This window comes from Nothobranchius furzeri, chromosome 11 (genome assembly GCF_043380555.1).
Source record: "Nothobranchius furzeri strain GRZ-AD chromosome 11, NfurGRZ-RIMD1, whole genome shotgun sequence".
Classification (NCBI taxonomy): domain Eukaryota; kingdom Metazoa; phylum Chordata; class Actinopteri; order Cyprinodontiformes; family Nothobranchiidae; genus Nothobranchius; species Nothobranchius furzeri.
Window position 1 is genome coordinate 13222416 of NC_091751.1, and position 72089 is coordinate 13294504.

At 45.5% G+C, this 72089-nt stretch overlaps 2 protein-coding genes across 2 annotated transcripts; both read right to left on the bottom strand.

The window, feature by feature from the left end:
• Window positions 1-37057: 37057 nt before the first annotated feature.
• LOC139073068 (uncharacterized) lies at window positions 37058-39748 on the bottom strand. The gene is made up of 8 exons (XM_070556024.1): window positions 39676-39748; window positions 39487-39591; window positions 39379-39411; window positions 38399-38446; window positions 38195-38286; window positions 37804-38114; window positions 37497-37709; window positions 37058-37414 (listed from the first exon to the last, which is right to left on the bottom strand). The coding sequence occupies exons 2-8, from the start codon at window positions 39517-39519 to the stop codon at window positions 37350-37352; spliced, it is 795 nt and encodes a 264-aa protein (XP_070412125.1). The 5' UTR covers window positions 39520-39591; window positions 39676-39748; the 3' UTR covers window positions 37058-37349.
• Window positions 39676-40277, bottom strand: LOC139073069 (spectrin alpha chain, non-erythrocytic 1-like). The gene is made up of 3 exons (XM_070556025.1): window positions 40150-40277; window positions 39862-40079; window positions 39676-39777 (listed from the first exon to the last, which is right to left on the bottom strand). Exons 1-3 carry the CDS (start codon window positions 40157-40159, stop codon window positions 39742-39744), a joined length of 264 nt encoding a protein of 87 aa, XP_070412126.1. The 5' UTR covers window positions 40160-40277; the 3' UTR covers window positions 39676-39741.
• Window positions 40278-72089: the final 31812 nt, after the last annotated feature.

The window sequence follows — 72089 nt, forward strand, 5'->3', positions numbered from 1 at the left end:
GGTGTCACTTTAAAGAAGTAGTCCAGTTACACCTTTGTTGGCTTATAACTTGGCTTCTGAATGTCCTAGAGAGGTTAGGTTTGTTTTAGTGTACTCCAATCAACAGCCCCTACAACCACAAAAAGGAATGGAGTCATTAGCACTTAAGGTTTGTAAATGGCACCCAGAATTATGTTGCATGAAGCACAATTCCACATCATTCTGGGTCCATTTGTGTGAAAACAAGGTCCAATCAGGCTGAAACGCTACAAGAAGGTAGAATCTATTGAGTTGTAAGTGATCTGAACGTTTCAAGATGATCGAACATTCCTATAGGGGGTAAAACCATGTCCCAAAGGTCACCGGGCCTGGTGTCACTTTAAAGAAGTAGTCCAGGTACACCTTTGAGGGCTTATAACTTGGCTTCTGAATGTCCTAGAGAGATCAGGTTTGTTTTAGTGTACTCCAATCAACAGCCCCTACAACCTCAACAAGGAATGGAGTCATTAGCACTTATGGTTTTTAAATGGCACCCAGAATTATGTTGCACGAAGCACAATTTCACATCATTCTGGGTGCATTTGTGTGAAAACAAGGTCCAATCAGGCTGAAACGTTACAGGAAGGTAGAATCTATTGAGTTGTAAGTTATCTGAACGTTTCATGATGATAGTGCTTTCCTAAGGGGGTCAAACCATGTCCCAAAGGTCACCGGATCTGACGTCCATTTAAATAAGTAGTCCAGTTACACCTTTGTGGGCTTATAACTTGGCTTCTGAATGTCCTGGAGAGATCAGGTTTGTTTTAGTATACTCCAATCAACAGCCCCTACAACCACAAAAAGGAATGGAGTCATTAGCACTTATGGTTTTTAAATGGCACCCAGAATTATGTTGCACGAAGCACAATTTCACATCATTCTGGGTTTATTTGTGTGAAAACAAGGTCCAATCAGGCTGAAACGTTACAGGAAGGTAGAATGTATTGTGTTGTAAGTGATCTGAACGTTTCATCATGATAGCACTTTCCTAAGGGGGTCAAACCATGTCCCAAAGGTCACCGGATCTGGTGTCAATTTAAAGAAGTAGTCCAGTTACACATTTGTGGGCTTATAACTTGGCTTCTGGATGTCCTAGAGAGATCAGGGTTGTTTTAGTATACTCCAATAAACAGCCCCTACAACCACAAAAATGAATGGAGTCATTAGCACTTATGGTTTGTAAATGGCACCCAGAATTATGTTGCACGAAGCACAATTTCACATCATTCTGGGTCCATTTGTGTGAAAACAAGGTCCAATCAGGCTGAAACGTTACAGGAAGGTAGAATCTATTGAGTTGTAAGTGATCTGAACGTTTCATGATGATCGCACATTCCTAAGGGGATCAAACCATGTCCCAAAGGTTACCGGATATGGTGTCAATTTAAAGAAGTAGTCCAGTTACACATTTGTGGGCTTATAACTTGGCTTCTGAATGTCCTAGAGAGATCAGGTTTGTTTTATTGTACTCCAATCAACAGCCCCTAAAACCACAAAAAGGAATGGAGTCATTAGCACTTAAGGTTTGTAAATGGCACCCAGAATGACGTTGCACGAAGCACAATTTCACATCATTCTGGGTCCATTTGTGTGAAAACAAGGTCCAATCAGGCTGAAACGCTACAAGAAGGTAGAATCTATTGAGTTGTAAGTGATCTGAACGTTTCAAGATGATCGCACATTCCTATAGGGGGTAAAACCATGTCCCAAAGGTCACCGGGCCTGGTGTCACTTTAAAGAAGTAGTCCAGTTACACCTTTGTGGGCTTATAACTTGGCTTCTGAATGTCCTAGAGAGATCAGGTTTGTTTTAGTGTACTCCATTCAACAGCCCCTACAACCACAAAAAGGAATGGAGTCATTAGCACTTAAGGTTTGTAAATGGCACCCAGAATTATGTTGCACGAAGCACAATTTCACATCATTCTGGGTCCATTTGTGTGAAAACAAGGTCCAATCAGGCTGAAACGCTACAAGAAAGTAGAATCTATTGAGTTGTAAGTGATCTGAACGTTTCAAGATGATCGCACATTCCTTTATGGGGAAAAACCATGTCCCAAAGGTCACCGGGCCTGGTGTCACTTTAAAGAAGTAGTCCAGTTACACCTTTGTGGGCTTATAACTTGGCTTCTGAATGTCCTAGAGAGGTTAGGTTTGTTTTAGTGTTCTCCAATCAACAGCCCCTACAACCACAAAAAGGAATGGAGTCGTTAGCACTTATGGTTTTTAAATGGCACCCAGAATTATGTTGCACGAAGCACAATTTCACATCATTCTGGGTCCATTTGTGTGAAAACAAGGTCCAATCAGGCTGAAACGCTACAAGAAGGTAGAATCTATTGAGTTGTAAGTGATCTGAACGTTTCATGATGATAGAACTTTCCTAAGGGGGTCAAACCATGTCCCAAAGGTCACCGGACCTGGTGTCACTTTAAAGAAGTAGTCCAGTTACACCTTTGTGGGCTTTTAACTTGGCTTCTGAATGTCCTAGAGAGATCAGGTTTGTTTTAATGTACTCCAATCAACAGCCCCTACAACCACAAAAAGGAATGGAGTCAATAGCACTTATGGTTTGTAAATGGCACCCAGAATTATGTTGCACGAAGCACAATTTCACATCATTCTGGGTTCATTTGTGTGAAAACAAGGTCCAATCAGGCTGAAACGTTACAGGAAGGTAGAATCTATTGAGTTGTAAGTGATCTGAACATTTCATGATGATAGCACTTTCCTAACGGGGTCAAACCATGTCCCAAAGGTCACCGGATCTGGTGTCAATTTAAAGAAGTAGTCCAGTTACACATTTGTGGGCTTATAACTTGGCTTCTGAATGTCCTAGAGAGATCAGGTTTGTTTTAGTGTACTCCAATCAACATCCCCTACAACCTCAAAAAGGAATGGAGTCATTAGCACTTATGGTTTTTAAATGGCACCCAGAATTATGCTGCACTAAGCACAATTTCACATCATTCTGGGTCCATTTGTGTGAAAACAAGGTCCAATCAGGCTGAAACGCTACAAGAAGGTAGAATCTATTGAGTTGTAAGTGATCTGAACGTTTCATTATGAACGCACATTCCTATAGGGGGTCAAGCCATGTCTCAAAAGTCACCGGGCCTGGTGTCACTTTAAAGAAGTAGTCCAGTTACACCTTTGAGGTCTTATAACTTGGCTTCTGAATGTCCTAGAGAGATCAGGTTTGTTTTAGTGTACTCCAATCAACAGCCCCTACAACCTCAAAAAGGAATGGAGTCATTAGCACTTATGGTTTTTAAATGGCACCCAGAATTATGTTGCACGAAGCACAATTTCACATCATTATGGGTTCATTTGTGTGAAAACAAGGTCCAATAAGGCTGAAATGTTACAGGAAGGTAGAATCTATTGAGTTGTAAGCGATCTGAACGTTTCATGATGATAGCACTTTCCTAAGGGGGTCAAACCATGTCCCAAAGGTCACCGGATCTGGTGTCAATTTAAAGAAGTAGTCCAGTTACACCTTTGTGGGCTTATAACTTGGCTTCTGAATGTCCTAGAGAGATCAGGTTTGTTTTAATGTACTTCAATCAACCGCCCCTACAACCACAAAAAGGAATGGAGTCATTAGCACTTATGGTTTGTAAATGGCACCCAGAATTATGTTGCACGAAGCACAATTTCACATCATTCTGGGTTCATTTGTGTGAAAACAAGGTCCAATCAGGCTGAAACGCTACAAGAAGGTAGAATCTATTGAGTTGTAAGTGATCTGAACGTTTCATGATGATAGAACTTTCCTAAGGGGGTCAAACCATGTCCCAAAGGTCACCGGACCTGGTGTCACTTTAAAGAAGTAGTCCAGTTACACCTTTGTGGGCTTATAACTTGGCTTCTGAATGTCCTAGAGAGATCAGGTTTGTTTTAGTGTACTCCAATCAACATCCCCTACAACCTCAAAAAGGAATGGAGTCATTAGCACTTATGGTTTTTAAATGGCACCCAGAATTATGCTGCACTAAGCACAATTTCACATCATTCTGGGTTCATTTGTGTGAAAACAAGGTCCAATCAGGCTGAAATGTTACAGGAAGGTAGAATCTATTGAGTTGTAAGTGATCTGAACGTTTCATGATGATAGCACTTTCCTAAGGGTGTCAAACCATGTCCCAAAGGTCACCGGATCTGGTGTCAATTTAAAGAAGTAGTCCAGTTACACATTTGTGGGCTTATAACTTGGCTTCTGAATGTCCTAGAGAGATCAGGTTTGTTTTAATGTACTCCAATCAACAGCCCCTACAACCACAAAAAGGAATGGAGTCATTAGCACTTATGGTTTGTAAATGGCACCCAGAATTATGTTGCACGAAGCACAATTTCACATCATTCTGGGTCCATTTGTGTGAAAACAAGGTCCAATCAGGCTGAAACGCTACAAGAAGGTAGAATCTATTGAGTTGTAAGTGATCTGTACGTTTCAAAATGATCGCACATTCCTATAGGGGGTAAAACCATGTCCCAAAGGTCACCGGGCCTGGTGTCACTTTAAAGAAGTAGTCCAGTTACACCTTTGTGGGCTTATAACTTGGCTTCTGAATGTCCTAGAGAGGTTAGGTTTGTTTTAGTGTACTCCAATCAAAAGCCCCTACAACCACAAAAAGGAATGGAATCATTAGCACTTATGGTTTGTAATTGGCACCCAGAATGATGCTGCACTAAGCACAATTTCACATCATTCTGGGTTCATTTGTGTGAAAACAAGGTCCAATCAGGCTGAAACGTTACAGGAAGGTAGAATCTATTGAGTTTTAAGTGATCTGAACGTTTCATGATGATAGCACTTTCCTAAGGGGGTCAAACCATGTCCCAAAGGTCACCGGATCTGGTGTCAATTTAAAGAAGTAGTCCAGTTACACATTTGTGGGCTTATAACTTGGCTTCTGAATGTCCTAGAGAGATCAGGTTTGTTTTAATGCACTTCAGCCAACAGCCCCTACAACCACAAAAAGGAATGGAGTCATTAGCACTTATGGTTTGTAAATGGCACCCAGAATTATGTTGCACGAAGCACAATTTCACTTCATTCTGGGTCCAATTGTGTGAAAACAAGGTCCAATCAGGCTGAAATGTTACAGGAAGGTAGAATCTATTGAGTTGTAAGTGATCTGAACGTTTCATGATGATAGCACTTTCCTAAGGGGGTCAAACCATGTCCCAAAGGTCACCGGATCTGGTGTCAATTTAAAGAAGTAGTCCAGTTACACATTTGTGGGCTTATAACTTGGCTTCTGAATGTCCTAGAGCGATCAGGTTTGTTTTATTGTACTCCAATCAACAGCCCCTACAACCACAAAAAGGAATGGAGTCATTAGCACTTATGGTTTGTAAATGGCACCCAGAATTATGTTGCACGAAGCACAATTTCACATCATTCTGGGTTCATTTGTGTGAAAACAAGGTCCAATCAGGCTGAAACGTTACAGGAAGGTAGAATCTATTGAGTTGTAAGTGATCTGAACGTTTCATGATGATAGCACTTTCCTAAGGGGGTCAAACCATGTCCCAAAGGTCACCGGATCTGGTGTCAATTTAATGAAGTAGTCCAGTACCAACATTTGTGGGCTTATAACTTGGCTTCTGAATGTCCTAGAGAGGACAGGCTTGTTTTAGTGTACTCCAGTCAACAGCCCCTACAACCACAAAAAGGAATGGAGTCATTAGCACTTATGGTTTGTAAATGGCATCCAGAATTAAGTTGTACGAAGCACAATTTCAAATCATTCTGGGTCCATTTGTGTGAAAACAAGGTCCAATCAGGCTGAAACGTTACAGGAAGGTAGAATCTATTGAGTTGTAAGTGATCTGAACGTTTCATGCTGATAGCACTTTCCTAAGGAGGTCAAACTATGTCCCAAAGGTCACCGGATCTGGTGTCAATTTAAAGAAGTAGTCCAGTTACATATTTGTGGGCTTATAACTTGGCTTCTGAATGTCCTAGAGAGATCAGGTTTAATTTAGTGTACTCCAATAAACAGCCCCTACAACCACAAAAAGGAATGGAGTCATTAGCACTTATGGTTTGTAAATGGCACCCAGAATTATGTTGCACGAAGCACAATTTCACATCATTCTGGGTTCATTTGTGTGAAAACAAGGTCCAATCAGGCTGAAACGTTACAAGAAGGTAGAATCTATTGAGTTGTAAGTGATCTGAACGTTTCATGATGATCGCACATTCCTATAGGGGGTCAAACCATGTCCCAAAGGTCACCGGGCCTGGTGTCACTTTAAAGAAGTAGTCCTGTTACACCTTCGTGGGCTTATAACTTGGCTTCTGAATGTCCTAGAGAGATCAGGTTTAATTTAGTGTACTCCAATAAACAGGCCATACAACCAAAAAAAGGAATGGAGTCATTAGCACTTATGGTTTGTAAATGGCACCCAGAATTATGTTGCACGAAGCACAATTTCACATCATTCTGGGTTCATTTGTGTGAAAACAAGGTCCAATCAGGCTGAAACGTTACAGGAAGGTAGAATCTATTGAGTTGTAAGTGATCTGAACGTTTCATGATGATAGCACTTTCCTAAGGGGGTCAAACCATGTCCCAAAGGTCACCGGATCTGGTGTCAATTTAAAGAAGTAGTCCAGTTACACATTTGTGGGCTTATAACTTGGCTTCTGAATGTCCTAGAGAGGTCAGGCTTGTTTTAGTGTACTCCAATCAACAGCCCCTACCACCACAAAAAGGAATGGAGTGATTAGCACTAATGGTTTTAAATGGCACCCAGAATTATGTTGCACGAAGCACGATTTCACATCATTCTGGGTCCATTTGTGTGAAAACACGGTCCAATCAGGCTGAAACGTTACAAGAAGGTAGAATCTATTGAGTTGTAAGTGATCTGAACGTTTCATGATGATCACACATTCCTGTAGGGGGTAAAACCATGTCCCAAAGGTCACCGGGCCTGGTGTCACTTTAAAGAAGTAGTCCAGTTACACATTTGTGGGCTTATAACTTGGCTTCTGAATATCCTAGAGAGGTCAGGTTTGTTTTAGGGTACTCCAATCAACAGCCCCTATTACCCCAAAAAGGAATGGAGTCATTAGCACTTATGGTTTGTAAATGGCACCCAGAATTATGTTGCACGAAGCACAATTTCACATCATTCTGGGTTCATTTGTGTGAAAACAAGGTCCAATCAGGCTGAAACGTTACAGGAAGGTAGAATCTATTGAGTTGTAAGTGATCTGAACGTTTCATGATGATAGCACTTTCCTAAGGGGGTCAAACCATGTCCCAAAGGTCACCGGATCTGGTGTCAATTTAAAGAAGTAGTCCAGTTACACATTTGTGGGCTTATAACTTGGCTTCTGAATGTCCTAGAGGGATCAGGTTTAATTTAGTGTACTCCAATAAACAGCCCCTACAACCACAAAAAGGAATGGAGTCATTAGCACTTATGGTTTGTAAATGGCACCCAGAATTATGTTGCACGAAGCACAATTTCACATCATTCTGGGTTCATTTGTGTGAAAACAAGGTCCAATCAGGCTGAAACGTTACAGGAAGGTAGAATCTATTGAGTTGTAAGTGATCTGAACGTTTCATGATGATAGCACTTTCCTAAGGGGGTCAAACCATGTCCCAAAGGTCACCGGATCTGGTGTCAATTTAAAGAAGTAGTCCAGTACCAACATTTGTGGGCTTATAACTTGGCTTCTGAATGTTCTAGAGAGATCAGGTTTGTTTTAGTGTACTCCAATAAACATCCTCTATAACCTCAGAAAAGGAATGGAGTCATTAGCACTTATGGTTTTTAAATGGCACCCAGAATTATGCTGCACTAAGCACAATTTCACATCATTCTGGGTTCATTTGTGTGAAAACAAGGTCCAATCAGGCTGAAACGTTACAGGAAGGTAGAATCTATTGAGTTGTAAGTGATCTTAACGTTTCATGATGATAGCACTTTTCTAAGGGTGTCAAACCATGTCCCAAAGGTCACCGGATCTGGTGTCAATTTAAAGAAGTAGTCCAGTTACACATTTGTGGGCTCATAACTTGGCTTCTGAATGTCCTAGAGAGATCAGGTGTGTTTTAATGTACTCCAACCAACAGCCCCTACAACCACAAAAAGGAATGGAGTCATTAGCACTTATGGTTTTTAAATGGCACCCAGAATTATGTTGCACGAAGCACAATTTCACATCATTCTGGGTTCATTTGTGTGAAAACAAGGTCCAATCGGGCTGAAACGTTACAGGAAGGTAGAATCTATTGAGTTGTAAGTGATCTGAACGTTTCATGATGATAGCGCTTTCCTAAGGGGGTCAAACCATGTCCCAAAGGTCACCGGGCCTGGTGTCACTTTAAAGAAGTAGTCCAGTTACACCCTTGTGGGCTTATAACTTGGCTTCTGAATGTCCTAGAGAGGTTAGGTTTGTTTTAGTGTACTCCAATCAACAGCCCCTACAACCACCAAAAGGAATGGAGTCATTAGCACTTATGGTTTTTAAATGGCACCCAGAATTATGTTGCACGAAGCACAATTTCACATCATTCTGGGTTCATTTGTGTGAAAACAAGGTCCAATCAGGCTGAAACGTTACAGGAAGGTAGAATCTATTGAGTTGTAAGTGATCTGAACGTTTCATCATGATAGCACTTTCCTAAGGGGGTCAAACCATGTCCCAAAGGTCACCGGATCTGGTGTCAATTTAAAGAAGTAGTCCAGTTACACATTTGTGGGCTTATAACTTGGCTTCTGAATGTCCTAGAGAGATCAGGTTTGTTTTAGTGTACTCCAATCAACAGCCCCTACAACCACAAAAAGGAATGGAGTCATTAGCACTTATGGTTTGTAAATGGCACCCAGAATTATGTTGCACGAAGCACAATTTCACATCATTCTGGGTTCATTTGTGTGAAAACAAGGTCCAATCAGGCTGAAACTTTACAGGAATGTAGAATCTATTGAGTTGTAAGTGATCTGAACGTTTCATGATGATAGCACTTTCCTAAGGGGGTTAAACCATGTCCCAAATGTCACCGGATCTGGTGTCAATTTAAAGAAGTAGTCCAGTTACACATTTGTGGGCTTATAACTTGGCTTCTGAATGTCCTAGAGAGGTCAGGCTTGTTTTAGTGTACTCCAGTCAACAGCCCCTACAACCACAAAAAGGAATGTAGTCATTAGCACTTATGGTTTGTAAATGGCATCCAGAATTAAGTTGTACGAAGCACAATTTCAAATCATTCTGGGTCCATTTTTGTGAAAACAAGGTCCAATCAGGCTGAAACGTTACAGGAAGGTAGAATCTATTGAGTTGTAAGTGATCTGAACGTTTCATGCTGATAGCACTTTCCTAAGGAGGTCAAACTATGTCCCAAAGGTCACCGGATCTGGTGTCAATTTAAAGAAGTAGTCCAGTTACACATTTGTGGGCTTATAACTTGGCTTCTGAATGTCCTAGAGAGATCAGGTTTAATTTAGTGTACTCCAATAAACAGCCCCTACAACCACAAAAAGGAATGGAGTCATTAGCACTTATGGTTTGTAAATGGCACCCAGAATTATGTTGCACGAAGCACAGTTTCACATCATTCTGGGTTCATTTGTGTGAAAACAAGGTCCAATCAGGCTGAAACGTTACAGGAAGGTAGAATCTATTGAGTTGTAAGTGATCTGAACGTTTCATGATGATAGCACTTTCCTAAGGGGGTCAAACCATGTCCCAAAGGTCACCGGATCTGGTGTCAATTTAAAGAAGTAGTCCAGTTACACATTTGTGGGCTTATAACTTGGCTTCTGAATGTCCTAGAGAGGTCAGGCTTGTTTTAGTGTACTCCAATCAAGAGCCCCTACCACTACAAAAAGGAATGGAGTGATTAGCACTAATGGTTTTAAATGGCACCCAGAATTATGTTGCACGAAGCACAATTTCACATCATTCTGGGTCCATTTGTGTGAAAACAAGGTCCAATCAGGCTGAAACGTTACAAGAAGGTAGAATCTATTGAGTTGTAAGTGATCTGAACGTTTCATGATGATCACACATTCCTGTAGGGGGTAAAACCATGTCCCAAAGGTCACCGGGCCTGGTGTCACTTTAAAGAAGTAGTCCAGTTACACCTTTGTGAGCTTATAACTTGGCTTCTGAATATCCTAAAGAGGTCAGATTTGTTTTAGAGTACTCCAGTTAACAGCCCCCATTACCCCAAAAAGGAATGTAGTCATTAGCACTTATGGTTTTTAAATGGCACCCAGAATTATGTTGCACGAAGCACAATTTCACATCATTCTGGGTTCATTTGTGTGAAAACAAGGTCCAATCAGGCTGAAACGTTACAGGAAGGTAGAATCTATTGAGTTGTAAGTGATCTGAACGTTTCATGCTGATAGCACTTTCCCAAGGAGGTCAAACTATGTCCCTAAACATACACTACACAAACAGGTCTAACAAACCTGATCTCTCTAGGACATTCAGAAGCCAAGTTATAAGCCCACAAAGGTTTAACTGGACTACTTCTTTAAAGTGACACCAGGCCCGGTGACCTTTAGGACATGGTTTAACCCCCTTAGGAAAGTGCTATCATCATGAAACGTTCAGATCACTTACAACTCAATAGATTCTACCTTCTTGTAGCGTTTCAGCCTGATTGGACCTTGTTTTCACACAAATGAACCCAGAATGATGTGAAATTGTGCTTCGTGCAACATAATTCTGGGTGCCATTTACAAACCATAAGTGCTAATGACTCCATTCCTTTTTGTGGTTGTAGGGGCTGTTGATTGGAGTATACTAAAACAAACCTGATCTCTCTAGGACATTCAGAAGCCAAGTTATAAGCCCACAAATGTGTAACTGGACTACTTCTTTAAATTGACACCAGATCCGGTGACCTTTGGGACATGGTTTGACCCCCTTAGGAAAGTGCTATCATGATGAAACGTTCAGATCACTTACAACTCAATTGATTCTACCTTCCTGTAACGTTTCAGCCTGATTGGACCTTGTTTTCACACAAATGAAACCAGAATGGCACTCTGGGTGCCATTTACAAACCATAAGTGCTAATGACTCCATTCCTTTTTGTGGTCGTAGGGGCTGTTGATTGGAGTACACTAAAACAAACCTGATCTCTCTAGGAAATTCAGAAGCCAAGTTATAAGCCCACAAATGTGTAAATGGACTACTTCTTTAAATTGACACCAGATCCGGTGACCTTTGGGACATGGTTTGACCCCCTTAGGAAAGTGCCATCATCATGAAACGTTCAGATCACTTACAACTCAATAGATTCTACCTTCCTGTAATGTTTCAGCCTGATTGGACCTTGTTTTCACACAGATGAACCCAGAATGATGTGAAATTGTGCTTCGTGCAACATAATTCTGGGTGCCATTTAAAACCCATAAGTGCTAATGACTCCATTCCTTTTTGGGGTAATGGGGGCTGTTAATTGGAGTACTCTAAAACAAACCTGACCTCTCTAGGATATTCAGAAGCCAAGTTATAAGCCCACAAAGGTGTAACTTGACTACTTCTTTAAAGTGACACCAGGCCCGGTGACCTTTGGGACATGGTTTTACCCCCTATAGGAATGTGCGATCATCTTGAAATGTTCATATCACTTACAACTCAATAGATTCTACCTTCTTGTAACGTTTCAGCCTGATTGGACCTTGTTTTCACACAAATGGACCCAGAATGATGTGAAATTGTGCTTCGTGCAACATAATTCTGGGTGCCATTTACAAACCATAAGTGCTAATGACTCCATTCCTTTTTGTGGTTGTAGGGGGCTGTTGATTGGAGTATAGTAAAACAAACCTGATCTCTCTAGGGCATTCAGAAGCCAAGTTATAAGCCCACAAATGTGTAACTGGACTACTTCTTTAAATTGACACCAGATCCGGTGACCTTTGGGACATGGTTTGACCCCCTTAGGAAAGTGCTATCATCAAGAAACATTCAGATCACTTACAACTCAATAGATTCTACCCTCCTGTAACGTTTCAGCCTGATTGGACCTTGTTTTCACACAAATGAACCCAGAATGATGTGAAATTGTGCTTCGTGCAACATAATTCTGGGTGCCATTTAAAACCCATAAGTGCTAATGACTCCATTCCTGTTTGGGGTAATGGGGGCTGTTAATTGGAGTACTCTAAAACAAACCTGACCTCTCTAGGATATTCAGAAGCCAAGTTATAAGCCCACAAAGGTGTAACTTGACTACTTCTTTAAAGTCACACCAGGCCCGGTGACCTTTGGGACATGGTTTTACCCCCTATAGGAATGTGCGATCATCGTGAAATGTTCATATCACTTACAACTCAATAGATTCTACCTTCTTGTAACGTTTCAGCCTGATTGGACCTTGTTTTCACACAAATGGACCCAGAATGATGTGAAATTGTGCTTCGTGCAACATAATTCTGGGTGCCATTTAAAAACCATAAGTGCTAATGACTCCATTCCTTTTTGTGGTTGTAGGGGCTGTTAATTGGAGTACTCTAAAACAAACCTGACCTCTCTAGGATATTCAGAAGCCAAGTTATAAGCCCACAAAGGTGTAACTGGACTACTTCTTTAAAGTGACACCAGGCCCGGTGACCTTTGGGACATGGTTTTAGCCCCTATAGGAATGTGCGATCATCTTGAAACGTTCAGATCACTTACAACTCAATAGATTCTACCTTCTTGTAACGTTTCAGCCTGATTGGACCTTGTTTTCACACAAATGGACCCAGAATGATGTGAAATTGTGCTTCGTGCAACATAATTCTGGGTGCCATTTACAAACCATAAGTGCTAATGACTCCATTCCTTTTTGTGGTTGTAGGGGCTGTTGATTGGAGTACACTAAAACAAACCTGATCTCTCTAGGACATTCAGAAGCCAAGTATAAGCCCACAAATATGTAACTGGACTACTTCTTTAAATTGACACCAGATCCGGTGACCTTTGGGACATGGTTTGACCCCCTTAGGAAAGTGCTATCATCATGAAAGGTTCAGATCACTTACAACTCAATAGATTCTACCTTCCTGTAACGTTTCAGCCTGATTGGACCTTGTTTTCACACAAATGAACCCAGAATGATGTGAAATTGTGTTTCGTGCAACATAATTCTGGGTGCCATTTAAAAACCATAAGTGCTAATGACTCCATTCCTTTTTGTGGTTGTAGGGGCTGTTGATTGGATTATACTAAAACAAACCTGATCTCTCTAGGACATTCAGAAGCCAAGTTATAAGCCCACAAAGGTGTAACTGGACTACTTCTTTAAAGTGACACCAGGCCCGGTGACCTTTGCGACATGGTTTGACCCCCTTAGGAAAGTGCTATCATCATGAAACGTTCAGATCACTTACAACTCAATAGATTCTATCTTCCTGTAACGTTTCAACCTGATTGGACCTTGTTTTCACACAAATGAACCCAGAATGATGTGAAATTGTGCTTCGTGCAACATAAATCTGGGTGCCATTAAAAACCATTAGTGCTAATGACTCCATTCCTTTTAGTGGTAATGGGGGATGTTAATTGGAGTACTCTAAAACAAACCTGACCTCTCTAGGATATTCAGAAGCCAAGTTATAAGCCCACAAAGGTGTAACTGGACTACTTCTTTAAAGTGACACCAGGCCCGGTGACCTTTGGGACATGGTTTTACCCCCTATAGGAATGTGCGATCATCTTGAAATGTTCATATCACTTACAACTCAATAGATTCTACCTTCTTGTAACGTTTCAGCCTGATTGGACCTTGTTTTCACACAAATGGACCCAGAATGATGTGAAATTGTGCTTCGTGCAACATAATTCTGGGTGCCATTTACAAACCATAAGTGCTAATGACTCCATTCCTTTTTGTGGTTGTAGGGGCTGTTGATTGGTGTATAGTAAAACAAACCTGATCTCTCTAGGACATTCAGAAGCCAAGTTATAAGCCCACAAATGTGTAACTGGACTACTTCTTTAAATTGACACCAGATCCGGTGACCTTTGGGACATGGTTTGACCCCCTTAGGAAAGTGCTATCATCATGAAACATTCAGATCACTTACAACTCAATAGATTCTACCTTCCTGTAACGTTTCAGCCTGATTGGACCTTGTTTTCACACAAATGAACCCAGAATGATGTGAAATTGTGCTTCGTGCAACATAATTCTGGGTGCCATTTAAAACCCATAAGTGCTAATGACTCCATTCCTGTTTGGGGTAATGGGGGCTGTTAATTGGAGTACTCTAAAACAAACCTGACCTCTCTAGGATATTCAGAAGCCAAGTTATAAGCCCACAAAGGTGTAACTTGACTACTTCTTTAAAGTCACACCAGGCCCGGTGACCTTTGGGACATGGTTTTACCCCCTATAGGAATGTGCGATCATCGTGAAATGTTCATATCACTTACAACTCAATAGATTCTACCTTCTTGTAACGTTTCAGCCTGATTGGACCTTGTTTTCACACAAATGGACCCAGAATGATGTGAAATTGTGCTTCGTGCAACATAATTCTGGGTGCCATTTAAAAACCATAAGTGCTAATGACTCCATTCCTTTTTGTGGTTGTAGGGGCTGTTAATTGGAGTACTCTAAAACAAACCTGACCTCTCTAGGATATTCAGAAGCCAAGTTATAAGCCCACAAAGGTGTAACTGGACTACTTCTTTAAAGTGACACCAGGCCCGGTGACCTTTGGGACATGGTTTTAGCCCCTATAGGAATGTGCGATCATCTTGAAACGTTCAGATCACTTACAACTCAATAGATTCTACCTTCTTGTAACGTTTCAGCCTGATTGGACCTTGTTTTCACACAAATGGACCCAGAATGATGTGAAATTGTGCTTCGTGCAACATAATTCTGGGTGCCATTTACAAACCATAAGTGCTAATGACTCCATTCCTTTTTGTGGTTGTAGGGGCTGTTGATTGGAGTACACTAAAACAAACCTGACCTCTCTAGGACATTCAGAAGCCAAGTTATAAGCCCACAAAGGTGTAACTGGACTACTTCTTTAAAGTGACACCAGGCCCGGTGACCTTTGGGACATGGTTTTACCCCCGATAGGAATGTGCGATCATCTTGAAACGTTCAGATCACTTACAACTCAATAGATTCTACCTTCTTGTAACGTTTCAGCCTTATTGGACCTTGTTTTCACACAAATGGACCCAGAATGATGTGAAATTGTGCTTCGTGCAACATAATTCTGGGTGCCATTTACAAACCATAAGTGCTAATGTCTCCATTCCTTTTTGTGGTTGTAGGGGCTGTTGATTGGATTATACTAAAACAAACCTGATCTCTCTAGGACATTCAGAAGCCAAGTTATAAGCCCACAAAGGTGTAACTGGACTACTTCTTTAAAGTGACACCAGGCCCGGTGACCTTTGCGACATGGTTTGACCCCCTTAGGAAAGTGCTATCATCATGAAACGTTCAGATCACTTACAACTCAATAGATTCTACCTTCCTGTAACGTTTCAACCTGATTGGACCTTGTTTTCACACAAATGAACCCAGAATGATGTGAAATTGTGCTTCGTGCAACATAAATCTGGGTGCCATTAAAAACCATTAGTGCTAATGACTCCATTCCTTTTAGTGGTAATGGGGGATGTTAATTGGAGTACTCTAAAACAAACCTGACCTCTCTAGGATATTCAGAAGCCAAGTTATAAGCCCACAAAGATGTAACTGGACTACTTCTTTAAAGTGACACCAGGCCCGGTGACCTTTGGGACATGGTTTGACCCCCTATAGGAATGTGCGATCATCATGAAACGTTCAGATCACTTACAACTCAATAGATTCTACCTTCCTGTAACGTTTCAGCCTGATTGGACCTTGTTTTCACACAAATGAACCCAGAATGATGTGAAATTGTGCTTCGTGCAACATAATTGTGGGTGCCATTTAAAAACCATAAGTGTTAATGACTCCATTCCTTTTTGTGGTTGTAGGGGCTGTTGATTGGAGTATACTAAAACAAACCTGATCTCTCTAGGACATTCAGAAGCCAAGTTATAAGCCCACAAATGTGTAACTGGACTACTTCTTTAAATTGACACCAGATCCGGTGACCTTTGGGACATGGTTTGACCCCCTTAGGAAAGTGCTATCATCATGAAACGTTCAGATCACTTACAACTCAATAGATTCTACCTTCCTGTAACGTTTCAGCCTGATTGGACCTTGTTATCACACAAATGAACCCAGAATGATGTGAAATTGTGCTTCGTGCAACATAAATCTGGGTGCCATTTAAAAACCATTAGTGCTAATGACTCCATTCCTTTAAGTGGTAATGGGGCTGTTAATTGGAGTACTCTAAAACAAACCTGACCTCTCTAGGATATTCAGAAGCCAAGTTATAAGCCCACAAAGGTGTAACTGGACTACTTCTTTAAAAAACACCAGGCCCGGTGCCCTTTGGGACATGGTTTGACTCCCTATAGGAATGTGCAATCATCATGAAACGTTCAGATCACTTACAACTCAATAGATTCTACCTTCTTGTAACGTTTCAGCCTGATTGGACATTGTTTCACACAAATGGACCCAGAATGATGTGAAATTGTGCTTCGTGCAACATAATTCCTGGTGCCATTTAAAAACCATAAGTGCTAATGACTCCATTCCTTTTTGAGGTTGTAGGGGCTGTTGATTGGAGTACACTAAAACAAACCTGATCTCTCTAGGACATTCAGAAGCCAAGTTATAAGCCCACAAATGTGTAACTGGACTACTTCTTTAAATTAACACCAGATCCGGTGACCTTTGGGACATGGTTTGACCCCCTTAGGAAAGTGCTATCATCATGAAACGTTCAGATCACTTACAACTCAATAGATTCTACCTTCCTGTAACGTTTCAGCCTGATTGGACCTTGTTTTCACACAAATGAAGCCAGAATGATGTGAAATTGTGCTTCGTGCAACATAATTCTGGGTGCCATTTAAAAACCATAAGTGCTAATGACTCCATTCCTTTTAGTGGCAATGGGGGCTGTTAATTGTAGTACTCTAAAACAAACCTGACCTCTCTAGGATATTCAGAAGCCAAGTTATAAGCCCACAAAGGTGTAACTGGACTACTTCTTTAAAGTGACACCAGGTCCGGTGACCTTTGGGACATGGTTTGACCCCCTATAGGAATGTGCGATCATCATGAAACGTTCAGATCACTTTCAACTCAATAGATTCTACCTTCTTGTAACGTTTCAGCCTGATTGGACCTTGTTTTCACACAAATGGACCCAGAATGATGTGAAATTGTGCTTCGTGCAACATAATTCTGGGTGCCATTTAAAAACCATAAGTGCTAATGACTCCATTCCTTTTAGTGGTAATGGGGGCTGTTAATTGGAGTACTCTAAAACAAACCTGACCTCTCTAGGATATTCAGAAGCCAAGTTATAAGCCCACAAATGTGTAACTGGACGACTACTTTAAATTGACACCAGATCCGGTGACCTTTGGGACATGGTTTGACCCCCTTAGGAAAGTGCTATCATCATGAAACGTTCAGATCACTTACAACTCAATAGATTCTACCTTTCTGTAACGTTTCAGCCTGATTGGACCTTGTTTTCACACAAATGAACCCAGAATGATGTGAAATTGTGCTTCGTGCAACATAATTCTGGGTGCCATTTAAAAACCATAAGTGCTAATGACTCCATTCCTTTTTGAGGTTGTAGGGGCTGTTGATTGGAGTACACTAAAACAAACCTGATCTCTCTAGGACATTCAGAAGCCAAGTTATAAGCCCACAAATGTGTAACTGGACTACTTCTTTAAATTGACACCAGATCCGGTGACCTTTGGGACATGGTTTGACCCCCTTAGGAAAGTGCTATCATCATGAAACGTTCAGATCACTTACAACTCAATAGATTCTACCTTCCTGTAACGTTTCAGCCTAATTGGACCTTGTTTTCACACAAATTAAGGCAGAATGATGTGAAATTGTGCTTCGTGCAACATAATTCTGGGTGCCATTTAAAAACCATAAGTGCTAATGACTCCATTCCTTTTAGTGGTAATGGGGGCTGTTAATTGTAGTACTCTAAAACAAGCCTGACCTCTCTAGGATATTCAGAACCCAAGTTATAAGCCCACAAAGGTGTAACTGGACTACTTCTTTAAAGTGACACCAGGCCCGGTGACCTTTGGGACATGGTTTGACCCCCTATAGGAATGTGCGATCATCATGAAACGTTCAGATCACTTACAACTCAATAGATTCTACCTTCTTGTAACGTTTCAGCCTGATTGGACCTTGTTTTCACACAAATGGACCCAGAATGATGTGAAATTGTGCTTCGTGCAACATAATTCTGGGGGCCATTTACAAACCATAAGTGCTAATGACTCCATTCCTTTTTTGGGTTGTAGGGACTGTTGATTGGAGTACACTAAACCAAACCTGACCTCTCTAGGACATTCAGAAGCCAAGTTATAAGCCCACAAATGTGTAACTGGACTACTTCTTTAAATTGACACCAGATCCGGTGACCTTTGGGACATGGTTTGACCCCCTTAGGAAAGTGCTATCATCATGAAACATTCAGATCACTTACAACTCAATAGATTCTACCTTCCTGTAACGTTTCAGCCTGATTGGACCTTGTTTTCACACAAATGAAGGCAGAATGATGTGAAATTGTGCTTCGTGCAACATAATTCTGGGTGCCATTTAAAAACCATAAGTGCTAATGACTCCATTCCTTTTAGTGGTAATGGGGGCTGTTAATTGTAGTACTCTAAAACAAGCCTGACCTCTCTAGGATATTCAGAAGCCAAGTTATAAGCCCACAAAGGTGTAACTGGACTACTTCTTTAAAGTGACACCAGGCCCGGTGACCTTTGGGACATGGTTTGACCCCCTATAGGAATGTGCGATCATCATGAAACGTTCAGATCACTTACAACTCAATAGATTCTACCTTCTTGTAACGTTTCAGCCTGATTGGACCTTGTTTTCACACAAATGGACCCAGAATGATGTGAAATTGTGCTTCGTGCAACATAATTCTGGATGCCATTTACAAACCATAAGTGCTAATGACTCCATTCCTTTTTTGGGTTGTAGGGACTGTTGATTGGAGTACACTAAACCAAACCTGACCTCTCTAGGACATTCAGAAGCCAAGTTATAAGCCCACAAAGGTGTAACTGGACTACTTCTTTAAAGTGACACCAGGCCCGGTGACCTTTGGGACATGGTTTTACCCCCGATAGGAATGTGTGATCATCTTGAAACGTTCAGATCACTTACAACTCAATAGATTCTACCTTCTTGTAACGTTTCAGCCGTATCGGACCTTGTTTTCACACAAATGGACCCAGAATGATGTGAAATTGTGCTTCGTGCAACATAATTCTGGGTGCCATTTACAAACCATAAGTGCTAATGACTCCATTCCTTTTTGTGGTTGTAGGGGCTGTTGGTTGGAGTACATTAAAACAAACCTGATCTCTCTAGGACATTCAGAAGCCAAGTTATAAGCCCACAAATGTGTAACTGGACGACTACTTTAAATTTACACCAGATGCGGTGACCTTTGGGACATGGTTTGACCCCCTTAGGAAAGTGCTATCATCATGAAACGTTCAGATCACTTACAACTCAATAGATTCTACCTTTCTGTAACGTTTCAGCCTGATTGGACGTCGTTTTCACACAAATGAACCCAGAATGATGTGAAATTGTGCTTCGTGCAACATAATTCTGGGTGCCATTTAAAAACCATAAGTGCTAATGACTCCATTCCTTTTTGTGGTTGTAGGGGCTGTTGATTGTAGTATACTAAAACAAACCTGATCTCTCTAGGACATTCAGAAGCCAAGTTATAAGCCCACAAATGTGTAACTGGAATACTTCTTTAAATTGACACCAGATCCGGTGACCTTTGGGACATGGTTTGACCCCCTTAGGAAAGTGCTATCATAATGAAACGTTCAGATCACTTACAACTCAATAGATTCTACCTTCTTGTAAGCCTGATTGGACCTTGTTTTCACACAAATGGACCCAGAATGATGTGAAATTGTGCTTCGTGCAACATAATTCTCGGTGCAATTAAAAACCATAAGTGCTAATGACTCCATTCCTTTTTGAGGTTGTAGAGGCTGATGATTGGAGTACACTAAAACAAACCTGATCTCTCTAGGACATTCATAAACCAAGTTATAAGCCCTCAAAGGTGTAATTGGACTACTTCTTTAAAGTGACACCAGGCCCGGTGACCTTTGGGACATGGTTTGAGCCCCTATAGGAATGTGCGATCATCATGAAACGTTCAGATCACTTACAACTCAATAGATTCTACCTTCTTGTAACGTTTCAGCCTGATTGGACCTTGTTTTCACACAAATGGACCCAGAATGATGTGAAATTGTGCTTCGTGCAACATAATTCTGGATGCCATTTACAAACCATAAGTGCTAATGACTCCATTCCTTTTTTGGGTTGTAGGGACTGTTGATTGGAGTACACTAAACCAAACCTGACCTCTCTAGGACATTCAGAAGCCAAGTTATAAGCCCACAAAGGTGTAACTGGACTACTTCTTTAAAGTGACACCAGGCCCGGTGACCTTTGGGACATGGTTTTACCCCCGATAGGAATGTGCGATCATCTTGAAACGTTCAGATCACTTACAACTCAATAGATTCTACCTTCTTGTAACGTTTCAGCCTTATCGGACCTTGTTTTCACACAAATGGACCCAGAATGATGTGAAATTGTGCTTCGTGCAACATAATTCTGGGTGCCATTTACAAACCATAAGTGCTAATGACTCCATTCCTTTTTGTGGTTGTAGGGGCTGTTGGTTGGAGTTCATTAAAACAAACCTGATCTCTCTAGGACATTCAGAAGCCAAGTTATTAGCCCACAAATGTGCAACTGGACTACTTCTTTAGATTGACACCAGATCCGGTTACCTTTGGGACATGGTTTGACCCCCTTCGGAAAGTGCTATCATCATGAAACGTTCAGATCCCTTAAAACTCAATAGATTCTACCTTCCTGTAACGTTTCAGCCTGATTGGACCTTGTTTTCACACAAATGAACCCAGAATGATGTGAAATTGTGCTTCGTGCAACATAATTCTGGGTGCCATTTAAAAACCATAAGTGCTAATGACTCCATTCCTTTTTGTGGTTGTAGGGGCTGTTGATAGGAGTATACTAAAACAAACCTGATCTCTCTAGGACATTCAGAAGCCAAGGTATAAGCCCACAAATGTGTAACTGGACTACTTCTTTAAATTGACACCAGATCCGGTGACCTTTGGGACATGGTTTGACCCCCTTAGGAAAGTGTGATCATCTTGAAACGTTCAGATCACTTACAACTCAATAGATTCTACCTTCTTGTAACGTTTCAGCCTGATTGGACCTTGTTTTCACACAAATGGACCCAGAATGATGTGAAGTTGTGCTTCATGCAACATAATTCTGGGTGCCATTTAAAAACCATAAGTGCTAATGACTCCAATCATTTCAGTGGTAATGGGGGCTGCTAATTGGAGTACTCTAAAACAAACCTGACCTCTCTAGGATATTCAGAAGCCAAGTTATAAGCCCACAAAGGTGTAATTGGACTACTTCTTTAAAGTGACACCAGGCCCGGTGACCTTTGGGACATGGTTTGACCCCCAATAGGAATGTGCGATCATCATGAAACGTTCAGATCACTTACAACTCAATAGATTCTACCTTCTTGTAACGTTTCAGCCTGATTGGACCTTGTTTTCACACAAATGGACCCAGAATGATGTGAAATTGTGCTTCGTGCAACATAATTCTGGGTGCCATTTACAAACCATAAGTGCTAATGACTCCATTCCTTTTTGTTGTTGTAGGGGCTGTTGGTTGGAGTACATTAAAACAAACCTGATCTCTCTAGGAAATTCAGAAGCCAAGTTATAAGCCCACAAATGTGTAACTGGACTACTTCTTTAAATTGACACCAGATCCGGTGACCTTTGGGACATGGTTTGACCCCCTTAGAAAAGTGCTATCATCATGAAACGTTCAGATCACTTACAACTCAATAGATTCTACCTTCCTGTAACGTTTCAGCCTGATTGGACCTTGTTTTCACACAAATGGACCCAGAATGATGTGAAATTGTGCTTTGTGCAACATAATTCTGGGTGCCATTTAAAAACCATAAGTGCTAATGACTCCATTCCTTTTGAGGTTGTAGGAGCTGTTGATTGGAGTACACTAAAACAAACCTGATCTCTCTAGGACATTCAGAAACCAAGTTATAAGCCCTCAAAGGTGTAATTGGACTACTTCTATAAAGTGACACCAGGCCCGGTGACCTTTGGGACATGGTTTGACCCCCTATAGGAATGTGCGATCATCTTGAAACGTTCAGATCACTTACAACTCAATAGATTCTACCTTCTTGTAACGTTTCAGCCTGATTGGACCTTGTTTTCACACAAATGGACCCAGAATGAAGTGAAATTATGCTTCGTGCAACATAATTCTGGGTGCCATTTACAAACCATAAGTGCTAATGACTCCATTCCTTTTTGTGGTTGTAGGGGCTGTCGATTGGAGCACATTAAAACAAACCTGATCTCTCTAGGACATTCAGAAGCCAAGTTATAAGCCCACAAATGTGTAACTGGACTACTTCTTTAAATTGACACCAGATCCGGTGACCTTTGGGACATGGTTTGACCCCCTTAGGAAAGTGCTATCATCATGAAACAATCAGATCACTTACAACTCAATAGATTCTACCTTCTTGTAACGTTTCAGCCTGATTGGACCTTGTTTTCACACAAATGGACCCAGAATGATGTGAAATTGTGCTTCGTGCAACATAATTCTGGGTGCCATTTACAAACCATAAGTGCTAATGACTCCATTCCTTTTAGTGGTAATGGGGGCTGTTAATTGTAGTACTCTAAAACAAACCTGACCTCTCTAGGATATTCAGAAGCCAAGTTATAAGCCCACAAAGGTGTAACTGGACTACTTCTTTGAAGTGACACCAGGCCCGGTGACCTTTGGGACATGGTTTGACCCCCTATAGGAATGTGCGATCATCATGAAACGTTCAGATCACTTACAACTCAATAGATTCTACCTTCTTGTAACTTTTCAGCCTGATTGGACCTTGTTTTCACACAAATGGACCCAGAATGATGTGAAATTGTGCTTCGTGCAACATAGTTCTGGGTGCCATTTAAAAACCATAAGTGCTAATGACTCCATTCCTTTTTGAGGGTGTAGGGGCTGTTGATTGGAGTACACTAAAACAAACCTGATCTCTCTAGGACATTCAGAAGCCAAGTTATAAGCCCACAAATGTGTAACTGGACTACTTCTTTAAATTGACACCAGATCCGGTGACCTTTGCGACATGGTTTGACCCCCTTAGGAAAGTGCTATCATCATGAAACGTTCAGATCACTTACAACTCAATAGATTCTACCTTCCTGTAACGTTTCAACCTGATTGGACCTTGTTTTCACACAAATGAACCCAGAATGATGTGAAATTGTGCTTCGTGCAACATAATTCTGGGTGCCATTTAAAAACCATAAGTGCTAATGACTCCATTCCTTTTAGTGGTAATGGGGGCTGTTAATTGGAGTACTCTAAAACAAACCTGACCTCTCTAGGATATTCAGAAGCCAAGTTATAAGCCCACAAAGGTGTAACTGGACTACTTCTTTAAAGTGACACCAGGCCCGGTGACCTTTGGGACATGGTTTGACCCCCTATAGGAATGTGCGATCATCATGTAACGTTCAGATCACTTACAACTCAATATATTCTACCTTCTTGTAACGTTTCAGCCTGATTGGACCTTGTTTTCACACAAATGGACCCAGAATGATGTGAAATTGTGCTTCGTGCAACATAATTCTGGGTGCCATTTACAAACCATAAGTGCTAATGACTCCATTCCTTTTTGTGGTTGTAGGAGCTGTTGGTTGGAGTACATTAAAAAAAACCTGATCTCTCTAGGAAAATTCAGAAGCCAAGTTATAAGCCCACAAATGTGTAACTGGACTACTTCTTTAAAGTGACACCAGATCCGGTGACCTTTGGGACATGGTTTGAACCCCTTAGGAAAGTGCTATCATCATGAAACGTTCAGATCACTTACAACTCAATAGATTCTACCTTCCTGTAACGTTTCAGCCTGATTGGACCTTGTTTTCACACAAATGAACCCAGAATGATGTGAAATTGTGCTTCGTGCAACATAATTCTGGGTGCCATTTACAAACCATAAGTGCTAATGACTCAATTCCTTTTTGTGGTTGTAGGGGCTGTTGATTGGAGAACACTAAAACAAAACCTAACCTCTCTAGGACATTCAGAAGCCAAGTTATAAGCCCACAAAGGTGTAACTGGACTACTTATTTAAAGTGACACCAGGCCCGGTGACCTTTGGGACATGGTTTGACCCCCTATAGGAATTTGCGGTCATCATGAAACGTTCAGATCACTTACAACTCAATAGATTCTACCGTCTTGTATCGTTTCAGCCTGATTGGACCTTGTTTTCACACAAATGGACCCAGAATGATGTGAAATTGTACTTCGTGCAACATAATTCTGGGTGCCATTTACAATTCATAAGTGCTAATGACTCCATTCCTTTTTGTGGTTGTAGGGACTGTTGATTGGAGTACACTAAACAAAACCTGACCTCTCTAGGACATTCAGAAGCCAAGTTATAAGCCCACAAAGGTGTAACTGGACTACTTCTTTAAAGTGACACCAGGCCCGGTGACCTTTGGGACATGGTTTGACCCCCAATAGGAATGTGCGATCATCATGAAACGTTCAGATCACTTACAACTCAATAGATTCTACCTTCTTGTAACGTTTCAGCCTGATTGGACCTTGTTTTCACACAAATGGACCCAGAATGATGTGAAATTGTGCTTCGTGCAACATAATTCTGGGTGCCATTTACAAACCATAAGTGCTAATGACTCCATTCCTTTTTGTTGTTGTAGGGGCTGTTGGTTGGAGTACATTAAAACAAACCTGATCTCTCTAGGAAATTCAGAAGCCAAGTTATAAGCCCACAAATGTGTAACTGGACTACTTCTTTAAATTGACACCAGATCCGGTGACCTTTGGGACATGGTTTGACCCCCTTAGAAAAGTGCTATCATCATGAAACGTTCAGATCACTTACAACTCAATAGATTCTACCTTCCTGTAACGTTTCAGCCTGATTGGACCTTGTTTTCACACAAATGGACCCAGAATGATGTGAAATTGTGCTTTGTGCAACATAATTCTGGGTGCCATTTAAAAACCATAAGTGCTAATGACTCCATTCCTTTTGAGGTTGTAGGAGCTGTTGATTGGAGTACACTAAAACAAACCTGATCTCTCTAGGACATTCAGAAACCAAGTTATAAGCCCTCAAAGGTGTAATTGGACTACTTCTATAAAGTGACACCAGGCCCGATGACCTTTGGGACATGGTTTGACCCCCTATAGGAATGTGCGATCATCTTGAAACGTTCAGATCACTTACAACTCAATAGATTCTACCTTCTTGTAACGTTTCAGCCTGATTGGACCTTGTTTTCACACAAATGGACCCAGAATGATGTGAAATTGTGCTTCGTGCAACATAATTCTGGGTGCCATTTACAAACCATAAGTGCTAATGACTCCATTCCTTTTAGTGGTAATGGGGGCTGTTAATTGTAGTACTCTAAAACAAACCTGACCTCTCTAGGATATTCAGAAGCCAAGTTATAAGCCCACAAAGGTGTAACTGGACTACTTCTTTGAAGTGACACCAGGCCCGGTGACCTTTGGGACATGGTTTGACCCCCTATAGGAATGTGCGATCATCATGAAACGTTCAGATCACTTACAACTCAATAGATTCTACCTTCTTGTAACTTTTCAGCCTGATTGGACCTTGTTTTCACACAAATGGACCCAGAATGATGTGAAATTGTGCTTCGTGCAACATAGTTCTGGGTGCCATTTAAAAACCATAAGTGCTAATGACTCCATTCCTTTTTGAGGGTGTAGGGGCTGTTGATTGGAGTACACTAAAACAAACCTGATCTCTCTAGGACATTCAGAAGCCAAGTTATAAGCCCACAAATGTGTAACTGGACTACTTCTTTAAATTGACACCAGATCCGGTGACCTTTGCGACATGGTTTGACCCCCTTAGGAAAGTGCTATCATCATGAAACGTTCAGATCACTTACAACTCAATAGATTCTACCTTCCTGTAACGTTTCAACCTGATTGGACCTTGTTTTCACACAAATGAACCCAGAATGATGTGAAATTGTGCTTCGTGCAACATAATTCTGGGTGCCATTTAAAAACCATAAGTGCTAATGACTCCATTCCTTTTAGTGGTAATGGGGGCTGTTAATTGGAGTACTCTAAAACAAACCTGACCTCTCTAGGATATTCAGAAGCCAAGTTATAAGCCCACAAAGGTGTAACTGGACTACTTCTTTAAAGTGACACCAGGCCCGGTGACCTTTGGGACATGGTTTGACCCCCTATAGGAATGTGCGATCATCATGTAACGTTCAGATCACTTACAACTCAATATATTCTACCTTCTTGTAACGTTTCAGCCTGATTGGACCTTGTTTTCACACAAATGGACCCAGAATGATGTGAAATTGTGCTTCGTGCAACATAATTCTGGGTGCCATTTACAAACCATAAGTGCTAATGACTCCATTCCTTTTTGTGGTTGTAGGAGCTGTTGGTTGGAGTACATTAAAACAAACCTGATCTCTCTAGGAAAATTCAGAAGCCAAGTTATAAGCCCACAAATGTGTAACTGGACTACTTCTTTAAAGTGACACCAGATCCGGTGACCTTTGGGACATGGTTTGACCCCCTTAGGAAAGTGCTATCATCATGAAACGTTCAGATCACTTACAACTCAATAGATTCTACCTTCCTGTAACGTTTCAGCCTGATTGGACCTTGTTTTCACACAAATGAACCCAGAATGATGTGAAATTGTGCTTCGTGCAACATAATTCTGGGTGCCATTTACAAACCATAAGTGCTAATGACTCAATTCCTTTTTGTGGTTGTAGGGGCTGTTGATTGGAGAACACTAAAACAAAACCTAACCTCTCTAGGACATTCAGAAGCCAAGTTATAAGCCCACAAAGGTGTAACTGGACTACTTATTTAAAGTGACACCAGGCCCGGTGACCTTTGGGACATGGTTTGACCCCCTATAGGAATTTGCGATCATCATGAAACGTTCAGATCACTTACAACTCAATAGATTCTACCGTCTTGTATCGTTTCAGCCTGATTGGACCTTGTTTTCACACAAATGGACCCAGAATGATGTGAAATTGTACTTCGTGCAACATAATTCTGGGTGCCATTTACAATTCATAAGTGCTAATGACTCCATTCCTTTTTGTGGTTGTAGGGACTGTTGATTGGAGTACACTAAACAAAACCTGACCTCTCTAGGACATTCAGAAGCCAAGTTATAAGCCCACAAAGGTGTAACTGGACTACTTCTTTAAAGTGACACCAGTCCCGGTGACCTTTGGGACATGGTTTTACCCCCTATAGGAATGTGCGATCATCTTGAAACGTTCAGATCACTTACAACTCAATAGATTCTACCTTCTTGTAACGTTTCAGCCTTATTGGACCTTGTTTTCACACAAATGGACCCAGAATTATGTGAAATTGTACTTCGTGCAACATAATTCTGGGTGCCATTTACAAACCATAAGTGCTAATGACTCCATTCCTTTTTGTGGTTGTAGGAGCTGTTGGTTGGAGTACACTAAAACAAACCTGATCTCTCTAGGAAATTCAGAAGCCAAGTTATAAGCCCACAAATGTGTAACTGGACTACTTCTTTAAATTGACACCAGATCCGGTGACCTTTGGGACATGGTTTGACCCCCTTAGGAAAGTGCTATCATCATGAAACGTTCAGATCACTTACAACTCAATAGATTCTACCTTCCTGTAACGTTTCAGCCTGATTGGACCTTGTTTTCACACAAATGGACCCAGAATGATGTGAAATTGTGCTTTGTGCAACATAATTCTGGGTGCCATTTACAAACCATAAGTGCTAATGACTCCATTCCTTTTAGTGGTAATGGAGGCTGTTAATTGGAGTACTCTAAAACAAACCTGACCTCTCTAGGATATTCAGAAGCCAAGTTATAAGCCCACAAAGGTGTAACTGGACTACTTCTTTAAAGTGACACCAGGCCCGGTGACCTTTGGGACATGGTTTGACCCCCTATAGGAATGTGCGATCATCATGAAACGTTCAGATCACTTACAACTCAATAGATTCTACCTTCTTGTAACGTTTCAGCCTGATTGGACCTTGTTTTCACACAAATGGACCAAGAATGATGTGAAATTGTGCTCCGTGCAACATAATTCTGGGTGCCATTTAAAAACCATAAGTGCTAATGACTCCATTCCTTTTTGAGGGTGTAGGGGCTGTTGATTGGAGTACACTAAAACAAACCTGTTCTCCCTAGGACATTCAGAAGCCAAGTTATAAGCCCACAAATGTGTAACTGGACTACTTCTTTAAATTGACACCAGATCCGGTGACCTTTGCGACATGGTTTGACCCCCTTAGGAAAGTGCTATCATCATGAAACGTTCAGATCACTTACAACTCAATAGATTCTACCTTCCTGTAACGTTTCAGCCCTATTGGACCTTTTTTTCACACAAATGAACCCAGAATGATGTGAAATTGTGCTTCGTGCAACATAATTCTGGGTGCCATTTACAAACCATAAGTGCTAATGACTCAATTCCTTTTTGTGGTTGTAGGGGCTGTTGATTGGAGAACACTAAAACAAAACCTAACCTCTCTAGGACATTCAGAAGCCAAGTTATAAGCCCACAAAGGTGTAACTGGACTACTTCTTTAAAGTGACACCAGGCCCGGTGACCTTTGGGACATGGTTTGACCCCCTATAGGAATTTGCGATCATCATGAAACGTTCAGATCACTAACAACTCAATAGATTCTACCGTCTTGTAACGTTTCAGCCTGATTGGACCTTGTTTTCACACAAATGGACCCAGAATGATTTGAAATTGTGCTTCGTGCAACATAATTCTGGGTGCCATTTACAAACCATAAGTGCTAATGACTCCATTCCTTTTTGTGGTTGTAGGGACTGTTGATTGGAGTAAACTAAACCAAACCTGACCTCTCTAGGACATTCAGAAGCCAAGTTATAAGCCCACAAAGGTGTAACTGGACTACTTCTTTAAAGTGACACCAGGCCCGGTGACCTTTGGGACATGGTTTTACCCCCTATAGGAATGTGCGATCATCTTGAAACGTTCAGATCACTTACAACTCAATAGATTCTACCTTCTTGTAACGTTTCAGCCTTATTGGACCTTGTTTTCACACAAATGGACCCAGAATGATGTGAAATTGTGCTTCGTGCAACATAATTCTGGGTGCCATTTACAAACCATAAGTGCTAATGACTCCATTCCTTTTTGTGGTTGTAGGGGCTGTTGTTTGGAGTACACTAAAACAAACCTGATCTCTCTAGGAAATTCAGAAGCCAAGTTATAAGCCCACAAATGTGTAACTGGACTAATTCTTTAAATTGACACCAGATCTGGTGACCTTTGGGACATGGTTTGACCCCCTTAGGAAAGTGCTATCATCATGAAACTTTCAGATCACTTACAACTCAATAGATTCTACCTTCCTGTAACGTTTCAGCCTGATTGGACCTTGTTTTCACACAAATGGACCCAGAATGATGTGAAATTGTGCTTTGTGCAACATAATTCTGGGTGCCATTTAAAAACCATAAGTGCTAATGACTCCATTCCTCTTGAGGTTGTAGGAGCTGTTGATTGGAGTACACTAAAACAAACCTGATCTCTCTAGGACATTCAGAAACCAAGTTATAAGCCCTCAAACGTGTAATTGGACTACTTCTATAAAGTGACACCAGGCCCGGTGACCTTTGGGACATGGTCTGACCCCCTATAGGAATGTGCGATCATCTTGAAACGTTCAGATCACTTACAACTCAATAGACTCTACCTTCTTGTAACTTTTCAGCCTGATTGGACCTTGTTTTCACACAAATGGACCCAGAATGATGTGAAATTGTGCTTCGTGCAACATAATTCTGGGTGCCATTTAAAAACCATAAGGACTAATCACTCCATTCCTTTTAGTGGTAATGGGGGCTGTTAATTGGAGTACTCTAAAACAAACCTGACCTCTCTAGGATATTCAGAAGCCAAGTTATAAGCCCACAAAGGTGTAACTGGACTACTTCTTTAAAGTGACACCAGGCCCGGTGACCTTTGGGACATGGTTTGACCCCCTATAGGAATGTGCGATCATCATGAAACGTTCAGATCACTTACAACTCAATAGATTCTACCTTCTTGTAACGTTTCAGCCTGATTGGACCTTGTTTTCACACAAATGGACCCAGAATGATGTGAAATTGTGCTTCGTGCAACATAATTCTGGGTGCCATTTACAAACCATAAGTGCTAATGACTCCATTCCTTTTTGTGGTTGTAGGAGCTGTTGGTTGGAGTACATTAAAACAAACCTGATCTCTCTAGGAAAATTCAGAAGCCAAGTTATAAGCCCACAAAGGTGTAACTGGACTACTTCTTTAAAGTGACACCAGATCCGGTGACCTTTGGGACATTGTTTGACCCCCTTAGGAAAGTGCTATCATCATGAAATGTTCAGATCACTTACAACTCAATAGATTCTACCTTCCTGTAACGTTTCAGCCTGATTGGACCTTGTTTTCACACAAATGAACCCAGAATGATGTGAAATTGTGCTTCGTGCAACATAATTCTGGGTGCCATTTACAAACCATAAGTGCTAATGACTCCATTCCTTTTTGTGGTTGTAGGGGCTGTTGATTGGAGAACACTAAAACAAAACCTAACCTCTCTAGGACATTCAGAAGCCAAGTTATAAGCCCACAAAGGTGTAACTGGACTACTTCTTTAAAGTGACACCAGGCCTGGTGACCTTTGGGACATGGTTTGACCCCCTATAGGAATTTGCGATCATCATGAAACGTTCAGATCACTTACACCTCAATAGATTCTACCGTCTTGTAACGTTTCAGCCTGATTGGACCTTGTTTTCACACAAATGGACCCAGAATGATGTGAAATTGTGCTTCGTGCAACATAATTCTGGGTGCCATTTACAAACCATAAGTGCTAATGACTCCATTCCTTTTTGTGGTTGTAGGGGCTGTTGGTTGGAGTACACTAAAACAAACCTGATCTCTCTAGGAAATTCAGAAGCCAAGTTATAAGCCCACAAATGTGTAACTGGACTACTTCTTTAAATTGACACCAGATCCGGTGACCTTTGGGACATGGTTTGACCCCCTATAGGAATGTGCCATCATCATGAAACGTTCAGATCACTTACAACTCAATAGATTCTACCTTCTTGTAACGTTTCAGCCTGATTGGACCTTGTTTTCACACAAATGGACCCAGAATGATGTGAAATTGTGCTTCGTGCAACATAATTCTGGGTGCCATTTAAAAAACATAAGTGCTAATGACTCCATTCCTTTTTGAGGTTGTAGGGGCTGTTGATTGGAGTACACTAAAACAAACCTGATCTCTCTAGGACATTCAGAAGGCAAGTTATAAGCCCACAAATGTGTAACTGGACTACTTCTTTAAATTGACACCAGATCCGGTGACCTTTGGGACACGGTTTGACCCCCTTAGGAAAGTGCTATCATCATGAAACGTTCAGATCACTTACAACTCAACAGATTCTACCTTCCTGTAATGTTTCAGCCTGATTGGACCTTGTTTTCACACAAATGAACCCAGAATGATGTGAAATTGTGCTTCGTGCAACATAATTCTGGGTGCCATTTAAAAACCATAAGTGCTAATGACTTAATTCCTTTTAGTGGTAATCATCATCATCATTTCTCTTTGTGCCAGGAGGCACATAAGGCAAGGACATCATTTTTCCACAGGGATCGATTTCCAGCTGCACTTCTTGTTGAGTTCCATGAACACCATCCTGCTCTGTTTCTCTCTGCTTCAGCCACTTGCCGCCAAGTTGTTTTCGGTCGGCCTCTTTTCCTTCGACCTTCAGGCGCCCAACCTAGAGCCACAGCGCAGTCGCTCGTCTCCTCCTTTCGCAGCACATGGCCGATCCAGTTCCATCTCCTCCTCTTCACCTCATCGCTGATCCTCTGTCTGTGCCATCTCTAGCACTGTCTTATTGGAAACATGCTGTTGCCACCGGATCTTAAAGATCCTCCTTAGGCACTTCGTTTGGAAGGCGTCGAGTTTCTTTTCTTCTCCCTTTGTCAGTTTCCATGTCTCACATCCATATAGTAGCACTGACTGTACGAGGCTTTTGAACAGAGAAGTCTTTGTCTTTTTGCTGATGTCACTGGCCATCCAGATGTTTGAAAGCTGTTTGTGCCTTGCACTTGCCAATCCGACCCTCCTCTTCATATCCGCTGTGCCTCCACCATCTTTAGTGACACTTGCCCCCAAGTATGTGAAGCTCTCCACCTCCTCCACTTCTCTTTCTCCCACTTTCAGCTTATCTTCCCTCTTACTGTTCACCTTCATGATCCTACACTTTCCAGCATTCAGCCACAGTCCAACTTTAGCTGCATTCTTCTCCAGCCTAGTTGTTTTGTGTTGAAGATGTGCCATTATTGAGGAAAGTAGGGCAATGTCATCTGCATAGTCTAGGTCCTCCAGCATGGTCATGAAGTTCCATCTGATTCCGGTTCTTTTACCCTCCACAGTTCTCCTCATGACCCAATCTATCACCAGTGGGAACAAAAATCCTGACATACAGCACCCTTTTTTCACTCCAGTTGTCACTGGAAACCAGTCTGTTATTTCATTTTCATCAATGACGGCGCACTGAAAGTCGGCGTACAGGATCTTGACCATCTGAATCAGCTTAGGGGGAATTCCATATTGGCGCATGATAGTCCAAAGGCTTTCGCGATGAACTGAGTCGAATGCCTTTTCAAAGTCAACAAAGTGGATGTACAATGTTGCGTTCCGTTCATTGACCTGTTCCAAGATATTCCTAAGAATGAATATCTGGTCTACAGCTCCTCTTCCTTTCCTAAAGCCAGCTTGTTCTTTCCTCAGTGACGGATCAACTCCTGTTTGAATTCTGTTGATCAGGATCTTACTAAGCACTTTGCTGGCCAAAGGCAACAGCGTAACTCCTCTCCAGTTCCCGCATTCCTGAAGGTTGCCTTTCTTAGGGATTTTGCAGATGAGCCCTTTGGTCCATTGGGTTGGCACTATTTCTTTTGCCCAAATGATGTCAAGGATTCGTTTTAACTCTAAGCTGGTTCGTTCGATGTCTACTTTCAACATTTCAGCTGAAATTTGGTCTATACCAGGGGCTTTTCCGTTTTTAAGGGCCTTCAATGCCGTCTTGATCTCTTCTGTTGTTGGAGCTTTAGTTGGAATATCCAGCTCATTCTGTTCCTCCTCCTCCTTTTGTGGTGGTTCTTCTGGTTGCTCCCTGTTGAGCACTTCCTTAAAGTGTTCCTTCCACCTCATTAGTCTGGCTTCCTTATTCTTCAGCAGCTCCCCGTTCTTGCTCCTGACCGCTGCTGCCTGCCTGGTGTTCTGACCTGTTAGTTGTCTCACAATGTTATACAGTTCTTTCTGCCATCCTTTCTCCGCTGCCTTTTGAGCTCTCTCTGCCTTCTCTGACATCCACATCCTCTTGTCCTCTCTGACACTTTTTTCACTTCTCTGTCCTTCTCCCTGTACTCATTCCTCAATTTATTCTTGATTCGTTCTGAGCGGGTACTGTCAGTCTTTGTCTTGATAGTTTTTCTCTCATCGATCAGTTTCCAGGTGTTATTGCTGATCCACGGCTTGTTCTTTCTTTTCCTGAAGCCGAGCACTTCTTCTGCTGACCTAATGTAGGCGTTCTTCAGCTGCTCCCACATTTCCTCTATATCTTCACTTTCTCTCCTGTTCTCCTCCAGCCTACTCTTCACTGCTTCGCAGTATTTCTTTCTTGTCTCTTCATCTCCAAGGCGTTCCACGTCTATTTTCTGCTTGATATTGTTGACCTTGTACCTATTGAGCCGTAATTTGATGCAGGTCCTCACCAGGTAGTGGTCACTGCCGACATCAGCTCCTCTTTGTGCTCGTGAGTCTAGGACGGAAGATCTCCATTGGCCACTTATCAGAAGATGGTCAATCTGATTTCTTACACTGTCATCCGCAGATACCCATGTTGCCTTGTGGATGTCTTTATGGGGGAATAGTGTACCTGTGATAACAAGCCCATTTATCTGGCAGAACTCACATAATCGTACTCCATTGTCATTCTGAATCCCCAATCCATGTACCCCCATTGATCTTTCATACCCACTGTTGTCACTTCCAACTTTAGCATTGAGGTCTCCCATGATGATGATTATGTCATTCCTGTTGCAACCATCCAATGCTTCCTGTAGTTCCTGGTAGAACTGTTCTTTCTCCTCATCCTTCTCATTATGTGGGGCGTACACTTGAATGATGGTTACTCTCCTGTATCTTGAGTAGAATCTTGCTGTTATGATTCTCTTGTTGATGGGTGTCCATTCCATGAGTGACTTCTCAGCTTGTTGACTCAACATGATGCCAACACCCCCCTTATGCAGTTCCTCATCCCCACTGTATAACATTGTCTGTCCTGAAGCCATCCTCACCCTGCCCGCTCCCGTCCATCTGCACTCGCTGATTCCAAGTACATCCAGCTGGTATCCCTCCATCTTTCTCGCAATCTGCGCCGCCGCTCCACCTCTATACATAGTTCTCACATTCCAATGTCCGATGGTGAGAACATTTTTGGGTGTCACAAAAGATCTTGTCGGACGCTGGGCTTCCCTAAGGCTTTGACCCACCATCGTCATGATGCCGGTCATGATCCCTGCTCCACCCTGGTTGTTTTGCAATATGATGTCCGTTGTTTCTGTAACAGGTTTGTTTTTCCAGGAGTAGGTTGTTAACCTTCTGCCCAACCCCCATGCTTGGAGGACCAGTGGTTTTCTGTTGGGGTGTCCTTCCCCTAGACTGCGTTGGTCCCATAGACTGTACATACTGGACAAACGGATTCCATTGGCTTCAATAACACGTTTGTTGTCTATAATGGGAGGTGGCCACCACCGCCATTTTGACCGTGTCACAGGTTCCGTCCAGCCCAGACAATTCCATAAAAGGGAAGAGAGGAGGAGCTGAGGGTGGGGCTGTAAGGCTGGGCTCGAGTGACGACACCCAGGCGAACTAGCTACGAGCTAACCTGAAGCTAACCCTGGCTAACCCAAAGCTAAAGCGGAGGTGGGAGCCGAGCTAACGGATGTAGCCACCTAGCTTCAACCCAACCGGAGCTAACTGGAACACCCATCGACCTGAACCTTACACGGAGTTTAGGTGGAGGTTTTCTGCGCCTGTTCGTGAGAAGTACCTGTATTAAAAAAGTTTTAAATCGGTAAGTTTATAATTTATTTCCGTAATGAAAACATTTTGCTTTGAGCAAGTTTTCAGTACAGTTTTTTTCGGCGCTATCACTCCTGAGTCGCACCAGCCATTAAATGTATCATGAATAAGAGAAAATATATTTAAGTCGTATTTTGGGGGGACATTTTATTATCTTTCTTACAAAATCTGAGACAAAGCGTTTCACATTGCAACACAAGCACCGGTTACCATAACAGAATGAACAACAGCCAGCAGAGGAGAGGATGGCGGTGTTTCAAACCCTCCCGGCTGGCGAGGAGAGCTCATTCCTGGGCTGGAGCCGGCCCTCAGCACCCCGCCACAGGCTCTAACAGATGCTGGCGGTGTTTGAAACCCTCCCAGCGGGACAGGGGAACTCATTCTTGTGTGGGTCGGAGTCGGCCCGCAGCAGCGCGGTGTAGCCTACATATTTTGTTATATAAGTCGCTCCGGAGTATAAGTAGCAGGACCAGCCAGAAAATGTAAAAAAGTGCGAGTTATAGTCCAGAAAATATGGCAGTTATTAGTATTCGAGCTAAATTAGCAGCGTAAATACATTTCATATATTTCCAAAATGTTATACTTGTTATTATCTTGTACAGCCAACTAGTCTTTATTCTGGACTCAGTACAATTTACCAAAAGTAAAGAGACATTCTACAGATGAAGTAAGCACAAGATAACTTACTGGAAGACACAGAATTATCATCAGAACCAGAACAAGAGAGCCTGATAACAGTCATGTGAAAATAACAGTTAAAAAGTATGTACGTATAATAGAAATAAAATATATTAGAATTAGTGTAACTCACTGTGATCCAAACAATAAATCAGCCATAGCTGATTAGTAAATATGACATGAGGTCTTGGAGTTTTTAATTTTCATTTTTTTCTTAGATCTGTTTCAATGTCACCATGGCAGCCTGTGTGTCTCCAACATCAGCTATACAACGCAGCAAGTGTAAGTTCCACATACCTGTCTCACCACTTCATGTATGGTTTTGTACTTTAAACAATTATGACAAACCTGTTATTTTTTCTCCATAGCCATTTGGATAATTGGAGACAGCTACGTGAGGCGTGGTGCCCAGAGAGCTGCAGAGACAACCTTGGCCTCCCTGACGTCTGTGTCTCCTGGTTCGGTTGGGGTGGACCATCGACATACATACATGTGCCGACACTTTGCGCCCTGTTTTATAAAATGTAGTGTTAAAAATAAATGTTTTTGCTCAATTACTGGAATTTCTTTGGTTAAGACAAAAGTGAGGAATAATCATTTACGTTATTTGTACAACAGGCCTATTTTAAATCCCAACAGTTTCTTAGCAGACAATAGAAATGTGTTCTTTACTAACTATACTTGGTTTAAAAATCTTACTAAAATAGTGCCGTATTGCAAAACCCAATCATACTTGTTATGTAAACATTAGCTTTGTAGATATTTTTTACAGATATATATTTGTGTGCAACAAATCCAAACTTAAATAATTTGTCATTCTTTATTGAAAAACAACAAAATACAGTTATACAGAAGTGTGGGAAAATGATAATGTGAAAGTATTGCTATTTAAATGTAATCCTATTTATCTTTAAAAAGAAAAACTCTAAAAATGTCCTGTACAGCATCATGACAGAAGAATGGTGGTCTGTCTGTCAGAATGTGCTGAACAGATTTGCTCTTTGAAGAGGAGTGTCATGTTTGGAGGAAGGTACTTAACCCAAGACATGCAGAATACAACACTGACCAAAAACTGATGGAAAAAATGATTTATTTATAAGGAGGAACTTAAGGTGCACAGATAAGACTGTGGTTGGAACTGCAACAACAGCTCAGCATCTGGAGGAGGGAGAACACAGGTGAGCTTAGGTTCTGGTTTCAAAATCCATTGTAGGCAGGCAGAGGTGTTCAGCAGACTTACTGTGGTGGGTGTATGTGTTGGCTGGAGGAGGGAGAGGTAGAGAGCCGGGGGAAGCGCAGGAGAGGGAGCAGAGGTGGAGAGAAGCGGGGCGTCCTGGTGGATGGGGCACTGGGTGAGATGAGTGGTGGGTTATGGAGGGTGGTGATAAGGTCTGTGTGTTGAATATCCAAATCCTGGAGTAGAGGTCAGTATCCAATGAGGTCGACAGGAATCCTGAAGAATGGTAAATCCAATATAAGAGCAAAAACACTACGAAATAACATTAATCCTAGGAACACTAGAGGTAACACGAGTGGCTGGTTACTACCAAAACTGAGGCAATCTTCTGGCGTCAAATTGTGTCCTCCATCCACCTTAAATAGGAAAGCACCCCGCTGATCGCTGATCAGGAACGGCTGGGGTGGAGTCACCACAACCATGAAGAACGTGTCTCCAGAGACAACTCGGGTCCTGGTACCGATCAGGAAGCGGACCTTATCACCCAGAGCTGCCAGGTCACGCTCAAAGCCTTCATGTTCACGCTGCAGAGCCTGAACGCTGGCCAGGTGGTGGCCGTAGTTGTCTGTGTTCAGGGCCTGGTTCTTCTCCTCGATCCACTCTTTGGTCTCATCAGCGTCTCTGAGAAGACATCAGAACTCCGTCTGAGTGTGGGTCCAAACTCTACTGACCCGTAAGCGGCGCATAAGTGTGCGGGGTACCTGTGGAAGCGCTGCACCTCATGGGCGCTGCCCAGCATGTTGCTCCGGTCTTCAGCCAGCTGTTGCAGCGAGCGCCAGCGGTTGTTCAGCTCCTGGAGAGAAACCAAACCCAGTGAGATGAAGGTGGACGCCAGCGGGCTGGACGCCGGACGAGGAAACCTGGAGACGGATCGCTCAGACAGGAAGGGAAGAGCTTCCTCTTACCTTGATGGAATTAAAGTTAGCCGTCGTCTGAACGCCCAACCGTACGGTCTGAGGTCAAAGGTCACAGGAAACACACACCAGTCAGCAGTCATACAGATGCATAAAGATAACTGTAGCCATGGCAACCAGCTGACATGTCCCCACTTTCACCAGCACCTGGTGCCTGCCGGGTCACCTGAATTCCTGTGTGATTTCAGCACGGTCGGCCGTGACTGCGGCCATCAGAGGTGACCTCTGATCAGCTGAATGAACTCACCTTCTAGGGTGACGCCGTCTTACCCCGGGTTTCCACGGGAGCCGTCAGCAGCATGTTACTGCAGCAGCACGTCTTGCTCGCGTAAGCTGCTGCTCGGCCCTTCCCACGAGACGCAAAGCAGCAGGGGAGCAGCTGTCACCGACCGAGCACGAAGTCACACGAGTGACTTCATCAGTAAACACAACAACAAGCAGGAGAAAACTACAACATGGTTTGCGTTTTATGTTCTGTCCGTTTTATAATCGCCAATACGGACCTGAAAAACAAAGGAGACCGCTATCTAGGTGATAACTTCTCACGGGGCCGCTCAGTTAGTAACTTTTTTTAAAAGTAAAGCAACCGGAAGGCAGTACGTTCTTTATTCTGAAAATATCGGTAGCTTCTCTCAATTTCCGCGTCCGATTTCCTGTCTTTCCTTCCCCAAAAATGTCGAACTTGACCCGTTTCAGAGGCGTCGCACGTAGAAAATAGAACCGGCGCGTAAGTGCCGCGACATGCTGCTCCTGAGACGCGGCTGACTCGAGCTGCCGACGGCTCCAGTGGAAAAGGTTCTGTTGACCACAGCGGTTCCTATCAGCAGCTATGACGTGCTGCTGCAGTAACGTGCTGCTGACGACTCCTGTGGAAAGCCGGGGTTAGAGTCGGCTTCATCCTGTAAACAAACAAATGAGTGGTAACAAAAACACCACGTCTGGTTCTGGTGGAGGCGGAGGACAACACGCACCTTTCCAGGAGCAGAACCCAGATGTTCTTGTTGCTACAAACAGAGACGAGCAGAGTTAACAAACCAGGAAGTGAGAGGGACCAGCTGCTGCAGACAGGTGACGCTCACCTGAGCCTGAACCATAGGAGCCTCCTCAGCCATCAGACCTTCTGACTCCAGTTCACATGCCACCTTGTTGATGTCCCTCAGGCGGGACTCGTTGGCCTTCAGGTCCTGCAGGACAAAAGCACCTGCTGATTATCACCTGAGCTGATCTGACAGCTGCTGCTGGAAGACGGAGAGGAGGAAAAGTCCGACCTTCTGGAAGTCGTCAAACTTCTGCAAGACCTCAACCTGCTCCAGGTCCGACCCGTCTCTCCATCCTCATTCAGCTAAAGACGCGAGTTCAAGTAAAACAACCTAAAGTCACACAAACACAAAGCAGGTGTGGAGATGTTCGCTCTGAGCTGGAGGTCGTTCCTCGGCTGTGAAGGGCACACGAACCTTGTTGGTGCTGTTGAGCAGCGTGAGGATGTCGCCCTTCTTCATGGTGACCTCTCCAGGACTCTTCTCCTGGTAGTCGCACAGAGCCAGAACCAGCTCCTTCCCGGTCTCATCGTCAGTTGGAGCCACTTGTTGCTGTCGGGTTAACAGGTCTGGTGTTAGAACGTGGTGGATAAGAATGTTCTGACGGGCCGAGAGTTCTGAACCAGCGAAGTGACCTGGACCCAAACAAAGTGAGCCAGAACCTGCAGACACCTCAGAAACATGTCAGTACCAGACCTGCTCTACCTTCCTCCATTATGGTCTCTCCTTTCTGGGTGACAGCCTTGATGCGAGGTTCATGACCTGTGATCTCAGCCTGCAGAGCCTCGTGCTTCTTCAGCAGGTTCTGGACACCAATCAGGTCCTTCCCTGAGGACACATGTTAGAGTTCAGCATTATGCAGTAGACAGACCAGTTTAACCCAGGGGTTTCTTTCTTCTACAATCTGCTCTTTAACTGTATTATTTCCTGCTATTTCAGCTGTTAACTTTATTTTTTCTGTAAGTGTTTTTCTCCCCAGAAGAAGCTACAACGATGTTCTGCTGAGCTGTGGTGGCCTCATGGAGGGGGCCATCGTCTAGCACACTGCTGCTAACCACTTAATCATTCTCCCTCTCCTGATAATAACATTTTACTTTCTTTGATGTAGGATGTACTACTGCTAGTTTACCCGTTTAATTATAGATTCACTAGGATAAATACAATAAAGTTTATCTCTCGCCAAATAGAATATTTACTAAGAAATCACAATGTAACGTGTGTGTGTGTGTGTGTGTGTGTGTGTGTGTGTAAAAGCCATGTGTAGTGTTTATTTATAAAGCATATGTTGTTGGATTTTATCCAGAATCGAAACTTTGAAAATATATAGTTTAATTACAGTTTGATTTATTTGACATCTGTATAATGTTTATTATTTTGTTTTTTCCCCCTAAATACCTAACGTTTTAGTTAACATGAATATTAGTCATTCATCCCAATACATGAAGTTACACATTTTAAATTTTAATAGGGGAAGACTGCAGGAGGGAGCAGTAAAATACAGGGGGTCCCCTGCAAAAACTAACTTTACGAGTCTGATGAAACTTGCTGGTATTCCCGCTGCTTCTTCGGTAAACAGCGCCAACAAAAACAAAGAAACTTGGGATCTTGTCGGCGTGGCGGTGGGATTTAAGGGAAACGCTGTATGCCCTATAGACTTCTCAACGAGCTGCAGTATTTCTCCGGTCAGATCTGTCTCCGAGTTCCACTAGCGGTCAGCCCGCAGCAGCGAGGCGCCGCATCGGTCAGCCTGCCCGGCCTGACCGCTGGAGATTACCGGATGAAAGAATGGAGCACAGAAGTGTCCCCCCAAGCGGCGCGCCCCGTCATATTTCAACCCATTTTTATCTTAAATGCACTGGGTTTTACCCTATTACCCATCTAAATATGCCGTATTAATTATTTTACCGTATTTTAAATTTAAATTTCATGGTTAAACAGTACATGCTACATGTTAAACTGATAGTTAGCTAGCTACTTCGGTAAACTCAGCTAGTTTAAAGGCAGCAGTGACATAAAATACAAATATAGATTTTAACTTACCGAAAAAAATGAAGTGGAGACTCCTTGGACGCTCTATTAGTGCAATTAATACCACAGCAAGTCATTTTGTCCAACAATTGCACCAATATTATCCAAAACAGAATTCACAAGCACAGAGACTCAAAATCCCGACACAGTTTCCAGGAGAGACCGAGGCTGTACTGAGGCCTTTCCATGGAGCTAGCTCTGTGGTCACGTGGGTCTGAGGCGGCGGTCACGTGTGTCGGATGCTCATTAATTGTACAGAATTTTAGGCTTTCAATACACTTAAACAGAAGAGTGAGAAAAAAATTCACCCCCCTCAGAGTTGTCATGAGTATAAACTAGATAATTTAGACAAAAAACCATTTTTTGAACCAGAATGTAAACATGTTTATTTCTGCTGTGAAAATGGCATTTTTAACATGGGAGTCAATGAGGATTTGCTAGCTTCTTGTACCAGCCCCCAGCGGATGAGGGTGGAACTGCAATTTTTCTTACTTCCGGGTTGGGACCATTGTCTGAGCGGCATTGTGGGGGCTTGGTTGGTCCACGTCACCTTGCGGTGTACCCCCCATCCGCCACCCGGGGGACGCGCCTCATACACCGTGCAGTCCCAGCGCGAGGTTTTAGTGGTAATGGGGGCTGTTAAATGGAGTACTCTAAAACAAACCTGACCTCTCTAGGATATTCAGAAGCCAAGTTATAAGCCCACAAAGGTGTAACTGGACTACTTCTTTAAAGTGACACTAGGCCCGGTGACCTTTGGGACATGGTTTGACCCCCTATAGGAATGTGCGATCATCATGAAACGTTCAGATCACTTACAACTCAATAGATTCTACCTTCTTGTAACGTTTCAGCCTGATTGGACCTTGTTTTCACACAAATGGACCCAGAATGATGTGAAATTGTGCTTCGTGCAACATAATTCTGGTTGACATTTACAAACCATAAGTGCTAATGACTCCATTCCTTTTTGTGGTTGTAGGGGCTGTTGGTTGGAGTACATTAAAATAAACCTGATCTCTCTAGACATTCAGAAGCCAAGTTATAAGCCCACAAATGTGTAACTGGACGACTACTTTAAATTGACACCAGATCCGGTGACCTTTGGGACATGGTTTGACCCCCTTAGGAAAGTGCTATCATCATGAAACGTTCAGATAACTTACAACTCAATAGATTCTACCTTCCTGTAACGTTTCAGCCTGATTTGTTTTCACACAAATGAACCCAGAATGATGTGAAATTGTGCTTCGTGCAACATAATTCTGGGTGCCATTTACAAACCATAAATGCTAATGACTCCATTCAGTTTTGTGGTTGTAGGGGCTGTTGATTGGAGTATACTAAAACAAACCTGATCTCTCTAGGACATTCAGAAGCCAAGTTATAAGCCCTCAAAAGTGTAATTGGACTACTTCTTTAAAGTGACACCAGGCCCGGTGACCTTTGGGACATGGTTTGACCCCATATAGGAATGTGCGATCATCATGAAACGTTCAGATCACGTACAACTCAATAGTTTCTACCTTCTTGTAACGTTTCAGCCTGATTGGAAGTTGTTTTCACACAAATGGACCCAGAATGATGTGAAATTGTGCTTCGTGCAACATAATTCTGGGTGCCATTTAAAAACCATAAGTGCTAATGACTCCATTCCTTTTTGAGGTTGTAGGAGCTGTTGATTGCAGTACACTAAAACAAACCTGATCTCTCTAGGACATTCAGAAACCAAGTTATAAGCCCTCAAAGGTGTAATTGGACTACTTCTTTAAAGTGACACCAGGCCCGGTGACCTTTGGGACATGGTTTGACCCCCTATAGGAATGTGCGATCATCTTGAAACGTTCAGATCACTTACAACTCAATAGATTCTACCTTCTTGTAACGTTTCAGCCTGATTGGACCTTGTTTTCACACAAATGGACCCAGAATGATGTGAAATTGTGCTTCGTGCAACATAATTCTGGGTGCCATTTACAAACCATAAGTGCTAATGACTCCATTCCTTTTTGTGGTTGTAGGGGCTGTTGATTGGAGTATACTAAAACAAACCTGATCTCTCTAGGACATTCAGAAGCCAAGTTATAAGCCCACAAATGTGTAACTGGACTACTTCTTTAAATTGACACCAGATCCGGTGACCTTTGGGACATGGTTTGACCCCCTTAGGAAAGTGCTATCATCATGAAACGTTCAGATCACTTACAAATCAATAGATTCTACCTTCCTGTAACGTTTCAGCCTGATTGGACCTTGTTTTCACACAAATGAACCCAGAATGATGTGAAATTGTGCTTCGTGCAACATAATTCTGGGTGCCATTTAAAAACCATAAGTGCTAATGACTCCATTCCTTTTAGTGGTAATGATGGCTGTTAATTGGAGTACTCTAAAACAAACCTGACCTCTCTAGGATATTCAGAAGCCAAGTTATAAGCCCACAAAGGTGTAACTGGACTACTTCTTTAAAGTGACACCAGGCCCGGTGACCTTTGGGACATGGTTTGACCCCCTATAGGAATGTGCGATCATCATGAAACGTTCAGATCACTTACAACTCAATAGATTCTACCTTCTTGTAACGTTTCAGCCTGATTGGACCTTGTTTTCACACAAATGGACCCAGAATGATGTGAAATTGTGCTTCGTGCAACATAATTCTGGGTGCCATTTAAAAACCATAAGTGCTAATGACTCCATTCCTTTTTGAGGTTGTAGGGGCTGTTGATTGGAGTACACTTAAACAAACCTGATCTCTCTAGGACATTCAGAAGCCAAGTTATTAGCGCACAAATGTGTAACTGGACTACTTCTTTAAATTGGCACCAGATCCGGTGACCTTTGGGACATGCTTTGACCCCCTATAGGAATGTGCAATCATCATGAAACGTTCAGATCACTTACAACTCAATAGATTCTACCTTCCTGTAACGTTTCAGCCTGATTGGACCTTGTTTTCACACAAATGAACCCAGAATGATGTGAAATTGTGCTTCGTGCAACATAATTCTGGGTGCCATTTAAAAACCATAAGTGCTAATGACTCCATTCCTTTTAGTGGTAATGGGGGCTGTTAATCGGAGTACTCTAAAACAAACCTGACCTCTCTAGGATATTCAGAAGCCAAGTTATAAGCCCACAAAGGTGTAACTGGACTACTTCTTTAAAGTGACACCAGGCCCGGTGACCTTTGGGACATGGTTTGACCCCCTATAGGAATGTGCGATCATCATGAAATGTTCAGATCACTTACAACTCAATAGATTCTACCTTCCTGTAACGTTTCAGCCTGATTGGACCTTGTTTTCACACAAATGGACCCAGAATGATGTGAAATTGTGCTTCGTGCAACATAATTCTGGGTGCCATTTACAACCATAACTGCTAATGACTCAATTCCTTTTTGTGGTTGTAGGGGCTGTTGATTGGAGTACACTAAAACAAACCTGATCTGTCTAGGAAATTCAGAAGCCAAGTTATAAGCCCGGAAGCACGTAGAACTAGCAAACGTACTAGCAGAAATCAACGATCACACACGGGTCTTTGAGTGTGTACAGGGTTCGTCTGCGTGTGTGGCATTGGGCAATCTAGCGGCAACCGAGTGGCCTGAAGGCGGAACAGGCCAACCCGTCGCCCTCACCATCGTTGCGCTTCGAGATGAACTATTGCTAAAGATGATCGTCCTCGTCAACCACGGCGCTACCAGAGTTACCACGACATGCGCCTTAAAAGCGTTCTCGTTTGGGTCAGTGCCACCAGAATTGAATCGGCAAGTCAGCGGATATTACACAACTCGTAATGAAGACCCTCTCCGCGACCTCGCGGCCAGTGAGCGCAGTGTACAGCAAATGACAAACGATGTTGCGAGCGATACATCGGAAAAACATTGCACTGACGCGACGGTCGCCACTGCAGGTTGTGTGAGTCTCGCGCAAAGTGCCATATCAAACGTGCGCAAGCTAGTGACAAGCAACTTCACCAGATCCGTAGATTCTGCATACGCTCGGATACGAATGAAAGTATCGAGAGATAACACCGACACGAGTTGCGCGACGGCGCTGGCTGCAGTCGCTACAACACTGGATTTATTAATCAACGTAATTGTGATCGTAATGGCGTATCGAGTGTACACCAGAAACTACAACCAGTACTACAGAAAACTGGCATGAGGGTCGCGGTCTAACGTTATGTTGGTGTCTCGCATCGACCGTCGACGGCCGTTTGCCAGCGGCTGAAAATGGCACAGTTGACGAAATGGAAACGCCGACCGTCGATAGTGCACTCTCGCAAGTTCCAACCGCACCATCTCAGGAGACAGACCACAGAGTCATATTAGCGGAGGGTAGATAGAAAATGCGCAAACCGCCGCAACCGCCCAAATACATACTATACGAGTTCAACATAGAGTGGAGTAAGAAGTTACTACCGATTGTATTTCCAACGTGCAAGCAGCTGGTGTGTGACACTTTACTTGAGTATCACAGAGGTTGCGATGTCCTGTGTTCCACGAGCTCATGGAAACAAGTGAACGAACTCCTACGGACCGTACTGTTGGGGTATGAGCGAGCTGTAAAATCAATACACGCTAGACACGCGGACTTTGCCGCGTTACTGGACACGCATATCGCCACAACAAAACCGGGTCAAGTGTTCGGGTCGTCACCGCGCTCGACTATACACGTCTTGGCCTACCACGAGTACATGAGCCCACAGATCCTAAGCGAGGTCGAAGCCGTTGTGTCTACCCAATGCAAATTCAGCACAGCTGTGCAGGCTAAGACAAGTCCCTCTAGACTGCTGGAAACTTTGGAAACGTGGAAGGCTGGCGTGTATGCGCTTTCTACACATGTCAACGGTATGATCGCGATACTCTCGGCCGCACAACATCTAATGGTCATGTGTTCAGAAGGTCTGATCAGGTCTGACATGACCGGTTGTCAATCTACGTCGAGCGTGCACTCACACACGGATATCCTGGCGTACAGTAAAGCGACGGCGACCTCTACGCTCACGTTGATCGCCGATGTTTCGAAGGGCAATCGAGTGTGTTGGCTGACGAAAGCTATGGTGACCGACGGTCGCGTCGACTACAATGTGCCTCATTGCGACTGGAGAGGCGTATGTGATCCTTTGCAAATCGACAACACCACCGCAATTGAGTGCGAAGTCACGGTCGGCGGCGTGTTGTCCTTACTGTGCCCCATACAATGTGACGGTCCGTGTAACAGACCAGTGTGTTACGACCCGACTAACGAAACGTACCAGGTGATAACATTGCATCTGCCCATTACAGCGGAGCAAGCGTTTCGCCACACTCCCAAACCAACGTTAATAGTTGTAGCGCACGCCCTTTCGGACCTCGGTGCACGCGAAACACTGGCGTACGCTCACAACATCACGCTCGAGACAGCTCAAGCGTTACGCGAAACAATGGACGTGTTCAAATCCATAGAGAATATACGGTCTTTAGCGTATGCGTATATAAAGAAGGTCGATGACATTTGCAGACCCGGCGGCGTGGGCACCACAGTAGAACAACAAGGTGCTCTCAAGCGCACACAGATACTGGCCGCATTATCACTCGTGATGTCTATCCTGACATGCCCGTTTCTGATTTCTATGTATATTAAATTATGACAAGAGCTACGGTGGTTACGATTACACTCTGACCACGTGCCTTAGTTTCTGCTAGTGACCTATGAATACATTTGCCCACTTGCTCTCACTGCCATTAAAGCGGCTGTACCCACACGTACAACACCCAAGAAAAAAAATGATCTCGCTGTCTGTACTGGGTGTACTCTCAGTAGTCGCAGTTGCTCAGGCCATGGTGGTACGCTCACATAACGCCTCTGAGATACGTCCCATCACACCACCTCCTAGACTACTCGCGAAGGAGTATTCAACACCCCCTTTGTAAGAAGACAACCATTATAACGAGCACAGCACGACGCTTGCCGCACGCGAAGACAACATGCAGGAGACAATGCTACCACCTGTCGTGAGAACAACGGATTCGAGTGACAACGATCGCAACTATGACGAGCACATTACAACACCCTCTGTGCACGAAGACCAGGTGCAGGAGACAACGCTACCACCTGTCGTGAGAAACAAGAGTTTGGTTAACAATGATCATCGTCGTGCCCCATTGTAAACGGGCGCGCCATCATACACATCGTACATGTGTGTTAACCCACCTTTATGCGACAGACTTTGTGTGTTGCATGACATCGAAATGTATTGACGTCTGTGTCAATACAGGACTCTCTATAAGCCGGGAGCTGGACGCTAACGACCCGTGCATGCGCCACACAAAAGGTATCGTACATGTGTTAACCCACCTGTATGCGACAGACTTTGTGTGTTGCATGACATCGAGATGTATTGACGTCTGTGTCAATACAGGACTCTATAAGCTGGGAGCTGGACGCTAACGACCCGTGCATGCGCCACACAAAAGGTAACTCGACTAACTACAAAACGCATATTGTGATGTACAAAGTTGGCTCGACTGTTTGAATCAGCTGCAGCTGCGGTTTACTCACGAAGTGAATCGCACGCTTGTTAGAAGTACATTCGGAGCACTTAAAAAATACATCGCTCTCATCGAGTTCCGTCTCAGCGTTCACCGGCTGATGGGCAAGAGCGTGACATGGGATCGCCAGGAACTTACTTAAGGACTATCATCTCATTTGGCATTTACTCACGGACCCAAGAAACCAGTGCCGAAAAATGGTCGAGAATTATAACTTGTCTAATAGCAACTGGAAGATATGTTGCGTCATAAGCCTCTGATGGTTCACAAGGTGCACGGTCCACTCGAAATCCTAATGCTGTATTTGTAGTACATACACTAAGTCTTCTCTGTTGATGTCAGACTAGAGTTTTATTAGAGTTTTACTTTGCAACAATGGGATTCGAGCAATTGATGTGTATATTTGTAATAGTGCACAATGCTACTATTCCTAGGCTGAATGTATGACATGGCTCTTACGTATCATTATGCATCGTTTCCATTATGTACTAATTTAAATAAAGTCCCTCTGTCCTCAGTGCTAGGTTGTGGGTTTAATACACATTATTATGATCAACCTGTTGAATAGTATAACAATATTCCTGTAAAAGTCATTTAGTAATGAACAACCTCAGTTCTGTGAAAGAACATCATGTCTCTGATGTGTACACTGCAGGCCTGACCGGGGTTTGCACGCAAGGGCCTGTGTGTGTGTGTGTGTGTGTGTGTGTGTGTGTGTGTGTGTGTGTGTGTGTGTGTGTGTGTGTGTGTGTGTGTGTGTGTGTGTGTGTGTGTGTGTGAAACAAATAAAGATAAATATAGCTAGTGCGGCCACGAGCGGTCGTGCAGGGTAGAGGCTGCGCAAAAACGCCTCTAAAACAAGCGCGTGCCCACGCCCGATCCGTGGAAGCACGTAGAACTAGCAAACGTACTAGCAGAAATCAACGATCGCACACGGGTCATTGAGTGTGTACAGGGTTCGTCTGCGTGTGTGGCATTGGGCAATCTAGCGGCAACCGAGTGGCCTGAAGGCGGAACCGGCCAAGCCGTTGCCCTCACCATCGTTGCGCCTCGAGATGAACTATTGCTAAAGATGATCGTCCTCGTCAACCACGGCGCTACCAGAGTTACCACGACATGCGCCTTAAAAGCGTTCTCGTTTGGGTCAGTGCCACCAGAATTGAATAGGCAAGTCAGCGGATATTACTCAACTCGTAACGAAGACCCTCTCTGCGAACTCGCGGCCAGTGTGCGCAGTGTACAGCAAATGACAAACGATGTTGCGAGCGATATATCGGAAAAACTTTGCACTGACGCGACAGTCGCCACTGCAGGTTGTGTGAGTCTCGCGCAAAGTGCCATATAAAACGTGCGCAAGCTAGTGACAAGCAACTTCACCAGATCCGTAGATTCTGCATACGCTTGGATACGAATGAAAGTATCGAGAGATAACACCGACACGAGTTGCGCGATGGCGCTGGCTGCAGTCGCTACAACACTGGATTTATTAATCAACGTAATTGTGATCGTAATGGCGTATCGAGTGTGCACCAGAAACTACAACCAGTACTACAGAAAACTGGCATGAGGGTCGCGGTCTAACGTTATGTTGGTGTCTCGCATCGACCGTCGACGGCCGTTTGCCAGCGGCTGAAAATGGCACAGTTGACGAAATGGAAACGCCGACCGTCGATAGTGCACTCTCGCAAGTTCCAACTGCACCATCTCAGGAGACAGACCACAGAGTCATATTAGCGGAGGGTAGATAGAAAATGCGCAAACCGCCGCAACCGCCCAAATACATACTATACGAGTTCAACATAGAGTGGAGTAAGAAGTTACTACCGATTGTTTTTCCAACAAGCTGGCGTGGGACGCTTTACTTGAGTATCACAGAGGTTACGATGTCCTGTGTTCCACGAGCGCATGGAAACAAGTGAACGAACTTCTACGGACCGTACTGTTGGGGTATGAGCGAGCTGTAAAATCAATACACGCTAGTCACGCGGACTTTGCCGCGTTACTGGACAAGCATGTCGCCACAACAAAACCGGGTCAAGTGTTCGGGGCGTCACCGCGCTCGACTATACACGTCTTGGCCTACCACGAGTACATGAGCCCACAGATACTAAGCGAGGTCGAAGCCGTTGTGTCTACCCAATGCAAATTCAGCACAGCCGTGCGCGCTAAGACAAGTCCCTCTAGAACTTCTGGAAACTTTGGAAACGTGGAAGGCTGGCGTGTACGCGCTTTCTACACATCTCATCGGTATGATCGCGATACTCTCGGCCGCACAACAACTAATGGTCATATGTTCGGAAGGTCTGATCAGGTCTGACATGACCGGTTGTCAATCGACGTCGAGCGTGCACTCACACACGGATATCCTGGCGTACAGTAAAGCGACGGCGACCTCTACGCTCACGTTGATCGCCGATGTTTCGCAGGGCAATCGAGTGTGTTGGTTGACGAAAGCTATGGTGACCGACGGTCGCGTCGACTACAATGTGCCTCATTGCGACTGGAGAGGCGTATGTGATCCTTTGCAAATCGACAACACCACTGCGGTCAAGTGCGAAGTCACGGTCGGCGGCGTGTTGTCCTTACTGTGCCCCATACAATGTGACGGTCCGTGTGACGGACCGGTGTGTTACGACCCAACTAACGAAACGTACCAGGTGATAAAATTGCATCCGCCCATTACAGCGGAGCGAGCGTTTCGCCACACTCCCAAACCAAGGTTAATAGTTGTAGCGCACGCCCTTTCGGACCTCGGTGCACGCGAAACACTGGCGTACGCTTACAACATCACGCTCGAGACAGCTCAAGCGTTACGCGAAACAAAGGACGTGTTCAAATCCATAGAGAATATACGGTCTTTAGCGTATGCGTATATAAAGAAGGTCGATGACATTTACAGACCCGGCGGCGTGGGCACCACAGTAGAACAACAAGGTGCTCTCAAGTGCACACAGATACTGGCCGCATTATCAATTGCGATGTCTATCCTGACATGCCCGTTTCTGATTTCTATGTATATTAAATTATGACAAGAGCTACGGTGGTTACGATTACACTCTGACCACGTGCCTTAGTTTCTGCTAGTGACCTATAAATACATTTGCCCACTTGCTCTCACTGCCATTAAAGCGGCTGTACCCACACGTACAACACCCAAGAAAAAAAATGATCTCGCTGTCTGTACTGGGTGTACTCTCAGTAGTCGCAGTTGCTCAGGCCATGGTGGTACGCTCACATAACGCCTCTGAGATACGTCCCATCACACCACCTCCTAGACTACTCGCGAAGGAGTATTCAACACCCCCTTTGTACGAAGACAACCATTATAATGAGCACAGCACAACGCTTGCCGCACGCGAAGACAACATGCAGGAGACAACGCTACCACCTGTCGTGAGAACAACGGATTCGAGTGACAACGATCGCGACTATGACGAGCACATTACAACACCCTCTGTGCACGAAGACCAGGTGCAGGAGACAACGCTACCACCTGTCGTGAGAAACAAGAGTTTGGTTAACAATGATCATCGTCGTGTCCCTTTGTAAACGGGCGCGCCATCGCACACATCGTACATGTGTGTTAACCCAGCTGTATGCGACAGAATTTGTGTGTTGCATGACATCGAGATGTATTGACGTCTGTGTCAATACAGGACTCTCTATAAGCCGGGAGCTGGACGCTAACGACCCGTGCATGCGCCACACAAAAGGTATCTTACATGTGTTAACCCACCTGTATGCGACAGACTTTGTGTGTTGCATGACATCGAGATGTATTGACGTCTGTGTCAATACAGGACTCTCTAAGCTGGGAGCTGGACGCTAACGACCCGTGCATGCGCCACACAAAAGGTAACTCAACTAACTACAAAACGCATATTGTGATGTAGAAAGTTGGCTCGACTGTTTGAATCAGCTGCAGCTGCGGTTTACTCACGAAGTGAATCGCACGCTTGTTAGAAGTACATTCGGAGCACTTAAAAAATACATCGCTCTCATCGAGTTCCGTCTCAGCGTTCACCGGCTGATGGGCAAGAGCGTGACATGGGATCGCCAGGAACTTACTTAAGGACTATCATCTCATTTGGCATTTACTCACGGACCCAAGAAACCAGTTCCGAAAAATGGTCGAGAATTATAACTTGTCTAATAGCAACTGGAAGATATGTTGCGTCATAAGCCTCTGATGGTTCACAAGGTGCACGGTCCACTCGAAATCCTAATGCTGTATTTGTAGTACATACACTAAGTCTTCTCTGTTGATGTCAGACTAGAGTTTTATTAGAGTTTTACTTTGCAACAATGGGATTCGAGCAATTGATGTGTATATTTTTAATAGTGCACAATGCTACTATTCCTAGGCTCAATGTATGACATGGCTCTTATGTATCATTATGTATCGTTTCCATTAAGTACTAATTTAAATAAAGTCCCTCTGTCCTCAGTGCTAGGTTGTGGGTTTAATACACATTATTATGATCAACCTGTTGAATAGTATAATAACAATATTCCTGTAAAAGTCATTTAGTAATGAACAACCTCAGTTCTGTGAAAGAACATCATGTCTCTGATGTGTACTGTCAGGTTCGTTGGCAGATCTGCGTGACTGAGAGTTCTGTTGCCCAGACGCGGAGAGACGGAGATAACCGGCGTGGTTATTTCCTGTAGGTGTAGCTTGAGGGTTTAGAGGGCTGGTAAGCCTGGAGACTCGATGCAAAGTCTGGTAGAACGATGACTGAGCAATGAATGAAACGCCGGCACTTCCATAAGTAGTGTCGGTGTGATGACGTCAGTCGCCACATTAGTGGCAGGAATGAATGGAATGCAGTCAGCTGGAGGAGTTCGTGACAGGACCCCCCCCTCTAGGGACGGCACCCGAAGTCCCAGGACGGCGGGCCCAGAAGTCTGTTAGCAGGGCAGGATCGACAAACGAGCTCGTGGGCTCCCAAGAGCGTTCCTCAGGCCCGTACCCCTCCCAGTCCACGAGGTACTGCCAACCTCGTCCCCGGCGGCGGGCGTCCAGTATCCTGCGGACCGTGTAGGTGCGATCCGCCTCAACACCGCGGGGCGGAGGCACCCGGACCGGTGGAGGGTGGAGAGGAGAGGAGATCACCGGCTTAAGCTGGGAGACGCGAAAGACCGGGTGGATCCGGAGAGTAGCCGGGAGGCGTAGACGGCAGGTGACTGGATTGATGACCTTGAGGACAGGGAACGGACACAGGAAGCGAGGAGTGAGCTTCCGGGAGCCAGCCGGCATCCTCAGGTTAGCGGAGGAGAGCCACACCTGGTCGCCAGACCGGAAGACGGGGCCAGGCCGGTGGCGGCGGCGATGCTGACGGGCATACTCCGTGTTGGCCCGGGTGATGGCCGCACGGGCCCGGATCCAGACAGCGGCGGACCAGTGTCTGGGCAGCAGGGACCTCCACCTCGGGCACCTGATGATCAAACAGAGGCTGATAACCGTAACAGGTCTCGAAGGGAGACAGACTCGTGGCAGAGGAGGTCTGGAGGTTGTGTGACAGTTCCGCCCACAGGAGGAAGCGGGGCCAGGTGGTCGGCTGGGACGAAGCGAAGCAGCGCAGGTAGCGTCCAAGCTGCTGGTTAGCTCTCTTTGTCTGACTGTTTGTCTGCAGGTGGTATCCAGAGGACAGACTGGTGGAAGCACCGACCAGGCGACAGAATGCCTTCCAGAAGCGTGAGACGAACTGGGGTCCTCGGTCGCAAACCACGTCCTGAGGGAAACCATGGAGCCGCACCACCTGTTCCAGGAGCAGTTCGGCTGTCCTCTTGGCAGTGGGGAGGCCGGCCAGGGCCACTAAGTGCACGGCCTTGGGGAAACGGTCCGTGATAGTCATTATAGTGTCCAGGTGGTCGACCACCGGCAGTCCCGTGACAAAGTCCAGCCCGATGTGTGACCACGGCCGTTTGGGCACAGGGAGAGGCTGCAACTCTCCAGCGCCGGGTCGGTTGGAGGACTTGGAGCGAGCACACACATCACATGCAGCTGTAAACTCGCGGACGTCCTTCCTCATGGACGGCCACCAGAGAGCCCGACGGAGGAACTGGAGGGTACGGGCTTGTCCTTGATGTCCCGCGAGCCGCGAACAATGCCCCCACGTGAGCGCCTCTTGCCGGCAGGAGGCGGGAACGTAGAGACGGTTCGGTGGGGTCTCCGGCGGCGCTGGATCGCCAGGAAGTGCCGCCTGTATGGACTGCTCCAACGGCCATTGGAGGGAGGCCAGGAAGCGTTGAGTCGGCAGAATGGTCCGAGGCTCCGGGGGGGCGGCATCTGGTGCGAAACGCCGAGAGAGAGCGTCCGCCTTGAGGTTCTTGGAGCCGGGCCGGTAGGCGATATGGAAGTGGTACGGCTCGAAAAAGAGGGCCCACCGAGCCTGACGTGGGTTGAGCTGGCGGGCAGTCTGTAGATGAATGAGATTCTGGTGGTCGGTCCAGATCAGAAAGGGATCGGTGGTCCCCAGGAGCCACTGCCTCCATTCCTCCAGCGCCCATTTTATTGCCAGCAGCTCTCTGTCGCCAACCCCGTAGTTCTGCTGTGTGGGGGAAAACTTCCGGGAGAAGTAGGCACATGGGTGGAGCTTAGAGTCTGGACCCCGTTGCGAGAGAACGGCCCCCGCTCCCACATCTGAGGCGTCCACCTCCACGACGAAGGGCCGGGTCTGGTCCAGGTGGAGGAGGATGGGTTCCTTAGTGAAACGTCCGACCAGCTCATGGAAAGCACGGACAGCCTCTGGAGTAAGGCGAAACGGGCGAGGCTGATTGGTGGTTTTGGTGAGTGAGGTCAGTGGTGCTGCGAGGGAGCTGAAGTTGCGTATAAACCTCCGGTAAAAGTTCGAGAAACCCAGGAAGCTTTGCAGCTGCTTCAGGGTCGTGGGTAGAGGCCACTCAGCTACGGCCTGAACCTTCTGGGGGTCCATCTTCAGGCCCTGGGAGGAGATGGTAAAACCCAGGAAGGAGGTGGACTCCTGGTGAAACACACACTTCTCCAGTTTGCAGTAAAGTCCATGGTCCAGGAGGCGGGACAGAACCGCTCGAACATGACGGATGTGCTCTTCGGCCGTGCGGGAGTAGATGAGGATGTCACCTAGATAGACAAAGACCCAGCGGCCCAACATGTCTCTCAGCACATCTGTAATGAACCGCTGGAAGATGGCGGGGCTGTTGCAGAGTCCAAAAGGCATCACCAAATATTCATAGTGGCCAGTGGGCGTTATAAAAGCGGTCTTCCACTCCTCACCTTCCTTAATACGGATGAGGTTATAGGCGCTGCGCAGATCCAGTTTAGTGAACACTGCGGCTTGTGTGATGGCGTCCAGAGCGGTGCCCATGAGAGGGAGAGGGTGACGGTCCCTGATCGTTATTTTATTTAACCCTCGATAGTCTATGCAGGGCCGGAGATCCCCCTCCTTCTTCTTAACAAAGAAAAACCCCGCGGCCCCGGGGGATGTTGAGGGTCGGATGAATACCTTCTGCAGGGCATCAGTTATATAATTGTCCATAGCCGGTTCCGCCTTCAGGCCACTCGGTTGCCGCTAGATTGCCCAATGCCACACACGCAGACGGACCCTGTACACACTCAATGACCCGTGTGCGATCGTTGATTTCTGCTAGTACGTTTGCTAGTTCTACGTGCTTCCACGGATCGGGCGTGGGCACACACTTGTTTTTAGAGGCGTTTTCGCGCAGCCTCTACCCTGCACGACCGCTCATGGCCGCACTAGCTATATTTATCTTTATTTGTTTCACACACACACACACACACACACACACACACACACACACACACACACACACACACACACACACACACACACACACACACACACAGGCCCTTGCGTGCAAACCCCGGTCAGGCCTGCAGTGTACACATAAGAGACATGATGTTCTTTCACAGAAGTGAGGTTGTTCATTACTAAATGACTTTTACAGGAATATTGTTATACTATTCAACAGGTTGATCATAATAATGTGTATTAAACCCACAACCTAGCACTGAGGACAGAGGGACTTTATTTAAATTAGTACTTAATGGAAACGATACATAGTGATACATAAGAGCCATGTCATACATTCAGCCTAGGAATAGTAGCATTGTGCACTATTAAAAATAAACACATCAATTGCTCGAATCCCATTGTTGCAGAGTAAAACTCTAATAAAACTCTAGTCTGACATCAACAGAGAAGACTTAGTGTATGTACTACAAATACAGCATTAGGATTTCGAGTGGACCGTTCACCTTGTGAACCATCAGAGGCTTATGACGCAACATATCTTCCAGTTGCTATTAGACAAGTTATAATTCTCGACCATTTTTCGGAACTGGTTTCTTGGGTCCGTGAGTAAATGCCAAATGAGATGATAGTCCTTAAGTAAGTTCCTGGTGATCCCATGTCACGCTCTTGCCCATCAGCCGGTGAACGCTGAGACGGAACTCGATGAGAGCGATGTATTTTTTAAGTGCTCCGAATGTACTTCTAACAAGCGTGCGATTCACTTCGTGAGTAAACCGCAGCTGCAGCTGATTCAAACAGTCGAGCCAACTTTGTACATCACAATATGCGTTTTTTAGTTAGTCGAGTTACCTTTTGTGTGGCGCATGCACGGGTCGTTAGCGTCCAGCTCCCAGCTTATAGAGTCCTGTATTGACACAGACGTCAATACATCTCGATGTCATGCAACACACAAAGTCTGTCGCATACAGGTGGGTTAACACATGTACGATACCTTTTGTGTGGCGCATGCACGGGTCGTTAGCGTCCAGCTCCCGGCTTATAGAGAGTCCTGTATTGACACAGACGTCAATACATCTCGATGTCATGCAACACACAAAGTCTGTCGCATACAGGTGGGTTAACACACATGTACGATGTGTGGGATGGCGCGCCCGTTTACAATGGGACACGACGATGATCATTGTTAACCAAACTCTTGTTTCTCACGACAGGTGGTAGCGTTGTCTCCTGCACCTGGTCTTCGTGCACAGAGGGTGTTGTAATGTGCTCGTCATAGTCGCGATCGTTGTCACTCGAATCCGTTGTTCTCACGACAGGTGGTAGCGTTGTCTCCTGCATGTTGTCTTCGCGTGCGGCAAGCGTTGTGCTGTGCTCGTTATAATGGTTGACTTCTTACAAAGGGGGTGTTGAATACTCCTTCGCGAGTAGTCTAGGAGGTGGTGTGATGGGACGTATCTCAGAGGCGTTATGTGAGCGTACCACCATGGCCTGAGCAACTGCGACTACTGAGAGTACACCCAGTACAGACAGCGAGATCATTTTTTTCTTGGGTGTTGTACGTGTGGGTACAGCCGCTTTAATGGCAGTGAGAGCAAGTGGGCAAATGTATTCATACGTCACTAGCAGAAACTAAGGCACGTGGTCAGAGTGTAATCGTAACCACCGTAGCTCTTGTCATCATTTAATGTACATAGAAATCAGAAACGGGCATGTTGGGATAGACATCACGAGTGATAATGCGGCCAGTATCTGTGTGCGCTTTGAGAGCACCTTGTTGTTCTACTGTGGTGCCCACGCCGCCGGGTCTGCAAATGTCATCGACCTTCTTTATATACGCATACGCTAAAGACCGTATATTCTCTATGGATTTGAACACGTCCTTTGTTTTGCGTAACGCTTGAGCTGTCTCGAGCGTGATGTTGTGAGCGTACGCCAGTGTTTCGCGTGCACCGAGGTCCGAAAGGGCGTGCGCTACAACTATTAACCTTGGTTTGGGAGTGTGGCGAAACGCTTGCTCCACTGTAATGGGCAGATGCAATGTTATCACCTGGTACGTTTTGTTAGTCGGGTCGTAACACACCGGTCTGTGACACGGACCGTCACATTGTATGGGGCACAGTAAGGACAACACGCCGCCGACCGTGACTTCGCACTCAACCGCGGTGGTGTTGTCGATTTGCAAAGGATCACATACGCCTCTCCAGTCGCAATGAGGCACATTGTAGTCGACGCGACCGTCGGTCACCATAGCTTTCGTCAGCCAACACACTCAATTGCCCTTCGAAACATTGGCGATCAACGTGAGCGTAGAGGTCGCTGTCGCTTTACTGTACGCCAGGATATCCGTGTGTGAGTGCACGCTCGACGTCGATTGACAACCGGTCATGTCAGACCTGATCAGACCTTACGAACACATGACCATTAGTTGTTGTGCGGCTGAGAGTATCGCAATCATACCGTTGAGATGTGTAGAAAGCGCGTACACGCCAGCCTTCCACGTTTCCAAAGTTTCCAGCAGTTCTAGAGGGACTTGTCTTAGCGCGCACGGCTGTGCTGAATTTGCGTTGGGTAGACACAACGGCTTCGACCTCGCTTAGGATCTTGTGGGCTCATGTACTCGTGGTAGGCCAAGACGTGTATAGTCGAGCGCGGTGACGCCCCGAACACTTGACCCGGTTTTGTTGGGGCGACATGCGTGTCCAGTAACGCGGCAAAGTTCGCGTGACTAGCGTGTATTGATTTTACAGCTCGCTCATACCCCAACAGTACGGTCCGTAGAAGTTCGTTCACTTGTTTCCATGCGCTCGTGGAACACAGGACATCGTAACCTCTGTGATACTCAAGTAAAGCGTCCCACGCCAGCACAATGGAAAAACAATCGGTAGTAACTTCTTACTCCACTCTATGTTTAACTCGTATAGTATGTATTTGGGCGGTTGCGGCGGTTTGCGCATTTTCTATCTACCCTTCGCTAATATGACTCTGTGGTCTGTCTCCTGAGATGGTGCGGTTGGAACTTGCGAGAGTGCACTATCGACGGTCGGCGTTTCCATTTCGTCAACTGTGCCATTTTCAGCCGCTGGCAAACGGCCGTCGACGGTCGAGGCGAGACACCAACATAACGTTAGACCGCGACCCTCATGCCAGTTTTCTGTAGTACTGGTTGTAGTTTCTGGTGCACACTCGATACGCCATTACGATCACAATTACGTTGATTAATAAATCCAGTGTTGTAGCGACTGCAGCCAGCGCCATCGCGCAACTCGTGTCGGTGTTATCTCTCGATAATTTCATTCGTATCCAAGCGTATGCAGAATCTACGGATCTGGTGAAGTTGCTTGTCACTAGCTTGCGCACGTTTGATATGGCACTTTGCGCGAGACTCACACAACCTGCAGTGGCGACTGTCGCGTCAGTGCAAAGTTTTTCCGATATATCGCTCGCAACATCGTTTGTCATTTGCTGTACACTGCGCACACTGGCCGCGAGGTCGCGGAGAGGGTCTTCGTTACGAGTTGTGTAATATCCGCTGACTTGCCGGTTCAATTCTGGTGGCGCTGACCCAAACTAGAACGCTTTTAAGGCGCATGTCGTGGTAACTCTGGTAGCGCCGTGGTTGACGAGGACGCTCATCTTTAGCAATAGTTCATCTCGAAGCGCAACGATGGTGAGGGCGACGGGTTGGCCGGTTCCGCCTTCAGGCCACTCGGTTGCCGCTAGATTGCCCAATGCCACACACGCAGACGAACCCTGTACACACTCAATGACCCGTGTGCTATCGTTGATTTCTGCTAGTACGTTTGCTAGTTCTACGTGCTTCCACGGATCGGGCGTGGGCACGCGCTTGTTTTAGAGGCGTTTTTGCGCAGCCTCTACCCTGCACGACCGCTCATGGCCGCACTAGCTATATTTATCTTTATTTGTTTCACACACACACACACACACACACACACACACACACACACACACACACACACACACACACACACACACACACACACACACACACACCACACACACACACACACACACACACACACACACACACACACAGGCCCTTGCGTGCAAACCCCGGTCAGGCCTGCAGTGTACACATCAGAGACATGATGTTCTTTCACAGAACTGAGGTTGTTCATTACTAAATGACTTTTACAGGAATATTGTTATTATACTATTCAACAGGTTGATCATAATAATGTGTATTAAACCCATAACCTAGCACTGAGGACAGAGGGACTTTATTTAAATTAGTACTTAATGGAAACGATACATAATGATACATAAGAGCCATGTCATACATTCAGCCTAGGAATAGTAGCATTGTGCACTATTAAAAATATACACATCAATTGCTCGAATCCCATTGTTGCAAAGTAAAACTCTAATAAAACTCTAGTCTGACATCAACAGAGAAGACTTAGTGTATGTACTACAAATACAGCATTAGGATTTCGAGTGGACCGTGCACCTTGTGAACCATCAGAGGCTTATGACGCAACATATCTTCCAGTTACTATTAGACAAGTTATAATTCTCGACCATTTTTCGGAACTGGTTTCTTGGGTCCGTGAGTAAATGCCAAATGAGATGATAGTCCTTAAGTAAGTTCCTGGCGATCCCATGTCACGCTCTTGCCCATCAGCCGGTGAACGCTGAGACGGAACTCGATGAGAGCGATGTATTTTTTAAGTGCTCCGAATGTACTTCTAACAAGCGTGCGATTCACTTCGTGAGTAAACCGCAGCTGCAGCTGATTCAAACAGTCGAGCCAACTTTGTACATCACAATATGCGTTTTGTAGTTAGTCGAGTTACCTTTTGTGTGGCGCATGCACGGGTCGTTAGCGTCCAGCTCCCAGCTTATAGAGTCCTGTATTGACACAGACGTCAATACATCTCGATGTCATGCAACACACAAAGTCTGTCGCATACAGGTGGGTTAACACATGTACGATACCTTTTGTGTGGCGCATGCACGGGTCGTTAGCGTCCAGCTCCCGGCTTATAGAGAGTCCTGTATTGACACAGACGTCAATACATCTCGATGTCATGCAACACACAAAGTCTGTCGCATACAGGTGGGTTAACACACACGTACGATGTGTGCGATGGCGCGCCCGTTTACAATGGGACACGACGATGATCATTGTTAACCAAACTCTTGTTTCTCACGACAGATGGTAGCGTTGTCTCCTGCACCTGGTCTTCATGCACAGACGGTGCTGTAATGTGCTCGTCATAGTCGCGATCGTTGTCACTCGAATCCGTTGTTTTCACAACAGGTGGTAGCGTTGTCTCCTGCATGTTGTCTTCGCGTGCGGCAAGCGTTGTGCTGTGCTCGTTATAATGGTTGTCTTCGTACAAAGGGGGTGTTGAATACTCCTTCGCGAGTAGTCTAGGAGGTGGTGTGATGGGACGTATCTCAGAGGCGTTATGTGAGCGTACCACCATGGCCTGAGCAACTGCGACTACTGAGAGTACACCCAGTACAGACAGCGAGATCATTTTTTTTCTTGGGTGTTGTACGTGTGGGTACAGCCGCTTTAATGGCAGTGAGAGCAAGTGGGCAAATGTATTTATAGGTCACTAGCAGAAACTAAGGCACGTGGTCAGATTGTAATCGTAACCACCTAAAGTAGCTCTTGTCATAATTTAGTATACATAGAAATCAGAAACGGTCATGTCAGGATAGACATCACGAGTGATAATGCGGCCAGTATCTGTGTGCGCTTGAGAGCACCTTGTTGTTCTACTGTGGTGCCCACGCCGCCGGGTCTGCGAATGTCATCGACCTTCTTTATATACGCATACGCTAAAGACCGTATATTCTCTATGGATTTGAACACGTCCTTTGTTTCGCGTAACGCTTGAGCTGTCTCGAGCGTGATGTTGTGAGCGTACGCCAGTGTTTCGCGTGCACCGAGGTCCGAAAGGGCGTGCGCTACAACTATTAACCTTGGTTTGGGAGTGTGGCGAAACGCTCGCTCCGCTGTAATGGGCGGATGCAATGTTATCACCTGGTACGTTTCGTTAGTCGGGTCATAACACACCGGTCCGTGACATGGACCGTCACATTGTATGGGGCACAGTAAGGACAACACGCCGCCGACCGTGACTTCGTACTCGACCGCGGTGATGTTGTCGATTTGCAAAGGATCACATACGCCACATATCCAGTCGCAATGAGGCACATTGTAGTCGACGCGACCGTCGGTCACCATAGCTTTCGTCAGCCAACACACTCGATTGCCCTTCGAAACATCGGCGATCAACGTGAGCGTAGAGGTCGCCGTCGCTTTACTGTACGCCAGGATATCCGTATGTGAGTGCACGCTCGACGTAGATTGACAACCGGTCATGTCAGACCTGATCAGACCTTCCGAACACATGATCATTAGATGTTGTGCGGCCGAGAGTATCGCGATCATACCGTTGAGATGTGTAGAAAGCGCGTACACGCCAGCCTTCCACGTTTCCAAAGTTTCCAGCAGTCTAGAGGGACTTGTCTTAGCGCGCACGGCTGTGCTGAATTTGCATTGGGTAGACACAACGGCTTCGACCTCGCTTAGTATCTGTGGGCTCATGTACTCGTGGTAGGCCAAGACGTGTATAGTCGAGCGCGGTGACGCCCCGAACACTTGACCCGGTTTTGTTGTGGCGATATGCGTGTCCAGTAACGCGGCAAAGTCCGCGTGTCTAGCGTGTATTGATTTTACAGCTCGCTCATACCCCAACAGTACGGTCCGTAGGAGTTCGTTCACTTGTTTCCATGCGCTCGTGGAACACAGGACATCGCAACCTCTGTGATACTCAAGTAAAGTGTCACACACCAGCTGCTTGCACGTTGGAAATACAATCGGTAGTAACTTCTTACTCCACTCTATGTTGAACTCGTATAGTATGTATTTGGGCGGTTGCGGCGGTTTGCGCATTTTCTATCTACCCTCCGCTAATATGACTCTGTGGTCTGTCTCCTGAGATGGTGAGGTTGGAACTTGCGAGAGTGCACTATCGACGGTCGGCGTTTCCATTTCATCAACTGTGCCATTTTCAGCCGCTGGCAAACGGCCGTCGACAGTCGATGCGAGACACCAACATAACGTTAGACCGCGACCCTCATGCCAGTTTTCTGTAGTACTGGTTGTAGTTTCTGGTGTACACTCGATACGCCATTACGATCACAATTACGTTGATTAATAAATCCAGTGTTGTAGCGACTGCAGCCAGCGCCGTCGCGCAACTCGTGTCGGTGTTATCTCTCGATACTTTCATTCGTATCCGAGCGTATGCAGAATCTACGGATCTGGTGAAGTTGCTTGTCACTAGCTTGCGCACGTTTGATATGGCACTTTGCGCGAGACTCACACAACCTGCAGTGGCGACCGTCGCGTCAGTGCAAAGTTTTTCCAATATATCGCTCGCAACATCGTTTGTCATTTGCTGTACACTGCGCACACTGGCCGCGAGGTCTCGGAGAGGGTCTTCGTTACGAGTTGTGTAATATCCGCTGACTTGCCGATTCAATTCTGGTGGCACTGACCCAAACGAGAACGCTTTTAAGGCGCATGTCGTGGTAACTCTGGTAGCGCCGTGGTTGACGAGGACAATCATCTTTAGCAATAGTTCATCTCGAAGCGCAACGATGGTGAGGGCGACGGGTTGGCCGGTTCCGCCTTCAGGCCACTCGGTTGCCGCTAGATTGCCCAATGCCACACACGCAGACGAACCCTGTACACACTCAAAGACCCGTGTGCGATCGTTGATTTCTGCTAGAACGTTTGCTAGTTCTACGTGCTTCCGGGATCGGGCGTGGGCATGCGCTTGTTTTAGAGGCGTTTTCGCGCAGCCTCTACCCTGCACGACCGCTCGTGGCCGCACTAGCTATATTTATCTTTATTTGTTTCACACACACACACACACACACACACACACACACACACACACACACACACACACACACACACACACACACACACACACACACACACACACACACACACACACAGGCCCTTGCGTGCAAACCCCGGTCAGGCCTGCAGTGTACACATCAGAGACATGATGTTCTTTCACAGAACTGAGGTTGTTCATTACTAAATGACTTTTACAGGAATATTGTTATTATACTATTCAACAGGTTGATTATAATAATGTGTATTAAACCCACAACCTAGCACTGAGGACAGAGGGACTTTATTTAAATTAGTACTTAATGGAAACGATACATAATTATACATAAGAGCCATGTCATACATTCAGCCTAGGAATAGTAGTGTAATAAAAGTAGCCGTAGGCAGCACGGGCAGAATATCTTGCCCTCCGGCCAGAACCTGAACACACCACCAGTAGGCAACGACTTATAAAAGACACACTTTATTGCACAATCAATAATAAAACACAACGATAAAACACCATGGCCCAAGCCCTCTCTTCTAAAACCAACTGTCCAGCATGAGTCACATAAGCAGCTGTACTTAGCTGTCACGGATGGTGTGACCCCCGTCCCCGGGGTCTGAGCTTCCAACGCTGTCCAACGCCCCGGGGTGTAGCTTGCGAGGACGGCGGGTAAATCCACAATATATGTCCACTGCCAGAGTCCGTAGCGGCAGATGTCGGCTCGGCCTTGGCATCACCTATGCCCAGCCCTAACTGTCTAAAGAAGGCGACCAGCCTTCCCTCCTGGCGCTGGAACACTAAACACCTGTTCAGCTATCTTCGTCGCCGGCAGCCCTACCCGGCTGCGAACGACCCCACCCCCCAAAGTCCGATGCCACAATGACAGGTCGACCACGCACACCTCTCAGCAGACCTGTCCACTTTTTATCCTCCCTGGCCTCCTTATCCATAACGAGGACCAGCTGGTGTCCAATCACCACACCCTCAGAGCCCGGCAGCTTCCGTCTTCTGCCCATCACACTCTCCCCTTCTTTGTCCTGAAGGACTCGCCCTCGAGTCCTAGATCTCCACATGATAATCCTTATGCCAAACAGGGGGTCTCCTCTGACGAACCACGCGTTGCTCTACAGCTCCAGGTCCCTCGACCTTCTCAGGGATACGTCCTCCCGATCCTCCTCCAACCACACCCCCTCGAGCAGCCTCTCCATGCAATGGGGCGGGGTTGCTTGAATCACCGGAGCCCTTCGTCTCCGAAAACCGTTGAGCACTCCTGCTGATGTCCTCCCAGGTGGCATCCGGCTGATGAACCACCCGCTGTTCCGCAGCTCCACGTCTGTCGATCTCCCCAGGGAGACGTCCTTCCGGTCCTCCTGCAGCAGCACCTCCCCGAGCAGCCTCTCCACGTGATGGGGCCGGGTCACTTGCGCCGCCAGACCTGCTTGTCTCTGCAGACCGTCGATGAACCCTGCTGGTGTCCTCCCAGGTAGCATCCTGCTGACGCCGACTCTGCCTCGCTCGCTCTCGGGACCCCACAGCCAGCGGTGCTGCAACTAGTGGAAGAGAAGTGCACGGCTTAAGTCGGTTGAAATGAATCACACTCTCAGGACCCCCCTCAACGGGTACTAGCCTGTATAACACGTCTGTCACCCGCTCGAGGACCCTAAACGGTCCCTTATCTCGCCTCTGAAGCCTGGGACACACCCCTCATCTCCTCAGCTTATTTCTGACCCACACTAAGTCACCTGCCGCGTAGAACCGACGGGAGGTCCCAAAATCATGTGCCCTCCTTTGTTGCACCGATGCTCTGCCCTGATGGCACTTCACCGCATCCACCATCGTAGTGAATGTTTCCTTCAGCCTCGTCACATACTTGTCTACTGAGGCAAAGGCTTCACCTATCCTGGCCTTCAAGTACCCAGCATTGCCTCTTCCTACAGGGGTCTCAACAACAGAGAAGGGGGCGGGCATTTGACCCACGACACACGCCCCCTCTAGTTTCCCTGCACGTAAGGGCAGTCCCGACGTAAATGCCGGTTACAGCCACACTCCCAGCAGCCTCCAAACCTCTCATTTCCTTCCCTCTGGGAATATTCTTGCCTAGGCTGCAAGGTTGTGTTCTGAGCGTCACGACGGTGGGGACTAGATGCAGCAGGTACTGACAGTGTGTGCACCACTTCCTGGAGGGATTTCACCTCCTGTCTCAAGCTCTCAACCGCCCCCATTAGCGAAGCAATACTTTTATCATCAGCATCTTTCGCAGTTATCCCCCTCACTCTTGCGTCCGATACTGAGCTGGTCTCCAAACTCCTAATGAGCTCAAGCTCCGCCGCCAGGTCGATGGCTGCTTCAAGCGACGCGGGCCTGGCGCTCCGTAAACACACTCTCATGTCTCCATTCCCCACATGAGCTATAAACTGATCTTTAGCCAACATGTCTCGTATATTGGGATCCACTGTCGGATAAGCTTTAACGACAGCCCGTCGTAATGCCATCCCAAATTCTCGGACACTTTCATTATGCCACCTGCGTCGAGCGGAGAAAACAGCCCTATTCCAATCAGCGCTGTCACACGGATCCAAACACTTCCCCATTTGCTCTTTTAACACGGCATAATTAGCTTTAACGCTCCCCGACAAGCCATTGTAAACCTCTCGAGCCTTGTCAGACAACAGGAGACACAGAAACTTCAGCTTAAGGGGCTCTTCCCAGTTATTTACATCGGCTGCCATTTCAAATTGTCCAACCCAGTCTGCCCATTCACGGCCAACACCGGAAAAGCTCTCCGGCATAAAAATCGGCCGAGCTGCTGTGCTCACGGGCTGATTTTCAGCTGGTTTCAACGGAGGAGGTGTTTTATTTTCAGGTTCTGACATTTTGGATTGCTAGATCCCACTTCTGACACCAGTGTAATAAAAGTAGCCGTGGGCAGCACGGGCAGAATATCTTGCCCTCCGGCCAGAACCTGAACACACCACCAGTAGGCAACGACTTATAAAAGACACACTTTATTGCACAATCAATAATAAAACACAACGATAAAACACCATGGCCCAAGCCCTCTCTTCTAAAACCAACTGTCCAGCATGAGTCACATAAGCAGCGGTACTTAGCTGTCACGGATGGTGTGACCCCCGTCCCCGGGGTCTGAGCTTCCAACGCCGTCCAACGCCCCGGGGTGTAGCTTGCGAGGACGGCGGGTAAATCCACAATATAAGTCCACTGCCAGAGTCCGTAGCGGCAGATGTCGGCGCGGCCTTGGCATCACCTATGCCCAGCCCTAACTGTCTAAAGAAGGCGACCAGCCTTCCCTCCTGGCGCTGGAACACTAAACACCTGTTCAGCTATCTTCGTCGCCGGCAGCCCTACCCGGCTGCGAACGACCCCACCCCCCAAAGTCCGATGCCACAATGACAGGTCGACCACACACACCTCTCAGCAGACCTGTCACCTTTTTATCCTCCCTGGCCTCGTTATCCATAACGAGGACCAGCTGGTGTCCAATCACCACAGCCTCAGAGCCCGGCAGCTTCCTTCTTCTGCCCATCACAGTAGCATTGTGCACTATTAAAAATATACACATCAATTGCTCGAATCCCATTGTTGCAAAGTAAAACTCTAATAAAACTCTAGTTTGACATCAACAGAGAAGACTTAGTGTATGTACTACAAATACAGCATTAGGATTTCGAGTGGACCGTGCACCTTGTGAACCATCAGAGGCTTATGACGCAACATATCTTCCAGTTGCTATTAGACAAGTTATAATTCTCGACCATTTTTCGGAACTGGTTTCTTGGGTCCGTGAGTAAATGCCAAATGAGATGATAGTCCTTAAGTAAGTTCCTGGCGATCCCATGTCACGCTCTTGCCCATCAGCCGGTGAACGCTGAGACGGAACTCGATGAGAGCGATGTATTTTTTAAGTGCTCCGAATGTACTTCTAACAAGCGTGCGATTCACTTCGTGAGTAAACCGCAGCTGCAGCTGATTCAAACAGTCGAGCCAACTTTCTACATCACAATATGCATTTTGTAGTTAGTTGAGTTACCTTTTGTGTGGCGCATGCACGGGTCGTTAGCGTCCAGCTCCCAGCTTAGAGAGTCCTGTATTGACACAGACGTCAATACATCTCGATGTCATGCAACACACAAAGTCTGTCGCATACAGGTGGGTTAACACATGTACGATACCTTTTGTGTGGCGCATGCACGGGTCGTTAGCGTCCAGCTCCCGGCTTATAGAGAGTCCTGTATTGACACAGATGTCAATACATCTCGATGTCATGCAACACACAAAGTCTGTCGCATACAGCTGGGTTAACACACATGTACGATGTGTGCGATGGCGCGCCCATTTACAATGGGACACGACGATGATCATTGTTAACCAAACTCTTGTTTCTCACGACAGGTGGTAGTGTTGTCTCCTGCACCTGGTCTTCGTGCACAGAGGGTGTTGTAATGTGCTCGTCATAGTCGCGATCGTTGTCACTCGAATCCGTTGTTCTCACGACAGGTGGTAGCGTTGTCTCCTGCATGTTGTCTTCGCGTGCGGCAAGCGTTGTGCTGTGCTCGTTATATTGGTTGTCATCGTACAAAGGGGGTGTTGAATACTCCTTCGCGAGTAGTCTAGGAGGTGGTGTGATGGGACGTATCTCAGAGGCGTTATGTGAGCGTACCACCATGGCCTGAGCAACTGCGACTACTGTGAGTACTCCCAGTACAGACAGCGAGATCATTTTTTTTCTTGGGTGTTGTACGTGTGGGTACAGCCGCTTTAATGGCAGTGAGAGCAAGTGGGCAAATGTATTTTTTGGTCACTAGCAGAAACTAAGGCACGTGGTCAGAGTGTAATCGTAACCACCTTGTCGTAACCATCTTGTCATAATTTAATATACATAGAAACCAGAAAGGGGCATGTCAGGATAGACATCGCGAGTGATAATGCGGCCAGTATCTGTGTGCGCTTGAGAGCACCTTGTTGTTCTACTGTGGTACCCACGCCGCCGGGTCTGTAAATGTCATCGACCTTCTTTATATATGCATACGCTAAAGACCGTATATTCTCTATGGATTTGAACACGTCCTTTGACTCGCGTAATGCTTGAGCTGTCTCGAGCGTGATGTTGTGAGTGTACGCCAGTGTTTCGCGTGCACCGAGGTCCGAAAGGGCGTGCGCTACAACTATTAACCTTGGTTTGGGAGTGTGGCGAAACACTCGCTCCGCTGTAATGGGCAGATGCAATGTTATCACCTGGTACGTTTCGTTAGTCGGGTCGTAACACACCGGTCCGTGACACGGACCGTCACATTGTATGGGGCACAGTAAGGACAACACGCCGCCGACCGTGACTTCGCACTCGACTGCGGTGGTGTTGTCGATCTGCAAAGGATCACATACGCCTCTCCAGTCGCAATGAGGCACATTGTAGTCGACGCGACCGTCGGTCACCATAGCTTTCGTCAGCCAAAACACTCGATTGCCCTTCGAAACATCGGCAATCAACGTGAGCGTAGAGGTCGCTGTCGCTTTACTGTACGCCAGGATATCCGTGTGTGAGTGCACGCTCGACGTCGATTGACAACCGATCATGTCAGACCTGATCAGACCTTCCGAACACATGACCATTAGATGTTGTGCGGCCGAGAGTATCGCGATCATACCGTTGAGATGTGTAGAAAGCGCGTACACGCCAGCCTTCCACGTTTCCAAAGTTTCCAGCAGTCTAGAGGGACTTGTCTTAGCGCGCACGGCTGTGCTGAATTTGCGTTGGGTAGACACAACGGCTTCGACCTCGCTTAGGATCTTGTGGGCTCATGTACTCGTGGTAGGCCAAGACGTGTATAGTCGAGCGCGGTGACGCCCCGAACACTTGACCCGGTTTTGTTGTGGCGATATGAGTGTCCAGTAACGCGGCAAAGTCCGCGTGTCTAGCCTGTATTGATTTTACAGCTCGCTCATACCCCAACAGTACGGTCCGTAGAAGTTCGTTCCATTGTTTCCATGTGCTCGTGGAACACAAGACATTGCAACCTTTGTGATACTCAAGTAAAGCGTCACACACCAGCTGCTTGCACGTTGGAAATACAATCGGTAGTAACTTCTTACTCCACTCTATGTTGAACTCGTATAGTATATATATGGGCGGTTGCGGCGGTTTGCGCATTTTCTATCTACCCTCCGCTAATATGACTCTGTGGTCTGTCTCCTGAGATGGTGCGGTTGGAACTTGCGAGAGTGCACTATCGACGGTCGGCGTTTCCATTTCGTCAACTGTGCCATTTTCAGCCGCTGGCAAACGGCCGTCGACGGTCGATGCGAGACACCAACATAACGTTAGACCGCGACCCTCATGCCAGTTTTCTGTAGTACTGGTTGTAGTTTCTGGTGCACACTCGATACGCCATTACGATCACAATTACGTTGATTAATAAATCCAGTGTTGTAGCGACTGTAGCCAGCGCCGTCGCGCAACTCGTGTCGGTGCTATCTCTCGATACTTTCATTCGTATCCGAGTGTATGCAGAATCTACGGATCTGGTGAAGTTGCTTGTCACTAGCTTGCGCACGTTTGATATAGCACTTTGCGCGAGACTCACACAACCGGCAGTGGCGACCGTCGCGTCAGTGCAAAGTTTTTCCGATATATCGCTCGCAACATCGTTTGTCACTTGCTGTACACTGCGCACAATGGCCGCGAGGTCGCTGAGAGGGTCTTCGTTACGAGTTGTGTAATATCCTCTGACTTGCCGATTCAATTCTGGTGGCGCTGACCCAAACGAGAACGCTTTTAAGGCGCATGTCGTGGTAACTCTGGTAGCACCGTGGTTGACGAGGACGATCATCTTTAGCAATAGTTCATCTCGAAGCTCAACGATGGTGAGGGCGACGGGTTGGCCGGTTCCGCCTTCAGGCCACTCGGTTGCCGCTAGATTGCCCAATGCCACACACGCAGACGAACCCTGTACACACTCAATGACCCGTGTGCGATCGTTGATTTCTGCTAGTACGTTTGCTAGTTCTACGTGCTTCCACGGATCGGGCGTGGGCATGCGCTTGTTTTAGAGGCGTTTTCGCGCAGCCTCTACCCTGCACGACCGCTCGTGGCCGCACTAGCTATATTTATCTTTATTTGTTTCACACACACACACACACACACACACACACACACACACACACACACACACACACACACACACACACACACACACAGATACACACACACACACACACACAGGCCCTTGCGTGCAAACCCCGGTCAGGCCTGCAGTGTACACATCAGAGACATGATGTTCTTTCACAGAACTGAGGTTGTTCATTACTAAATGACTTTTACAGGAATATTGTTATACTATTCAACAGTTTGATCATAATAATGTGTATTAAACCCACAACCTAGCACTGAGGACAGAGGGACTTTATTTAAATTAGTACTTAATGGAAACGATACATAATGATACATAAGAGCCATGTCATACATTCAGCCTAGGAATAGTAGCATTGTGCACTATTAAAAATATACACATCAATTGCTCGAATCCCATTGTTGCAAAGTAAAACTCTAATAAAACTCTAGTCTGACATCAACAGAGAAGACTTAGTGTATGTACTACAAATACAGCATTAGGATTTCGAGTGGACCGTGCACCTTGTGAACCATCAGAGGCTTATGACGCAACATATCTTCCAGTTGCTATTAGACAAGTTATCACAATTACGTTGATTAATAAATCCAGTGTTGTAGCGACTGCAGCCAGCGCCGTCGCGCAACTCGTGTCGGTGTTATATCTCGATACTTTCATTCGTATCCGAGTGTATGCAGAATCTACGGATCTGGTGAAGTTGCTTGTCACTAGCTTGCGCACATTTGATATGGCACTTTGCGCGAGACTCACACAACCTGCAGTGGCGACCGTCGCGTCAGTGCAAAGTTTTTCCGATATATCGCTCGCAACATCGTTTGTCATTTGCTGTACACTGCGCACACTGGCCGCGAGGTCGCGTAGAGGGTCTTCGTTACGAGTTGTGTAATATCCGCTGACTTGCCGATTCAATTCTGGTGGCGCTGACCCAAACGAGAACGCTTTTAAGGCGCATGTCGTGGTAACTCTGGTAGCGCCGTGGTTGACGAGGATGATCATCTTTAGCAATAGTTCATCTCGAAGCGCAACGATGGTGAGGGCGACGGGTTGGCCGGTTCCGCCTTCAGGCCACTCGGTTGCCGCTAGATTGCCCAATGCCACACACGCAGACGATCCCTGTACACACTCAATGACCCGTGTGCGATCGTTGATTTCTGCTAGTACGTTTGCTAGTTCTACGTGCTTCCACGGATCGGGCGTGGGCATGCGCTTGTTTTAGAGGCGTTTTCGTGCAGCCTCTACCCTGCACGACCACTCGTGGCCGCACTAGCTATATTTATCTTTATTT

What these genes read in the sequence shown, in the direction of transcription:
- LOC139073068 (XM_070556024.1), bottom strand. Translation starts at nt 39,519, where the DNA reads ATGGCTGAGGAGGCTCCTATGGTTCAGGCTCAG. An exon ending in TGGGTTCTGCTCCTGGAAAG is followed by an intron (nt 38,447 to 39,378) that starts GTGCGTGTTGTC and finishes CTTTGACCTCAG; the next exon opens with ACCGTACGGTTGGGCGTTCA. An exon ending in AGAAGATTGCCTCAGTTTTG is followed by an intron (nt 37,710 to 37,803) that starts GTAGTAACCAGC and finishes ACCATTCTTCAG; the next exon opens with GATTCCTGTCGACCTCATTG.
- LOC139073069 (XM_070556025.1), bottom strand. An exon ending in TGCTCAACAGCACCAACAAG is followed by an intron (nt 39,778 to 39,861) that starts GTTCGTGTGCCC and finishes GTGTGACTTTAG; the next exon opens with GTTGTTTTACTTGAACTCGC.